General features: G+C 38.4%; 1 protein-coding gene across 2 annotated transcripts; it reads right to left on the reverse strand.

The window, feature by feature from the left end:
* Positions 1-14,212: 14,212 nt before the first annotated feature.
* Positions 14,213-60,694, reverse strand: ctdp1 (CTD phosphatase subunit 1). Of its 2 annotated transcripts, XM_012964765.2 has the most exons (13): positions 60,028-60,694; positions 50,404-50,487; positions 48,865-48,958; positions 48,138-48,266; positions 47,109-47,259; positions 46,593-46,683; positions 45,187-45,353; positions 43,277-44,323; positions 42,217-42,358; positions 41,373-41,603; positions 33,755-33,926; positions 22,254-22,423; positions 14,213-15,250 (listed from the first exon to the last, which is right to left on the reverse strand). In XM_012964765.2, exons 1-13 carry the CDS (start codon positions 60,333-60,335, stop codon positions 15,103-15,105), a joined length of 2,934 nt encoding a protein of 977 aa, XP_012820219.1. In that variant the 5' UTR covers positions 60,336-60,694; the 3' UTR covers positions 14,213-15,102.
* Positions 60,695-60,948: the final 254 nt, after the last annotated feature.

The raw sequence follows: 60,948 nt of genomic DNA on the forward strand, positions 1-60,948 counted from the left end.
TTTTCATAAAAAGTCCTGAATCGTTGGTTTATTAACCCCAGCAGCATTTAGTCTCTCACTTCCCCTCCACTGGTGCCCAACAGAGTTATGTTAAGCAGCTGTTGGGTGCAGGGGAAAGATGCTATTGGTGAGCCCCGTAGACACCACCCCACCCCCCCCCCCAGATAAACCTGTGGTAGTATGGTGGTACTAAGCTCATCTTACTTAAGGGTAGTGCCACATTGAGTTAATATGAGAATCAGCCAATCAGCAGGCCTCTACTAGTTGGTTTGGCTGCACTCACAGACACTGTGTTGGCCTGGGTGCAGACACACAGAATGGATTTCAGGCCAAAAAGGCAAACTGAGTGGAGGCCTGTGAATCACTGATTCTGAGAATCAACCCCTTGTGGCACTACCATAAAGGGGAAATAAACCAAAATAATTAATTTAATTAAATGGAGTTGGTTTATTAAATTACGCTTTCTTTTTTTAAACAAAAAAATTGGCTTACAGTTATGTTTCTGCCTGTCTTGCTGGCAAGCCGGTGTATCAAGTATCACCTCACCCCCCATTGATTGTAATAGCTTACTTGAAACCCCCCGGCCGATGCTGGGTCATAATAGTGGTTAAAAAACGCAGGAGAATAAAAATAAACAGCTAAGCTGGTATCTTGAGAGGGCAATGACATGTGAGGAGATCATTCGCCCTGCAATGAATCTGCTCTAGTAGTTACATAGGGTTGAAAAAAGTCCATCAAGTTCAACCCATCCAAGTAAACCCAGCACACACTATATCCCTGTATACAACCACTAACTGTAGATATTAATATCACAATAGCCTTGGATATTCTGATTGTTCAAGAACTCATCCAGGCCCCTCTTAAAGGCATTAATAGAATCTGCCATTACCACATCTCTAGGAAGGGCATTCCCCAACCTCACTGCCCTCACCGTGAAAAACCACCTACGCTGCTTCAAATGGAAGCTCCATTCCTCTAATCTAAAGGGGTGGCCTCTGGTGCGTTGATTGTTTTTATGGGAAAAAAGAACATCCCCCATCTGCCTATAATCCCCTCTAATGTACTTGTACAGAGTAATCATGTCCCCTCGCAAGCGCCTCTTTTCCAGAGAAAACAACCCCAACCTTGACAGTCTAACCTCATAGCTTAAATCTTCCATCCCCTTTAATCTTCCATCAGTGCCAACTGATCTCTTCTAAATGCTTTACTACAGGATGTAAATCGCTGGTAGGAAAACAAAGGTGTTGCTTTGGCTTTCCAAAGTCACCCGACGTTGCCTGGTGAACCCCAGAGTAACTAAATTATTCTCAGATAACTGTTCACTATGAAGAATGCCCTTTGTGGCATAATTAGCTGGTCATGCCACACACCTTCTGGAATCTTGTAATGGCATTTTTAACACCTGTGGGAAATATGAAGGTGGTAGTGGGCAGCTTTCAGTGGGACAATACTAAAACTAGGATACATCTATAGGCTGAGCCAGTAATACCATCAAATACATATTAAATAACTAAAGCAAATATAACATTAAAATATATTTAACTTTGAATATTTCTGAATAAAGAGGGCAAATAAACATTAAAGATATACTTGTCCTTCAAACCATAGTCTAGCTTCATTCCAAGTGATATTTCTTTTGTATCCCAGAAGCCACTGTAACCACGCAGACCGACTTTTGCATCCTAATATAAATCAGCCTTATTTCAAACAGTGATTTATATTTATCATTAAAATTATACATACCACAATTAATTATTGGAAAATGCATCTTGCTTCTGGGGTTAATTTATGTTGTTTTTTCTCATTTTTAGTTTTACACAATTATCATGCATTAGTTTCTATACAATCTGTAGAACAACAAAATAGGGGGAAGTATTCCAGTTGCTCCGCAGTCTCAAGATTAAGTAAGATCAGTTGATATTATGAAAAGTAGGTATTTTTCCATCTTTGACTTTCAATATACTGCCTCCTCAAATGCCACGGTCTTATTATAACTGCCATGAAATGGTGAAACTCAAGTGCCAGGAATATTGTGATGTAACCTAATGGGAAACTTTCATGCACAATAAATCACACAGTACTGTATGTCTGTTTGATAAATAGAGCACAATATGCCAACAAGAAAGTATAATTCAGAGCCATCTCATGTGTTTAATCCTCTAGGCTGACTAATTTATTTTTGCATATATTTTGCCAGTGTATCCTACGTATAGGTAATAGTAAGCATTTTTACGGCTTTTGAAGACATAAGGAGATTCTCTCACTGCACTGGACACAAGCCATTTGCTAGTATTCTGATTGCTGCAAATTAGAGTTGGTAGGCCCTAAACTTGAGTGTTTACCCACATTTTGGATGGTTTTGTTCTGGCATTTTTCCCTGCAGTGGGTCACATAGAGGTTACAGTCCTAACTTGCCACCATCACATCCCATGCACATCTGTGACAGGTAAACCTGCAGGCTGCAGTACTTTATACACACACAAGCTGCTTCAGGTGACAGCAGACATGGGTGGGCCAGGTTAGTCTCAGGTTGAGTGAGGGGGTGGGTTAAATATTTTTCAACCTGTATATCATTACTGTGAAGAAGTGTTAAGGCAGCCATTCACATTGCAATCTGCTCATTTGGCGAGGTCATCAAACAAGCAATCTTCTCCAAATATGCTCAGCTTTAGTCTTTGCAGGTATGAGCTTTCAGAAGGAGCCAGCGCTGCACATTAGAACTGCTTTCAGATAACCTATTGTTTCTCCTACACCCATGTAACTGGAGGAGCCCCAAGCTGGACTTGGATTTCTTACTATTGAGTGCTATTCTGATACCTACTGGGAGCTGCTATCTTGCTCCCTTCCCACTGTTCTGCTGATCGGCTGCTGGGGAGAAAGTGTGACTGAAGATTATCAGAGCACAGGTCACATGGCTGTGGCACCCTGGGAAATTAAGAATATGGCTAGCTCCATGTGAAATTTGAAAATTAAATAAAAAAATCTGTTTGTGTTGAAAAAGGGATTTCAATGCAGGATTCTGCTGGAGAAGCTCTATGCATTTTGAAACAAACATGTTTTCTCATGACAGTATCCCTTTAAGTAATTAAAAATGCATTTTACAAGTCACTTCTGCACCACCTTAATGTATGAACCACAGGGTTGTACCACACAGGGTGTACAGCCTGATTTCCATATGGTAGAGTGGTTTGCCAAGTTCACGTGAAGACTTCTTTGTACATTTCACAGCATAAGAAAATGTGATTAATGGTGGACAGTACACAAGCAGTCCTTAGGGAGTAGTCTTTAATTATCAGTCTCATTATCTAGATGTAATTGTCTTACTGAATGAGGAGCTTCTACAGAGCCATTCTACAGTTACTTATTATTATTTGCATATTCACAAATTCTATTACTCTGCTGCTAAGAACATTTAGTTAATTAGATCTATTATCAGCAATCACAGGTTGCATGCTTTATCTCAGAAATATACAAAAAAACAAATGCACAAAAACTGAAACAATGCCATTTCTCAACAGAAACCATATAATTATACATAAAGAGAGGGAAATAGCCCACAAGCCGAATGTGGTACTTTTGAAGAGAGTAGGGAAAACAAGTAATAGATATATTAGCATTTATAAGTTTTTTCCCTCCCACTAAAAAGGTATATAGGGATATCAATCTATATGCGTGTTTAGATATATAGTACTTTGGTGAAGTTCAATGCGTAAATCACAGCATATCATGCCTCTTTATATAACTCCAGTTTATGTCATAATGAACACAATCCTGGATATATCTAAATAGGGTTGAAAGACTGAAATATGTACATTATAAATCTCCAGTTCCCTTGCGGGATTGTACAGACAAAATGCGGATGCCACTCCAGGCTCTTTAACTCTCGACCTGTATTCATATGACCATATTGTAGCGCTTCCAGATCTCTATGCCTTGCCTGTATACAAACCCTCTGGAGAGATGTAAAGTTCAGGAACCGTCAAACTTTGACGAAATGGAAAATGAAGGGGGCCCCCCTCCTTGTGGTGTTGATCAAAACCTTGATGATTGTTGAGAAAGCCACACTAATGGCGAAAAGATGTGGGAGAAAAGTATCAAGTACATCTTACCCTGTTAATTGTGTGTGGTTAATTTAAGTCATTAATATATGTATGCAGTTTGTCCAGGTATTAATGCATTTAGAAATTTCAACCCCTGTGTTGCAAATTGTTATAAAGAGCTTGTTAATATTGTTTTTAAACTGTAACAATAATATAATTTTTCTACGTCTGACTTTGTTCTTACTGCAGCTGATAAAAGAGTTAGTTTTCCTTTTGGTTCCATGGACATTTAAAAAATAATTGGCACTTTCACCATGTTCAGCATCATTAATAAATACACATATCTGTCCTGTATATAGCCACTGATTTCAATAACACTAGCTCACATAAGCTAGCAAATTTTCTCTGAAAGACAGTCACACTAGAGAAAATTACTAAGAAAAGTACGTGCTGACGAAAAACCTCTGGCGAAAATTCGCTAGTGTTCTCTTGCTGCAACGAAAATTTGCATTTTAGTGAATAAGCGTATTCTGCACCAATTGCCACCTGACGTAGTTGCACACAGTGTGGCCAAGCTTCCTGAGTCGAACCTTACTCTTTAGTAAATGTGCCCCCATAGACTCCATTTTAAATAATTAATTCATATTTTTAGCAGTCAACATGGAGCTACCAAATAGCCAATCACAGGCCTTATTTTGCATCCCCAAAGAACTTTTTCATGCTTGTGAGGCTCACCAACACTTTTCACATCTGAGTGGGCATCCCTGCAATAAGCCAATACTCCAACTACAGCCATATTCCAGTTACTTTGGGATGGTCCAGCTAATAGAGGACCAGTAGGCATCAGTATGTACCTGTTTTGATTAATATTGTTATAATCACACTGCTGTGTATCTTATACTGGGAGAATGTTTAGCTCTATCCATGTATAGATAAGAATAAACACATCCTCTCTTTGAAAGAAAATATGTGATGTATGATGATGGGAGAGAATTGGATTAATGTTAGGATGGCCCTATGGGGTTAATCAGTCATAGCAATACGTGATTGGATATAAATATCAATATGCTTTGATTTCCCTATAGTGTTCATGCACAAAGTATATACTTGCACTGTGAACTTGTTTTGTGTATTTGTTTGTGCTGCCTATAAGTGTCCTACCTTTTCACATTAGGGGAGAAGCATGGGGTACGCACGTATAACCACCAGATGGTACAGAAAGCTGGCACATTTATGGCAGATGTGACATCACTAGTGTTAGTGACATCACTACATGAGTACATGGCAGCAACTAATTTGCTGGTTTCTGGGTAGAAAGGTAAATATATTTCTGTGTGGTGATAAGGTTTTACAAATGTATATTAATTTTTACTGTCTATAATGAACTAATAAATGCAACAAAATCCTAGTGACAAATCAGCCCACAAACTGTGTATCTAAGGAAAATAAATTTTACCGGACTTTCCAAGGACCACAAAAATGTCATTTATGTTAAGCAAATACTTTTATTTAAATTAACTATTGATTTAAGATGTACTGCTCTCAAACCTGTAATTATGGCAAAAGACAAATCTGTAAACTCATTAGACATTTTACTTATCATAGAATGACTACATGTGCTTGAATCTGATTGGTGATCTAGCAGGACCACCTTAAGTATAACATTAACATGTCATATATGAAATTCAATATAAATAAAGGTCTGCCCAACAATCAGGTAGGAGAGAAATAGATTCCGCGTCTGTGTCTGTTCTCTTGCATGCAATACATTTAATCCTACATCTGACAATCCTTTGCTGCACTGCATTCTGACTTAACAGTGGATTATATTCATCAGACAAAAGCTTTAACACTGGGTTGATTCTTACCTGCCGAGGTATCCACTTTCTTTTTAACTGTGGGTGGCATGCATTTAATTGATATCATGTTTTATATGGTCTGAATTGCACTATAAATACTAGATATGAGATATTTAAGTGGGCATTTACTAAAGCACAAATTTTTCAGGTTAAACTTTTTGTCACCAGAAACATAACTTTCTCGCTGAAAAAAAATCAATCCTTTTGTGTTTTATTATGCGACAAAACCTCAACAATTACAATTGAAAAAATACGCCAGCTAACACCTGTCTAGATTGTGTAGACGTCAATGGCAGATGTCCCTTTTACAATTGGAAGATCTTTCTTTGCTTCGTGGTTCTGTAGGTTTACAGGTTTTTTTGATGCTGGACAAAAAAATCCATGGTTATCATGCAACAGTTCAGATCTTTTGATATATGCCATTTGTTGAAATGAGTTTTTTCATGGTTTTAAAAAAATATAAATCCCGAAAAATCAAGTTTAAATAAATCCCCACTAAAAGTACATGTTTTGTGAACTAAAACGCCACCTTTTTGTAATTACTTCTGAAGTGTAACGACTGGCATTCTATTATTCTATCGAGGGAAGAAAATTTCTCCAATCTGCTTCAGAAGAGGAAAGCTCCTACCTTACACCAACTGGACCAGTCTATAAAACAACATTGTACTTAGGGCATAAATATTAGTAGCCGTGCTCACACTCCCAATTTTTCTTGAAGTTTGTGAAGGATCGTACTGCTGTATGCCTACAAGGGCTTTCTCATGCATACTAAAAGTAATTACAGTGTAGGTCATTCACTCCCTTGTAACCACAAACAATACTGTGCCCCAGGAAGCAAGTACATGACAGTCACTAATTGTTACATATCCTCTGGGATTTCCTAATGTAGAACTGAGGGGAACTGAACATCTGTCTTGAAGAAAAACCCAGAATATTTAGTTTAACCATGTTCTAATTATTTTCTAATTTCTAGTATTCTAATTATTTTTACAGGTCTGCTGCACAGCACACAATGCCTTGGTTTTTAAGAAGAAGGGAGGTGCAGGTGAGAAACAAATTTAGGGGAGTGCAAAATGAAAGGAATCAACAGAAAAGATGCAGAGAAAGGCACAGTAAGAGACATGCAGGGACAGACACTCATAGGGCAGTTTAAGTTTTTTCTCCATATGTATCTGGCGGTTTGGTGGTGTTTCCTATCAATATTAAGCTTCAAAAGGGGAGCCCGAGACAAAATACACTAAAAAGCTTTGTTGATTGTTGCATGCAGCATGACTACAGCACTGCATCTACCACTGATCCATAATGTGTGTGTGTATCTGAATGGCATACAAATTAAGTGAGGGGTAGGGGATGCCTACATGCCTCTCCCACCTGCCCCTCATGGATACAGTGATGCTGAAGCAGAAAGGCAGTGTGCAAAGTAATGATGGATTCCTTCCTCCTCGTGAATGACCACTAATACTTACAAAACTACATTAATTACATACGGGAGAGCAGTAGGGCCACCAAAAAAAAAAATTCTGTTGAATTATGACTTTTAAACTCATAACTATAACTTTTATAATGCGAAATTATGACTTTTTAACTCATAATTATGACTTTTAATCTCAGAATTATGACTTTAAAAAGTCAAAATAATGAGTTTTTATAGCAGGTTTAGTACAAGCAGAAAAAAAATCCGACTCTTTAAAAAGTCAGAATGATAACATTTAAAAGTCATAATTAAAATTTTTGTTTGATTCTGTCAAACGAAATGAAATCTCAATTTGCATATGCAAATTTACTGCATGCTAGGAAAAAACTGTACCATCTGTTGTCAACATGGTCTAAAGTCACATGATTTTAAAGGGTTTGTTCACCTTTAAATTGTAAATTTGTAATTGTTTTTTATTTTTCAATGTTTATGGCTTTTCCGTTATTTAGATGTTTGTTAAGCACCTCTCTATTTGGTATTTTACCAGCTATCTGGTTGCAAAGGTTTTATATACCCTAGCAACCAGGCAGTGGATTGAACAAGATAGAGGGCCCGCATAGAAAGAAAAATAATGAAAAGTACCAATAACAATAAAATTGTAGTCTCACAAAGAAACAGTTTTTGGCTGCTGGGGTCAGTGACCCCCATTTGAAGCTGGAAAGAGGCAGAAAAGAAAGGCAAATAATTCAAAAGCTATAAAAATAGATAATGAAGACCAATTGCAAAGTTGCCAGGAATAGGCCATTCTATAATATACTAAAAGTTAATTTAAATGTGAACCCCGCTCTTAAGAAGTTGGATTTGGTTCAGCCAGGTGCTAAGATTGGGCTGAATCTGAATCCTGCAGGAAAAGGCTGTGATTTATTCACATGCTCACTATGAAACAAGGCATCTATTTTGATTTTTAGCTTTAAAAGGTATCAACAAGGTTTATTCTTAGAGCATCACTCATTACAGCAGAGTTAAGTGATCAACTGACATTAGTGGGTTCTGTTATGGGAGGTTGGGAGGGATGTCCAGCGAAAGACATTTTTTTCGCAGATCTAAAAGAGAAAATCCAACTTATGACTATAATTGTTTGGCCTGGGAACTAGCACTTATATTGTAGTGTCACCCACTGTGACCTACAGCACTTATATTTGCCTATTTGTGTCTGTAAGTTACCCTCCCATATAGATTGTAAGCTCTACGGGGCAGGGACCTCCTTCCTCTCGATCTTGTATTTATTGTTATACTTTGTATTTATCTATTATTATCTTATTAACACCCTGTTTGTATTAATGTATTCTACTGTACAGCGCTGTGTACATAACGATACATGGCTCCGTCCATTTTCCCGTTAATGCGAATAAGTTGTCCTGTGCCCTTAGCAGAAAAACACCCCCAAAGCAAAATGTTTCCACCCCCATGCTTGACGGTGGGGATGGTGTTTTGGGGGTCATAGGCAGCATTTTTCTTCCTCCAAACACAGCGAGTTGAGTTAATGTCAAAGAGCTCTATTTTGGTCTCATCAGACCACAGCACCTTCTCCCAGTCACTCACAGAATCATTCAGGTGTTCATTGGCAAACTTCAGACGGGCCTGCACATGTGCCTTCTTGAGCAGGGGGACCTTGCGAGCCCTGCAGGATTTTAATCCATTGAGGTGTAATGTGTTTCCAATGGTTTTCTTGGTGACTGTGGTCCCTGCTAATTTGAGGTCATTAACTAACTCCTCCCGTGTAGTTCTAGGATGCTTTTTCACCTTTCTCAGAATCATTGACACCCCACGAGGTGAGATCTTGCGTGGAGCCCCAGAGCGAGGTCGATTGATGGTCATTTTGTGCTCCTTCCATTTTCGAACAATCGCACCAACAGTTGTCACCTTCTCTCCCAGCTTCTTGCTAATGGTTTTGTAGCCCATTCCAGCCTTGTGCAGGTCTACAATTTTGTCTCTGACATCCTTGGACAGCTCTTTGGTCTTTCCCATGTTGGAGAGTTTGGAGTCTGCTTGATTGATTGATTCTGTGGACAGGTGTCTTTTATACAGGTGACTAGTTAAGACAGGTGTCCTTAATGAGGTTGACTAATTGAGTAGAAGTGTCTAACCACTCTGTGGGAGCCAGAACTCTTAATGGTTGGTAGGGGTTCAAAAACTTATTTCACTCAATGAAATGCAAATCAGTTGCTATTTTTTATTTAAAGTTATTTTTTCGATTTTCCTTTTGATGTGCTATCTGCCACTGTTAAAATAAACCTACCATTGAAATGATACTGTTCTGAGACTTTTCATTTCTTTGTCATTGGACAAACTTACAAAATCAGTGAGGGGTCAAATAATTATTTCCTCCACTGTACATACATATACATATATAACAGTCTTGTTTCTGTCACTGCTAACAAGGAGTTCCAGTTTGCCATTATTTAATGAAATCTATTGCAGTTATTCTGATGGAGGGCTCCCAGGTATTTTTATGTGGCTCACAGAACATATTTGTGCATGCATCGCCTCTTTGTGGGAGGGGCTCCATAGTTACATCTAAACAACAAGGTATCTATACAAAGAGGCTGTTAGAGTCTGTTGTGTGTTTGGCACAAGGAGTCGGCTTATGCATTTTTAAAAGAAGTAAAATATACAGTACAAATGTGTGCCAAACTGGCAGAACAATATGCATGTAAGTGGAAAATAAATTATACATGGCTGTGTAAAACAGCTGCCTTACAGCTATGAGATGAACAATTAAATAAATGTTAGTTTTAAAGATTAGGTATAATTAAAAATGAATTCCAAATGTGCCTGGTGAGCAACTACAACAAAAATGACACAATAGCATCCAGTTTGATGCTTGCCAACACATCAGCTTACATTCTTCTCTGGTTGGTATATACAAGCTGATCAGGATTCCCAGGAAAGCTGCAGGGTGCAGGGGCAAAGTGACATTTATGCAACAATGCAGTTTGTTCTGTGTTTAAAGAGGAGCATTTGTGCCTTTGATGCTACAACAAGCACGCGGTATAGCGAAGCATTATCCATTTTTTGTATTTCTACTCACTCCTATAACTTTCACCTATCAATGAGTGAAAGTTAGAGTTCCCCATTTGATAAATACACTTCCAAAAATCCCACATAATGAATGAATAGAATGTGGGTGAGTTTTTCTGTGGTGAAATCTGCCCCAACGTGTGTTGTGTTTAAACACGGAAACCTTAATCCATTAACTACTATAGCAAGGTATGATTACAATGGAGCACAGTTTAAAAATATCTTACCTGCAAACAAACATACGTTTACTAAAATGTGGAATCGTGACTAGCGGGCCTTCATTTTGTGTTCTTTCCATTCATGAAAGGGACTTCCTGTAAGGCATACACTCAGTGGAACATGGGATTTTATGAAATTGCTTGAAAAAAAAGGACACTTTTTGTTTAAACTGTTGGTGTGGGAGAACAGATATCCTGTGGAGGAGAAATAAAAGTCATTAAAGAAAGCAGACGGCTAAGAAGCCTGGAATATAACATTATAACTTTCAGAGCAGGCACGCATTTGATGCAGGCATCTAAAAATCATTTGGAACGCTGCAGGACTGTCCTCAGCTTGCCCTACAAAGTGGTTTTCAGTCCGCACATGATCGCGTCACTCTGGGAAGCGTTTTTGTTCAACATAATGGTAATAAGCAGGCAGTACAATTAGCCTTTGTGCCTTTCGTTTGTAATAGAAAACAAAGCAGGCACAGGTTTAAATACTTGAAAAAAATTTCCATAGAGTTTGTAATTTAAGTACAATTTTGAATGTATGTAGGGGAACCACTATATCTTTATTATAAGCAATGTGTTAAATGTTTATGAAACCGTTCCAGTTATTTAGAATCTCTCTTGTTTCGTGGCCTTTGGAGATTCAAATGAAGGAGAAGAACTTTTGCACGGCATGTTGGGGACTGGGGACCTTTGAGAGCTTGCAGTCATAAAATTAGAAAGAACAATTCAAAAAGAATGTGTAAATACACATAGCTTCATAGTTCATACATAACAGTGAGAGTGAAGTCATCATCAGGACACAGGAAAGCATGGCATTAATCTTACTGGATCTCACTTGATATTTTAGGAATTTGTTTTACAACCATCTAAAACAAACAAAACCATGAGGAGAGTTAGACTCTTAAGTAAGATGTATCAGAGTAATTTATTACTAGACTCACCCATAAAGGTAGTGCCCAAGGTAGAACAGGCATACACTGAAGAGCCGCTGACTTTCAAGCACATTATAGTTAAAACCTAAAACTCTAGTGTTATACAATGGAAGACACACTACATCCCTTCAGCGATCCCATAAAGCTTTTTGAGCTAGTGATAATCTGAGGTGCAGTTGCCATAATGGGGAACCTAAGGAGAAATGAATATGTATATATACTTTCTATATCATACATGTTACCTGTGCAAAAGGAGGGACCAAATGATTAGAATAGTGCTGACCAATTGGCAACCTGTGCCCCCCCCTCACAACCTGGGATGCCCTGCTATAAGCCCTGGCTGGTAAGAGCCATGCCATGTGGGGGGGACTTAGAGTTCACATCAGGACCCCTCATAGGTGATGTGGAGGTCACACCATAACAAACTCACACACATTTATCCCCCTAGAACCTATACCAGTTATACCAGCGGTACAAAAAACTGGGTACAGGTTTCATTGGATATTGCCTGTCAAACGAGTCCAAGCCTGACTGGCTTTGGGTACTCAGTTCTGTTTTCCCTTTTATTTAAAAAAACTGTTTGTACTTATTTTACTGTATGTTCCTTTGTAAAATCTTGTTGTACATATGCACTGTCAAATTTTATAATTAATATTATGAAACATATAACAAGTTTGTCGTTGATGCTCTAGAAGCGAACTTAACCTCCAAGTGTGTAACTGTGTGCCTTAGCCCTCTGCATGCTGATGAACCCTTTGGCTGCTGGTAGGAAGAGTGTGTGTGTGTGTGTCAGTTTCGTTCATTAACCCTTTTACTACTAGAGTGCTTGGCATCTCTCATCGCCAGTGTAAGAAGTATGAGAGTGGTGGCAAGTTTTGTATGAGTTTGTGGGTGTTGGTTGGTCTTTGGGGTGCTGTGATGCTAGTCTAACCTGTGTGCAAGATTTGTGAGACTGAGCAGGTGACCCTCTAGACAGCCACGCCTAAAGTCACATGTGTCTGAAGTGGCATAATCGTGACACCTTGGTACCACAGAAGTTGGACAACGCTGTTTTTGTAGAAACAAACTCACAAAAATATGGGGCACAGCCCATATTTAATCATACAGGCAATGTTCCCTTTAATTTTTTCTTGCCTGTGTGTGCAGTAAAAAGTTATGCATTTCCACACAAAATCCTTAAGGTGGCCATTCTTGCAGGAAAGATTCCCCCACCAGAAACAATAGGAATTCTACTTGCACCTGCCGATTCAGCCCTGAATGCAGATTTTGTTCAGGCGCCATCAAAATCTTTTTACCCGGCCGATTGACGAGACGACCGATATCCGCAGCCTTTGTGATAATGGTGGTCTCTTCGATCGGCCATACACGCACCGAATATCGTGCGAAACAAGGTCTTGTACAATACAAAACACTCTATTTTAAGCAAATAATGTTAAACTTTTAAAAAGTATTTACTTTTTCCCTATAATAATAAAACAGTGCCTTGTACTTGACCCCAACTAAGATATAATTAATCCTTATTGGACCCCAGATACCAAGCATTCTGGATAACAGGTAACCTGTAAGAGATTAAAGCTATCATTCAATTCACTTTTTGAATAATACAGTTATGTTTACAACCAGATTCTGGAAACATTACGGTTACATTACAGGCCAATGTTCCTCAATAGAGGATTGCTGTTAAAGTAAAGACTACAACTAGAAAGGGAAGTTTGAGAAAAATCTTCATGTTGGTTTAAAAAACGTGAAGTCACTGAATGAAATCTGATCTGTTGTTGGCTCCGCCCACTTTTTCTAACCTTGGACCACAGTGTCTGAATGGCAGCAATTTCAATTTCCCCACTGAAAGTCAACGAGTGACATCTGATTGGCGGCCCAAGCCACTCAGGCATAAAATTTGTGGGACTGACACCATTATACACTTCACTATTGAAAGTAAATAGGTGAAATGTGATTTGCTGTTGGTGACTCCACCCACTTTTTTCTAATTTTGAACGGCAAATACCCAGTGACTAACTTTGGAAAGTTTAACAACCCAGGAATTAATACATAAATAATGGCATCAGTTTAAATATAAACCAATGAAACTTAATGGGGTTGAATTTCCACCAAGTCAATATGTAAAATCTCATTGGCTGTTCACAGCTCCGCCCACTTTTGGGCATCTCACAATCATCATATTTTCATTCAGGCTGACCCCATGACTATGTGATTCAAGTGGGGAGTGTAGCCTCAAAGCTGTAAGATTGGCAGCAGTTTCAATTTCCCCATAAAAGCCAATAGGTGAAATTTGATTGGCTGGTGTGGGCCCCTCCCACTTTGGGTCATCCAACAAATGTCGCTGTTTCATTCGGGGGGGCCCCATGATTATGTTATTCAAGTTTGGGGGGTGCAGCTTCAAAGCTGTAAAAGTGGCAGCAGTTTGAAACTCTTCCCTTTCAAATTCAATGGGAAAATTGGGGTGTTCAGAGCTGCGCCACAAAAAGACAGGGGGGGGGGGGGGGGTGGGATCGCTTAGAAAAGCACAAGCAACCTGCTCCGCTATAGGGCGAAGAAGTGTGGAGAGTTGTACCCCTAAAACTGTAGGAGAAGTAGTGTTTAGGACAGTCGAAGAACAGTATGTTAGGTTTTTCAACCCAACATAATTTAAAAAATACAGTGCACAAAAAACATCTACAAAATGGATTTTTTTATTAAACGAAAGAAAATCTGTTTTGTAGTTCAAATATGAAATAGAATATACAAAAACTTTACATTAGTCCTCTCAAGTGAATAAAACCCTATGCAAGTTAAATTAGCACTCTCTTGCCTCCATCTAGAGCAGTCGATTAATAGGATCTCCATGGCAGTACAGAGCACTTAGCTATGATAAACAGCATACAGAGAGGCCATGTTAAAAATCTAAACACAGGTCTTCTAGCAAACCCAAACTACCGCACAGGAGGAGGAGGAACTTATAAAAACATGAAGTTTAAACATTGTTGTTAGTTAGAGGCAAGTGACGCAAATCAAGTTTACAACATTTCATATCACATTCTCATTGTCTATACAAATATAAATTGTATTCCATTAAAAAAAAAAAAATAATAATTTGTGTGACAGGTGTGGAATGAACACTAACAATCCTTGAGTTCCTCACTTGGTTTTTGTGAGACATTCAGTCACAAAGGGAAAGAACAGGAAAATAAGCAAATGCAAAAAAAAAAAAAAATCTTGTCCTCTATATAAAGCTCAGTGTAGAGCATTATAGTTCTTTGGCATAGCTTAATGTCATCTTAACACTTTCTTTTCCTTTTCTTAAAAAAAAACCCAAAAAAAAAAAAAAAACAAAACAAAAAAAGGGGGGGTAGGTACATATTTAATAAAACATTTAAAACTACACTGACATTTGTAAAATAGACAAGATAGCAGTTGGTTTTCATCAAAATATACAAAGAAATGTCAAAATTCTCAAAGGAAAAAATGAACAGTGAGAGAGACCACACACACTCTTTAGTTGCAACATTTAATTTATGCCTGACTAATAGTTACTAATCTTGAATTTACCCTAGGAGTAGGTGCTTGTCATATGAAATCATTCAGTTCCGCTTCAATGGCTGCTGCCATTTCGTCTGCCTCAGAGCTGCTTCCTTCCTCATCTTCGTTGCTTGACTCTTTACTGCTTTCACTCTCGGCATCCTCCTCCTCTTCTTCCAACTTTCTTTTGTGACCTCTATGAAATGCAAGGCAGGAGAATAAAATCCCCAGACACATCAAGGTAAAAAAAGTTCTATTACAGACACAGCCCTATTACCTTGGAGCCTTGGAGCACGCCAACTAAGGGAAGTCTTTGCTATGGGCCTCCATTACTCATACTTTCCCTGTGCTGTTAGATACCCTGGTAACGCCCACAACTTTAAACAGACTTTGTTTTTAATTGGCACGTGTTGCCAAATTTGTCACAATATAGTTTAGACTATATAGAAAAATGGCTTTAATAGTCACCTGCAGAGTCTAAAACAGCAGTCTTCCAACTACGACTGAGCATTGCTTTGAGGTGCAGCAACAGCAATAACGTTTACAATTAACTTAGAGTTATGTATGTAATTAAAAATAGGCAAGATGCAATTGGAAGCAGAGCTTTTATAGTACCCTACAGCTGTGCAGTCTTATTTATCAATATTGTTACAAGCTAATCCCATAAACACCTCTCATTACTTAAATATTAAATACTAAATGATAATAATTAGTGAGCGACAGTTTTACTTTTACAGGCCCTTAAAGCACATAACTAACATACCTTTTACTTCAGTACCACTCGCACACAGCCTCTAAGAAAGTTATGTGTATAAATAGTAAAAAATCACACATGTAAAGCATCTCGTCCCCCCAAAAAACTTAACTGTATATGCTTAATTACACCTAACCAAATCCATGAGAGAGATGATAGGTATGCTATATTAAAAAAAAAAAATATATATATATATACACACACAAAAATCTTACCACATAATGATAGTTTTGGAAGTTTTTGAAACAATAGTGGCTTTTGTTAAAGGGGATAAATTGCCTAAGAAACAAGAATGTGCCAGTGCATTATTCTTCTCTATATATAGAAGAAATGTGCTTAAAAAAAAAAAGATGTATGTCAGGCCAAAACCTACTAGTCCTGCCCATCCTGCTGCCTCCTTTCCCAGGCTGTGCAGGGGAGCTGGCAGCACTCAACACACTGCATTATAGAATAGGAACAAATCGGCTGTGTGGTAAGACACACCCACGCCTCATATGAAACACTAACAGAGACTAGAGAGGATCTATAGGGAGCTCCAAGAAAGGGACCATCTTAAAAGTTGACCTGTCACCCAGACATTAAAAGCTGTATAATAAAAGTCCTTTTCAAATTAAACATGAAACCCAAATTCATTTTTATATTAACACATCCAAACCCATTATAAAGGCAATTAAAAATGCCAGCAGTCAATCATCTATTGCTTGCCCCACCTCTATGCCTTAGGCATAGAAGAGGGGCAGACAATAACTATTTAGCTTTCCGTTCAGCACTACCTAGATCTTACTGCACATCTACCGTATATACTCTAGTATAAGCAGAGTTTTCCAGCACTCAAAATGTGCTAAAAAAGGAATCCTCGGCTTATACTCGAGGCAAGCTGGATTACTTGTCCTACCTGCACATCCCTCGGCAAAGCATAAACAAAGGTAGCGCTGCGGCATACGGCGGGTCGCGCTGCTCGCCGAGAAAGTAAGTCTTAAATAAGTCAGTCTTAGGGGGTAACTGCACATCCATTGGCAAGCACGAACAAAGGTGACGCTCCAACCCTTCCCCCCTGCAGCACCCGAGCGGACACGGCGGGTCGCGCTGCGCGCCGAGAAAGTAAGTCTGTTTTAGGGGGTACCTGCACATCCATCGGCAAGCACGAACAAAGGTCACGCTGCATGCACGGGGGTCACGCTGTGCGCCAAGCAGGACCGAAGGTCGGGGCGCGCACCCCCCCAGCGTCACCTTTCGTGCTTGCCGATGGATGTGCAGGTACCCCATAAGACATACTTATTTAAGACTTACTTTCTCGGCGCGCAGCGCGACCTTTGTTCATGCTTGCTTAGAACTGCTTCTGGAGATAAATTATAGGCCTGATGCATGTGCATCTGGACCCCACCTTTCTACTTGTGAGCTTCAGTTAGGAAGCCATTTACATAGATCCCATATAGATTTTGAAGGCCTGATAGAAGATCAATGCTTGGATTTTAGGGAGCTAAACACAGTTGTGACCATCTGCACACTAAATGAAATCACATATAAACCATCGAACAAAAATATTTTTCAGTAGTGGATGTAAGTACAGGCTTTTGACAACTAAAACTAGAACTGTGAATAGACTGTCAAATGGAGGGGCATACTGGGCCATTGCAATCTGATTGCACGTTGGGCCTGTAGCTCAGAGAGCCAAATAATAATGTATAGAAAGATGTATTAGAAAAATAATGATGACAGATTATTCCTGATTTATACCTTCCTAGTGAGTTTATTCCGTTTGGTGTAAGTCAGTTGTGTGTGTAGACTGAGCACATTAAGGTTAACCCTGCAAGTAAGAGGTACTCTTGCTACTATAACCTTCTGAGGTGAACTGTAGCACGCTATAGCTCTACAACAACTTGCTGCAGCCGCAGAGAATCAGAACAATGTGTGCAAATAACAGAGCAACAATCTGCAGCTACAGTAGCATATGCATTCTGCAGCGGGTATGGCATAACATACAGTTATGGCAACATATCCTAACAGCGCAAAACTGTGCAGGACTATCATTACCTAGACACTACAAAAATTAAATGAGATATTAACCTGTACAACCTTGCATGTGGTTATCTTATGTTGGATGCGCCTCATTTTCCAGCCCATACCTTGTGTTTATTAATATGGTAGTCATGTAAGCACTTGTGAGTGTCCTTTTATTAAATAATTTGATTATTGAAACTTAGCAGTAGCGGCTGCATTTCCCACCCTAGGCTTATACTCCAGTCAATATGTTTTTCCAGTTTTCTTAGGTAAAATTAGGTACCTCGGCTTATATTCGGATCGGCTTATACTCGAGTATATACGGTAACTTTTCCCCTCCCTCCTCATCATCTAATTGTGTAGCCAGTGCAAGAGTATGGGCATCTGGTCCCCCATTCTGGCACATACACAAGATTTTGGCATGATACAAAGCTTGCCTTCATAACAATGTCCACAAAATGGTGCCTGCCTACTTGCTTTGATTGAGTAATTACAAGACAGAAGGAAACAAGATTTATATTATTTATATTGTGTACGTGAAGTTTATATTGCTTAACAATATAGAAAATAATTTTTAAGGACCATATTTTATTCTTTATTGCCTACAAGACTGGGGGGTTAATTTATGCTATAAATCTCCTTTAAAGCATAATTATAACTAGGTTTCTTAATCATAGATGCTCATTCCTGCAATTCGATGCTGTGCCTATACAGATATTTCAGCTAATTTTTAACAATTTATTGGGGTTATTGTACATAATATACAGTATATGATACACAAGAGCCAATGATTTTCTTCAAATTATATCCTTATACATGATGCTTAGTGATGTTATAATTTATACTTAGTGCTTAGTGAGGTAATTTCTGACACATGGGTCACTGGAACTTGTGTATTATAATAAAATATATACCCCCTACTGAAAAATATGAGGATGTTAGAATTGCTTTAGAGTTTCAACATCTATTTAAAAGCACTCTGCCTTTACATATTCATGGCACTCCTCTGTGATATTTCATACATATAACATGCGTACATGTGTGTGTGTGTGTGTAAACAGTCCTGTGACTTCTAATATTATTATATTTTACAGTGGTATGGTGGACAGAGGTGGGGTAGTATAGCCCAGGGCCCAAAAAAAATTAATCCTGTCCTGCCTAATTACATGCAACGGAGCATCACCCCCCCCCCCCCATGGCTAAGGCAGTTTTTACCTACTGTTTTTGCCACACACAAACAACTGCCCACTTGCCCAATGTTGGTCAATGCTGCTCTAACTATTTCGCCAATTGCATGGTCATTCCCTATTTCTGAATTGGAAAAAGAGATGGAAGGATAGAGATGAGAGACTTGGATAATAAAGAGGTTGAGTGAGGAATCATAGTTTAGAAAGTGGGCCTATGGTCCAAGGTTTTCTGGTGGGCCCCTGGCATCTCAGTCCAATATCATTTACCACAAACTACACCTCTGTGAAAATAGTATCCCTTCTCTTAGTAGTGTGTTTGTAAGGTAGGTTGCTTGTATGTTAGTGTATATTATTGTTGAAAGATTCAATCTCTTATTATCGGAGTAGTTTCCCCAATATAAACCATGTCAAAATGCTAAGAACTTGGTTTGCAAGAATAGTTATATTTTATCTTAATCTAAAGGCTATAAGTATATATATATAAGGAAATAAGTATGAAGGTGTTGCTCTGCATGATATGACTAAACGTTGACTATGGCTGGCATCTAAACCTCCCTTAATGCACCCAGTAATGGCACTCTCTTGGTTTGCAATAAATAATAAATTGTCAGCCTTTTTCATATGGCATTCTCCATCATGCAATATAAATTATAACAATTTATATCAATGCTAATCTTTAGATACAAATTTTCCAATGCAATGATGCTAAGTATGTAAAATAAATACTGTATGAACACGACAGGCCATTATCCTTTCTTACTGCATAAAAGGGCATTAATGTTGTGCTATTTTACCCCCTTTGTTTACTGTACATGAAACATTCTTTGGGACTTGCCAAGTATGCTGCAGGAATCGTACAGACCACTTGCAAATGGAAAACTTATGATTATATGACATTAAATATTAAACATTGCACTTAACATTATGAATATTGAATACAATTTAGAGCTAACAAGCAAGTAAATGGGATCTTTAGGCAAGATTTAGAAAGTTTTTAAAACAATTATACAAAATGTTATAAGAATTATTGCACGTTGAAAAATGACCATAAGCTTAAAAATGTTTGTTTATATTAGTTGGGGAAAATAGAGGTAATTTCACCTTGAATATTATGTTCCAATTTAAAGGCCTAGTAGAAAAAAATTTGATCTTGTCCAATGGATGGCAGTTAAGATAATTCACAGTCTAAACAAAATAGAATATTAGGAAAGGCTCTTAATAAAGGGAGGATGTGATAGTCTATATATGACTATAAGTTACAGAACTTCTAATACCAAACATAGAAATCTTGCATTTCTATGGGAGATGGAGAAGAGAATAGCTCAAGAGGGAAAAGGGGAAGATCAAGAGAATGGCATATGCCTTGCAAAAGCACATAAAGAGATTAAACTGGCAGATAGGAAAAAGGGGAAATAAGATGGAAAAGGAAGCAGTAGCAAAAGATTGTTTTCTTTTTTTTTTCTCCATTCAAGTGCTTAGTTTTATTGGAGGAAAAAACAGACAAATATGAAAGATTGTTTTCTTTTAATTGTGTAAAAGCACCTTGGTAAAACAGGTTTGGGAGGGGATTGATTTGCAGCTTTGTCTAGAGTGCAAGAACACCTAGTTCCAGCACTGGTTGGCGGGGGCCAGAGATTTGTGGCAGGCTGTTATAGGTCAGATTGGTGGGCCAGTTCTCTTGTGGGCCTTAGGTACCTCAGTCAAAACACCGATTTTGGGCATTCATTTCTGGATCATCCTCCAGATATGTAAGATAGTTATTTATGTACAACCACCACGTCCTCCATTGCACCTAAAATGCAATCTTTGCTAGATAATAACACGCTCCATAACTGACAAAAACTGTGCAGAAATATTCACCACAGTTCATGTTGACATGCAGCAATTTAATCTAACCAGACCCAAAGCAATATGTGGTGTGGTTGCAGGCTTCACATACTGAGAAAAGCAGCAAATGCCAAGAGCATGTGTAAATTTTTAGAGAGATAAATTATATTATGATTGTGCTGATATCTGTACATAGGGCACTTTAATAGCTTTCTCACTATAACTACCCAAGGCATGTTTATCATTGAATACGTGTCATCAACTTGATAAAGAATGTTCTGTTCATCTGTATATTCTGTGCAGCACAGTTATAAGTAGAAATCAATCATTTTTTTTAGATTTCATAATACATACATATCAAGCAGATGATGTACTTGGTGTTGGACTTTATTCAGGTTAGCCACAATTTAATATATCTGTGGACTTGTATAAGACTGGAAACCTAGTGAGGTTAATGTGGAGTTGCATTCTCACAACCCCCACACCATGATTGAAGTACTCCATTGTAATATAATAAAGGGCAAACATATAGCAGGGATGCAACAAATCCCAATACACCAGCAAAGTAGAGCACATCAGAGCTGGAGTAACCCAATAAAGCCAATGGGACTGAGAACTTTATCAAGGTATGTCATTTACTGAGGTGTATATTTTCACTTATGCAGGAAATTTACTCTGCCTTTTAATACTAAAGGGACAAGTTCCAGAGAAGAAGAAAATGAAAACAGTGTCACTTCTTACTGCAGTCTAATAAATGACAGCTATGATATAGCAAGGTGTTAATGTGTTGATTTTTCAGGTTTTTTTTTTTACACAACTTAATAATTAAATTCAATATTTAAAGTACTTGACAACTGTGATCAGTGCCGGTCCACAAGCCCAGACAGGAAAGAAGATGGCATTCACTAGACTACTACCCCAGGGTCTGATGTAAATGACTATTATCAATTGTGGAAGTAAAGCTATCACTCCCGCAGATACTGCCTAACTAATCTCACCTCCTCTCAAGCAACAAAAATATAGTTTTTTAATAAATAAAAATATAGAGTGTGTACATCTATACAGGATGGGCCATTTATATGGATACACCTTAACATAATGGGAATGGATTCCCATTATGTTAAGGTGTATCCATATAAATGGCCCACCCTGTATATCGAGATATATATATATATATATATATATATATATATATATATATATATCTATATACATATATATATATATATTATACCAATGAGGGATCAGCACACCAAATCATATCAGAAAAGAACGAATGCACGGTGAATGGAATAAAATGAAGTTGCTGATTTGATCTGGTGTGCTGATCCCTCTCACATGTATCTATACGAATTTTGATTCAACACCCAAAAAATTAGAGTGTGGACATATATTATTACTTGTATATCCTACACATGCTGGCAACTTACCGAGGCCTGCTACCAGACAGACTTCTTTCACTTGATGAAGAGGACTCAGTCCTTTCTTCTGGGTTTTTTAATTTGTTCCCTTGTTCTGCACTCTGTGATTTTTTTACCTTGATAGTCTTCTTTTTTTCGCTGTCACTGTCATCGCTACCTTCTCCTAAAATGTCATCAACCTGCCAAAAGTACAAAGGAAAAAAGTTTTTTTTTTCTTTCTTAAATGCAATGCAAAATAACTTGAAGGATGTAGGTTTTAATAAGAGCGTTTAATGAGAAAAGTATTAGAAAAGCTAAGTAAAATATATAAACTCCCTGTTATATGAAAAACGGTATGCAAAAGATTTAAGAAATAAAATATATTTTGTTCATTTCCTGGTGCTTACTAAAATACAGGGCAAAATTACCATAGCATTACAAGTCTAACAGCTAAATTGAATGCACTTGTGCTAAAAGATGCAGCCAAAAGGTAAATAAGCCCTGCTATTTCATGATTTTTAGCTGGCTTTCATTAATGGTTTTAGAATTACCTTTTTTGTTTGTTTGCACTTCCGTTTGCCATATAAACAGATAAAGGGCTGCTAGGGTCAATAACCCTAGAAACCAAGTTGTGGTTTGAACAAAAATTAATCACTACTAGATTAGAACCCGAATGTCCTGTTTTAGGGGTTAGGCTTGGTTGCTATTTAAAGTGGCAGTATATACCCTTATTCAACATGAGATAATAAGGCTGGTGCAAAAACGCTTATTTTTAAGTTCTTGAGCTAAACAGGACAAAAGAGAAACTGAAGCTACTCCTATTTATAAAGCTGGCCATGCATTTAAAGATCCTGAGAGCCAATGAGCCTTTCACATTGCAAGCCCATGAAGACCCTATTGGGTGAGGACCACATCAATTTGATGAAGCAGTCCTCACCCAATGGATTTTTGAAATCTGACCAATAAAAATCTGGACAGCATCTGGTCATATATCAACAGGGCAGGCCTTTCTGGGGGCCATATACCTGGGGCAAAGAACTGCAGGGCCTAGTCAGCAGCTTTTATTGGCCCATATATGGTCAATTAAATTGTTGGATTTAGTGCTGTAGTTATTTTTATTTCTATTGATAATACTGCAAAACTGAGGGACAGTGGTTACACATAAAACAATGCCTTAATATGTATTCCCCTTAACTAAGCACTATTCTGTGAGAAAGTAAAAAAGAAAGTTGCCGTATTAGAAGATTAAGCAGGGTATGCATACTACAGATATGGGGTCCGTTATCAGAAAACACATTTTCCAGAAAGCTCTGAATTACGGGAAAGCCATCTCCCATAGATTCCATTTTAAACAAATAATTTATATTTTTAAAAATGATTTCCCTTTTCTCTGTAATAATAAAACAGTACCTTGTACTTGATCCCAACTACACGCGCTCAAGGGAGGACGTCAGGTGGAGTACCCTGCGGGGGTGGGGGGGGTTAGGGGACACGACCGCCAGGGGCACCTGTAGGGCACCCCCCAGTCCGACCCTGTCCAAATTACATAAAGACCCACTGGAAAATCCCAGTTTTCGAGCATACTGGATAACAGGTCCCATACATGTTTAACATTTTAAACATAGACTAGTAACCGTCAGATTATTCTGCATATAATGTGGGTGTGCCTCATATGGATGCGTATAAACACTAATGTGGCGCAGAAGTTGAAAAACATTAGACTGCCTTTAAGGGATACTGTAATAATTTTTATGGTGTACTTTTTCCAACATGGAGCTCAGCAGTAAAGTGTGACTGAAGTTTATCAGAGCACAGGTCACATGGCTGTGGAAGCCTGGGAAATGAAGAATAAGCCCCATGTGAAATTTCAAAATTAAATATAACAAATCTGTTTGTGCTTTTGAAAAATGGATTTAAATGCAGGATGCTGCTGGAGAAGCTCTATTAGCTCATTGATTTAAAATAAAACAAACAAAAACACCCAAAACATTTTCCTATGACAGTATTCCTTTAACTTTAAACTACTTTAAATAATGTAATATACTTCAACACTACAGTATCCAAAGCAACGAAACTCACTACTATAAACCAAAACTTACATTACTATCAAACAGATCATAGACAATGATTACAGCACTGAGCAAGGGGGAACAAGGCATCAAGCAAACTAGATGTGATGAAAAATGACAAGACTGCAATGCATAAATCTGTTATTTTGAATAAATTATAGTGTCACACAGCAAATTCATTTTCACTGAAGTAAGGGGTTCTGACTTAGTTTTGTTGCTGGGATCCATTAATTATACAACTCACAAACACAAAAAGAAGTGTTCAGAGAGTCTGGTCCTAATGTTGACGCGACCAATAAATAACAGAGGCTGCATAACAGAGGTCACCGTGTGCTGGGAAGTTATAAATTATTAGGAGGCATTACAGTACTATTTAAAATAGCAACACTATCCCAATCATTTCTTTAAAAATCTGCAAGTGCTACCTGTGAATTTGAGTCAGTTAACATTTTTAACGGAATATCCTACATTTATATATAACTTTTCCGTACCTGTGACCTGTATTTCTTTAGAAAGTCTATGCTCATTAACAATGAAGCACTTCTATAATGAAATTAGAACAATATATGAATTACGTCCCAAAACAGATGCACTAAATGTGAATGAAAAGCAAAAGCATGCCATTTTCGTGTAAATTAAAGTAGGGTTTGGAGAAGAATTCTTGGCACACTTAATCCATCCAGGGTTATTTAGATGAGCAGATCTACCTATACATGTTGTGGCAGCCAAACATTCTTTTGGCCTGATTCAGATATATGACTATAGATTATGTCCCTCCTCTCAAACAGGGTGGTAAAAGGTTTACAATTACTAAGACTGTTGGATTCACCGATTGGACACTGTCACCACATGGCTTAAAGAAAGTACAGGTATGGGATCCCTTATCTGGAAACCTGTTACCCAGTTGGAGTCTATGGGGCCATTTCCCATAGACTCCTATATATGAACCCTTTTTTTTGGATAAGGGTTCATTTCACTCAGATTGTAAGCTCTACGGGGCAGGGACCTCCTTCCTACTGTGTCTCATACCACATGGCACTTATATATATACAGTGGAGGAAATAATTATTTGACCCCTCACTGATTTTGTAAGTTTGTCCAATGACAAAGAAATGAAAAGTCTCAGAACAGTATCATTTCAATGGTAGGTTTATTTTAACAGTGGCAGATAGCACATCAAAAGGAAAATCGAAAAAAGATTTAAATAAAAGATAGCAACTGATTTGCATTTCATTGAGTGAAATAAGTTTTTGAACCCTCTAACAAAAAAAGACTTAATACTTAGTGGAAAAACCCTTGTTTGCAAGCACAGAGGTCAAACGTTTCTTGTAATTGATGACCAAGTTTGCGCACATTTTAGGAGGAATGTTGGTCCACTCCTCTTTGCAGATCATCTCTAAATCCCTAAGGTTTTGAGGCTGTCTCTGTGCAACTCTGAGCTTGAGCTCCCTCCATAGGTTTTCTATTGGATTAAGGTCCGGCGACTGACTAGGCCACTCCATGACCTTAATGTGCTTCTTCTTGAGCCACTCCTTTGTTGCCTTTGCTGTATGTTTTGGGTCATTGTCGTGCTGGAACACCCATCCACGACCCATTTTCAGTTTCCTGGCAGAGGGAAGGAGGTTGTCGTTCAGGATTTCACGATACATTGCTCCGTCCATTTTCCCGTTAATGCGAATAAGTTGTCCTGTGCCCTTAGCAGAAAAACACCCCCAAAGCAAAATGTTTCCACCCCCATGCTTGACGGTGGGGACGGTGTTTTGGGGGTCATAGGCAGCATTTTTCTTCCTCCAAACACAGCGAGTTGAGTTAATGCCAAAGAGCTCTATTTTGGTCTCATCGGACCACAGCACCTTCTCCCAGTCACTCACAGAATCATTCAGGTGTTCATTGGCAAACTTCAGACGGGCCTGCACATGTGCCTTCTTGAGCAGGGGGACCTTGCGAGCCCTGCAGGATTTTAATCCATTGCGGTGTAATGTGTTTCCAATGGTTTTCTTGGTGACTGTGGTCCCTGCTAATTTGAGGTCATTAACTAACTCCTCCCGTGTAGTTCTAGGATGCTTTTTCACCTTTCTCAGAATCATTGACACCCCACGAGGTGAGATCTTGCGTGGAGCCCCAGAGCGAGGTTGATTGATGGTCATTTTGTGCTCCTTCCATTTTCAAACAATCGCACCAACAGTTGTCACCTTCTCTCCCAGCTTCTTGCTAATGGTTTTGTAGCCCATTCCAGCCTTGTGCAGGTCTACAATTTTGTCTCTGACATCCTTGGACAGCTCTTTGGTCTTTCCCATGTTGGAGAGTTTGGAGTCTGCTTGATTGATTGATTCTGTGGACAGGTGTCTTTTATACAGGTGACTAGTTAAGACAGGTCTCCTTAATGAGGTTGACTAATTGAGTAGAAGTGTCTAAGCACTCTGTGGGAGCCAGAACTCTTAATGGTTGGTAGGGGTTCAAAAACTTATTTCACTCAATGAAATGCAAATCAGTTGCTATCTTTTATTTAAAGTTATTTTTTCGATTTTCCTTTTGATGTGCTATCTGCCACTGTTAAAATAAACCTACCATTGAAATGATACTGTTCTGAGACTTTTCATTTCTTTGTCATTGGACAAACTTACAAAATCAATGAGGGGTCAAATAATTATTTCCTCCACTGTATATATACATATATGTATTTATTTATTATATCACTCGTCCTCCCTGTGTGTAATTTTGTATTCTGTAAGACTGTACAGCGCTGTGTACCCTTGTGGCGCTTTATAAATAAAGTTATACATACATACATACATATGTATTTATTGAAATTAATCACTTTGAACCCAGGCAAGCTTATGCATTTTTATTGGGAATGCTCCTCCTGGTTGATATATATGAATATGTATATATTTTTTTACACATTTACACATGTATAATTCTTAAGAATGAGAGGAATCCATGATGGTCCCTGCCTTTAAGCTTTTAAGAGATACTATGCATTGCCCTCCATGGGAATGCTTTTTCAAAAGCAACTGGGGTTTTGTGTAGAAAGGTCTAAGTGGGAGTGGCTATGGGACATTAGGGGCATGGCCCATGGGAGGAGTGTGGAGTTATTGTTACATATAGTCAGGGGTGCTGATGCCTTGAGCAGAGCCCTGCAAGTTACTAAAGAAAGAGCATGTTTTCTGACAAAAGACAGCACTTTTTTCAGATATTTTCTAGACAAGCGTAAACAGTTTGCCTCACGTAAAACACAAAACTTTTTATTTGCTGTATATCTGGCCAGTACAGGCAGTGAGCTCTTGGAAGTTTCCAGCAAGGATAACTATTTCTTTTCCAATTTTCAATGTAGAAAAAAGGAATGTAAAGCAAGTTCAATAACAAGGTTATGTTTCAAAATGAAACCTGCTGTTTCTCTGTTATTATGCTATTTTTAGATTTCGTACAAATGCAGGCACTCAGAAGTGCCCCCACAGGGTACATAAGCAGCACTCATTATTACCCACTCTATGCGTGGTCAGATGTTCTAAACTGTACTGCTAGTGCAGAACTTGCCCCTGCTGCTTTCTTTTTGTGTAGGAACCATAGACATGAACCTTGGAGAAAGGCAGACAAAACTACCCAGAAACCATAATAATAAATTACATTAATATACCCAAATGGTTGGTGTTTTTTTAAATGACATGAAAAAGGGGGGCATTAAGATCCAGAAGGCTAATTGCACAAAATCACAGTTATATACACAAACTATTTTCATTCCATCAGAAACGTACCCAGCATGTTTCAAAAGTTTTAACATTACAGGTCTCTCGATTGAAGAAAGTATGCCTTTCTATAGCTCCGTAGGCAACTTTTCTTTATTTCTGGATGCAAAATAGCAGGATTGCTCTCAGCATTTACAGCTAATCCTCCAGGTTACAGACTAGAAACCAAATAAAAAGAATGCTCAGGAGGCTACAGATTATTTTGCTTATTTGCCATGGATATGCTGCTACAGTCCTATGGTACAATATACCATACACATAATAACTAAATATTAAAAGACGTTAACTAATCTAAAGCAATTAAGCATTTGAATAAGGCTCTGGATATGTGCTCTTTATGTGGTATTTTAGGTGCTTTAGTCACAGGTATAAAAAAAAAAAAAATCAATTATGGATAAAAAGATGTTGCAATAGTCTCATATTTCCCAGAAGTTTAGTACAGGTATCGGACCCCTTATCCGGAAACCCGTTATCCAGAAAGCTCCGAATTACGGAATGCCCGTCTCCCATAGACTCCATTTTAATCAAATAATTCAGAATTTTAAAACTGATTTCCTTTTTCTATGTAGAAATAAAACAGAACCTTGTAATTGATTCCAACTAAGATATAATTAATCCTTATTGGATGCAGAACAATCCTATTGGGTTTAATTAATGTTTTATTGATATTTTAGTAGACTTAAGGTATTGAGATCCAAATTACGGAAAGACCCCTTATCCGGAATACCCTTGGTCCCGAGCATTCTGGATAATGGGTCCTATACCTGTACATTCTTAAAGGAGAAAGAAAGGCTAGTAAAGAGTTAATCTCAAGCTGCAGGCATACCTTCAGTTCTCTCAATAGTGCCCTTAAGTCTCCCCATATTTCACCTGTTCAGATGATCAGAAGCCAAACAGGAAGAAAAAACGCTGAGCTGTGTAAAGAAAGTTCCCATAATGCCTCGCTCCTGCACAGACACCCAGACCAAGGGAACATGCTCAGTTAATAAGACTATGAGTCAGCTTCCTGATGATTGGCTCAGATCCACATTCAAAGAAGTCAGTGCAGCGTTTCTGTGAGTGCTTATGGCTGTATTTACATAGACCTTTCTGATAAAACTCACTTAGTTTTTAACTTTCTTTCTCCTTTAAATAAGAATGTTTTTAGGCTAAAAGCCCTATATAGTTGTTTAAAGGGGTGGCTCACCTTCAAGTTAACTTTTAGTATGTTATAGAATGGCCTATTCTTAGCAACTTTTCAATTGTTCTTCATTTTTTATTTTTATTAGTTTTCAATTATTTGTCTTTCTCTGCTGACTCTTTTACGCTTTCAAAGGGAAGGTGGGGGGGGGGTTACTGTCCCCGGCATTTAAAAATCTATTGCCCTGTGAGGCTACAGTTTTATTGTTACTGTAACTTTTTATTATTTAGCTTCCTGTCTGGATTAAAATGGACTCTAGCAACCAGAAAGATGCTAAAATTCCAAACTGGAGAGCTCCTGAAAAAAGCTAAATAATTAAAAAAACAACAAATATTAAAAAATGAAGACCAACTGCATATTGTTTCAGAATATTTCTCTCTAATGCATACTAAAAAAGTTGAATAACCCTTCAAAAAACTACAACTTTCAGCATCTTATGGCAGCAGAAAACCATATGCAGACCAAACAGCAGGTTACCACTGGTAAGACACCTCTGATAAAGATGTTAATGGATCTTCTGACTTGAAGTTAGGAGGCCACAAGCCACATGTCAAACAAGAAGTTCCAGGGATGTTGCACAATAGCTGTAGGACCATAGGTACAGGCAAGGCAAATTTTTAAACAGCATAACTTTATTAATAGCTTATCAAAAAGTTGTAGCAAACATGTTAGGAAGTATTTCCAAATTTACACAAACTCAAGTCTACATGATCCTAGCCAGACTGTAAAGCTCTCAATATTAAGGTACTGCTAAATAAAGACACAGACATGCCTACAGTATAAAGCTCTCATTATAGTTTTAAATGAGGTAGTCTTCTTTCTTACAAACCATATGGATTGTTGTCACCAATTCTTGGGTGACAAGAGCTTAGAACTGCTTGCAGCATTCCATATTAAGCTTCATTAAACATTTATTGTCAAGGTTGCTTCTTTCAAATGTTATATAAAAAAAATAATACAGTACACGGGTTTCTGAGCTCTTTAATGGAAAGCGATCAATAATGTATAAACCGAGAAAGTCTGTCAGTTCTTCATTATATTCTAAAAAGGCTTTGTAATTTCTTTTATTAAAACTTGTTCTGCAACTTCTGTTAACAAGAACATTTACCCCATGTAAGGGCTATATTTTCCACAATATTAATGAGTAAACCAAGTTTGGATTGGCAGCCCAAGGCAATTTTAAACAGTCAGTAAGTGAGCCAACCCAAAAGCAAGAAAGTTCAGTTCTGGAAGTCACTGAGGACACTGAACGGAATCAGTCGAAAAATGCTGGGATTAAGACAAATCTGGAATTATTCCTTATAAGGGCCGAAACTACCAGTCAGAAATGTGATTTATGAAAAACATACATAATGAAACAGTAAAATGCCTCCATTCTGCTGGAAGGCCCCATAGACTTCACTGTATGACATCATCATTTTGATTTAATTTGACCCCAAAACAGGTTATATCATAAATAATTAGGCCCCCCTTCATGTGAAAAGTTGGACAGCACTGCATGGTATGTTAGAAAGAGAAAAAAAAATCCCATGTTACACATACAAAATAATTCTGAATATTTGAATAACTTATTATACAATATCAATTATTTATTCTCTGGGATGATAGCTTCCCCATAGATTTGTAAATATAGCAAAAGCAAAAGGAAGGTTCTATGAATATCTTATGGGACAGATTTATTAATATTTCATGGAGCAGGGCTAAAGTAGTGTCCCTCTCCTCTCAACATCCACTCAGTTTGAGGACAGACTGCTACTAACCTAAATGGTAAGCGAAATACTTAGCTGGTACAAATCTAGCTCTGGATACAAATAACCCAACTATTAAGCAAGATCTAACTCTATGTTATCTATTTTTTAAGCGGTTTTAAAACATTATTTCAAGACACAATGAAAATGTTACTTCTTACCCCTTTTAACACAAATAGCCGATGTGAAACAACAAGAAAGTCGAGTAAAGGAAACTGTTCTAAACCACTGCAGATGTTCATTAGTAGGACAGCTGTGCCAAATAAGTAATTTAACCTAGAAAAATGACACTTAACCGTTATTAAAAAATATGTCAGAAAATATTTGCAGCTTGTGGCAAAGAGGGACTTTTTATTGCGGTTATTTTTACTGTATTTCCAGGTGGAAATATCTTGCCCGTCTTTAATAGATACAACTCCCCATTTCAGGAGGAGAGCTGGAGTAAATAGCTTCTCATACACTAAAGGTGCCTGAATTGTGCCCACACAGTAGCGACATGAACAAAAAAAAAAAAATATATAAAATTTTGCTCAAGAAAACTGTATTATTGAAGGTTGCACAACTTGCCGATATCTACGAAGAATATACTATTTGTAAGGCCTGAGGACCAAGAAGGTTATTCCATGTTGGTTTTGATTCACAAAAACAACCATTTATTTGGTGACTTATTCAAACAGTTCCAAGGGTGACTAAGTGGGCAGTCAATGCAGCGCTGGATTTCTAAAACTTGTGCCCTGAGGCCGTCCCGATTCCGCGCCCCCTCATTCATCGCCACAAATCCAGGCCTGAGTCAATGTCTGTCCCTGTACAGTGAGCTCAAATGCTCTAAAACTGCTCCCACACCCCAAAAATGTACATCAGCATGTTCCCTCAGCATACTACACAGGAAAACAGTGGCTAATTATCCAACCACAACACTAAGCATGAGCAATGATCTATGGCTACCACATCTTATTTTATAGTCCGAAAATAGATCAAACTGTCCAAGTTGTTATATAATGGGAGTACAATGGCAGCAAGACCCTCTGCGCAACTTAATTTTTAGTAGGTCTTACAGAAAAAAATGCCTGTACAAATTCACAAGTACTGGCACATATGCTTCTCAACACATACAGTCATATGAAAAAGTTTGGGAACCCCTCTCAGCCTGCACATTTTACTCCACTTTCAACAAAAAAAGATAACAGTGGTATGTATGTCTTTCATTTCCTAGGAACATATGAGTACTGGGGTGTTTTCTGAACAAAGATTTTTAGTGAAGCAGTATTTAGCTATATGAAATTAAATCAAATGTGAAAAACTGGCTGTGCAAAAATTTGGGTACCCTTGTAATTTTGCTAATTTGAATGCATGTAACTGCTTAATACTGATTACTGACAACACCAAATTGGTTGGATTAGCTCCTTAAGCCTTGAACTTAGGCAGGTGTATCCAATCATGAGAAAGGTTATTTAAGATGGCCAATTGCAAGTTGTGCTTCTGTTGACTCCTGCAAGAACATCTTGCCGCAGATGGTGTATCTGTACATCGTTCTACAATTCAGCACAATTTGCACAAAGAACATCTGTATGTCAGGGAGATGAGGAAGAAGCCCTTTTTGCACTCACGCCACAAACAGTCACTTGTTGTATGCAAAAGCTAATTTAGACAAACCAGAGTCATTTTGGAACAGTTTTTTGGACTGATGAGACAACATTTGAGTTATTTGGTCATAACAAAAAGTGTTTTGCATGGCAGAAGAAGAACACCGCATTCCAAGAAAAACACCTGCTACCTACTGTCAAATTTGGTGGGGCTGTGTGGCTAGTTCAGGCACTGGAGCCCTTGATAAAGTCGAGGGTCGGAATTCAACAAATTCTTCAGGATAATGTTCAAGCATCAGTCACAAAGTTACGCAGGGGTTGGATATTCTAACAAGACAATGACCCTAAACACAGTTGTAAATCTACAAAGGCATTTATGCAGAGGGAGAACTACAATATTCTGGAATGGCCGTCACAGTCCCCCAACTTGAATATCATCAAAAATCTATGGGATAATTTGAAGCAGGCTGTCCATGCTCGGCAGCCATCATATTTAACTGAACTGGAGAGATTTTGTATGGACAAATGGTCAAAAATACCACCATCCAGAATCCAGACACTCATCAAAGGCTATAGGAGGCATCTAGAGGCTGTTACATTTGCAAAAGGAGGCTCAACTAAGTATTGATGTAATATCTCTGTTGGGGTGCCCAGATTTATGCACCTGTCTAATTCTGTTATGACGCATATTACATATTTTCTATTAATACAATAAACTTTATGTCACTGCTGAAATACTACTGTTATATATTGAAAGGAAGTTGCTACTTTGAAAGCTCAGCCAATGATAAACAAAACTCCAAAGAATTAAGAGGGGTTCATAAACTTTTTCATATGACTGTACATCAATATGTGCTCAATTCAATGTAACCAGTTGTGTGTCAGATAACATGAAATCTACTACACTGGCACAAAATGGTACCAGCATGCATGGTTTACCTTTGATCTATGCAATATGTGGTGTTGATAGATTAAAAAGAGCCAGCATGCAAAGGGTTATAGAAAAAAAAACTTTTGACAATAAAAATGGACACTTGCATGTTCTAGCACATTTATATTTTGCAAAAAGTCACAGTGGCATTAAGTGAAATTAACACAAATGGAAACTAAAATTGCAATTATTAACAGTATATAAATAGAACACCTGAAAAGATGATGTTATTAGATATGTAACTATGCTTTAAACAGATAGAAAATCGGCTTACTTCTTTGTCCATGCTCTCCAGATCCTCTTTACAAAGTGTGTACAAGGGCATAGTCTCAGACATGCTTGGCTGACGCTTTCTTCTAGAGGGCCCTGATTGCTCTTCATCTGAATTGGCGGTGGGAAGTTCTTCATCATCATCAAACAGTTGCTCCTGATGTGGCTGAACAACTCTGTCAAATACAAATTGCCAAACATAAATGGGGGGGATGTAATATATGTTGTTAATGGAAAAAAACAATGGGAGAGAATTTTAGCTTTGAAACCAATTTGCGATTGTTAATTATTTAGTTTGCGCAAGTGTGCAGTGTATGTAATAAAACTTTGAATCTTAATTAACCTATTGTCATTTTAAGCAGGGGTTAAACATTCGCAATGTAATAAATGTATTAACAGAATTACATTGCGAGCAGCACTAACCCTGCAATTGCTATTTTTATTACAATCCCCCAAAGTCTATTAAGAGGGGTTAAGAAACAGACTCTTTCTTCATAGATTTGTGGAAAGCCTGTACAGATGAAGGGCTCTTTACATAAAATGTTATGCAAAAGAGTAAAATAGTTACATTTGTAGATTTTGACAAGACCTTTTTATATGTTAGTAAAAAAAAAAATAATGGAAATATCCCCACACTTTTTTATATTGCAGATCTTATTTTTGCAGCAATAACTGGTATAAGTGTTTTGGAGTTTGAGTTGGAGTATGTACCAGCTTTACAGAGGCAGCTTTACAGAGGCAGCTTTACACCAGGTAGTTAAAGGAGAAGGAAAGGCAAAGTCACTTGGGGGTGCCAAAATGTTAGGCACCCCCAAGTGACTTAAATCGCCTACCTTTCACCCCGGACTGGTGCCCCTGTTAGGAGAGAACAGCACCAGCCCGGGGTAGCTGCAGCGTTTCCTCCTTCCTGCTCGCTTGCTCGTGCGCGCATGCACAGTGGGGTGAAAAAGCCTAACTTTAACAGAGAAGTCGGCTTTTCACTCTACTGGCATGTACCTGTTGTGGGGTCCCGGCAAAACGAAGCAGGAAGCGATCGCAGGTACCCCGGGCTGGTGCTGTTTTCTCCTAACACGGGCACCAGCCCGGGGTACAAGGTAAGTGATTAAAGTCAAATTTTAGTGTCACCGTTTGTTATTTGTATTTAGCTCAAGCCTTAGACATGGATGTTGTAAGACATTTACCTTTTTTATGTTCCAATGCTCCAATAGAAATCTGTCCCTTTGTCTGGGAATAGTGTCCTACTGCTGAAATTGAACCACCTAAGCTTATGTTTTGAGAAGACTAAAACAGGTTCTCTTTCAGTATTTGCCCAGTTCCTGGTGATGAAATGTAGCTACCAACACCATACACTGTACAGAGGTGCCCTTCAAAAAAAAAAAAAAAAAAAGGCCCCTATAGGAGCTATAGGAGGTGGCACAACAGAAACAATTTCTTCAATTAAAGTGAGTATAGAGTTTGCTAATAGCAGAGTTGCAAAAATATATTTTTCCCAAAAAAACCACATTGATTAAATATGTAATATGCTCCTTGACAAAGTATTCATCTAAATTCTGTACTGAATTCTAACCCTTTAAATGCATTATTTTTCAAATAATTCATTGCATTTTTTGTTTTTTATTGCTCACTTTTATTATATTTAATATGTAATATGTCTATGTAAAGTTTGGAGGCACACGGGTCAAAAAAATTTCATTACAGTAATGATGCTTCATTGTTATTTGTATATGACAATAAAACTTGAAACTTGATTATCAATGAACAAAAAAAAAAAATCACACTTAGGGGCCCATTTACTTACTCACGAACGGGCCAAATGCGTCCGATTGCGTTTTTTTCATAATGATCGGTATTTTGCGATTTTTCGATAATTGTCGCGACTTTTTCGTTGCCATTCCGAATGTTGCGCAAAATCTGGCGATTTTTTCGTAGCGTTAATACTTGCGCGAAAAGTCGCGACTTTTTCGCAGCTTTCGCGCCGAGTACGAAAGATTCAGATTCATTCAAGCTTCAGTATGGTGACTTTTCTTGGGCCAGGTTGGAGCTGCAGGGTGCCATTGAGTCCTATGGGAGGCTTCCAAAATCATGCTAAGTCTGAAAGTTTCGCCCGCCGCTTACGAGCGCTCAATACGAAAAAGTCGCGACAAGATACGAGCGCATCGTAATGGCTACGAAAAACTCGCGTTTTTTCACGCAAATTGTATTGGTAACTAAAAAGTCGCGACAATTTCCGCAAAGTCGTAAAGGCGCCGAAAATTCGCAAAAAATACGAAAAAGTCGCAAAATGTTCGTTTTCCAATCGGAATTTTCCCAATTCGGATTCGAATTTGTGTCTTAGTAAATGTGCCCCATAGTTGTCTAGGGTTTTAAAGCCACATGACTTTAAGGGTTTGGTTTTGGTTTAGCAAAACACATATGATGAGTCTGAATCCAAATCCTGCAAAAGGTATTGGGATTCAGCCAAATGACGTCCTGTATTTAGCATTTTTAAAACTCTCATGAAGTTTGAATGTGCTGCTATATTATATAAAAGCCTTTATTTGGAGCAAAAAAGCAATTTGCAAAACGTGTGCATTTCTAACTCATTTTTGCTACAGGGAACAGGCACTTTCTTATTTTGTGTGGCATGGTCTCTCAGTGGTTATCACTGGTGCGTTGCAATGCTGGGGTACTGTGTGATTTTAACCCAGGCATTATCTGTTTCTGCAAGGAGTATGTATGTTTACCCAAGTTTTATCCCACACTCAATATAACCATACAGGTGACTTAACTCAGGGATCCCCAACCTTTTATACCCGTGAGCCACATTCAAATGGAAAAAGTGTTGGGGAACAACACAAGCATGAAAAAGGTTCCTGGTGGTGCCAATAAGAGCAATAATTGACAATTTAATAGGCCCCATGTGGACTGGCAGCCTACAGGAGGTTCTGTTTGGCATTATATTGGGTTTTCATGCAACCAAAACTTGCCTCTAAGCCAAGAATTCAACAATGAGCACCTGCTCTGAGGCCACTGGGAGCAACATCCAAGGGCTTGGGGAGCAACATGTTGCTCACGAGCCACTGGTTGGGGATCACTGACTTAACTGGATCCTGCTGAAAACTAACCTAGTGTGCTTATGTATGGGATAACATACAGATAGGTGCATGCATAGTAGCACAGATGACTTTTTGTTGCTAGATATTGTGACGACTGCAAGCGGCAACACTCAGAGCAGAGCTTTAAATATGCAGATAATGCACTGAATTATGATTCTACTTAAAACAAAATTATAAATAGTCCTGAACTCATCATATAAGAGCAACTACAAAAAAAATGTGCTGTAGAGAGACACATTTTGGACAGATAAGCAATGAGGCCAAGGTTTACAAGCAGAAAGCTTTTCGGCAATTTCTCTTACTGATGCTGTCCTTTCAAAAGCCCACATGCACCATCTGCTGACTGAACCTGGAATTACTGTGTACATTTAACTGTGTAGAATAAGAAAATGCTGGGATATTGCTGTGCTAAGTGACTATGGAAGTAGTGTGCTGTGTCAGTGTATAAGAGGTTTAGCATGCACACTAAACAGAATAGGATGTTAGAGTAACTTTTGAAATATGTTAATCATTATGTGTCATTAAAATATAGAATTATTCTACAGTCAGAGGTGACAAACATTGCATGACATTGAGTAATAAAGATACACAAGTAAAAATATTTTCACACATAAGCACTTTCCATGAACAGTATACAGTGGAGGAAATAATTATTTGACCCCTCACTGATTTTGTAAGTTTGTCCAATGACAAAGAAATGAAAAGTCTCAGAACAGTATCATTTCAATGGTAGGTTTATTTTAACAGTGGCAGATAGCACATCAAAAGGAAAATCGAAAAAATAACTTTAAATAAAAGATAGCAATTGATTTGCATTTCATTGAGTGAAATAAGTTTTTGAACCCTCTAACAAAAAAAGACTTAATACTTAGTGGAAAAACCCTTGTTTGCAAGCGCAGAGGTCAAACGTTTCTTGTAATTGATGACCAAGTTTGCGCACATTTTAGGAGGAATGTTGGTCCACTCCTCTTTGCAGATCATCTCTAAATCCCTAAGGTTTCGAGGCTGTCTCTGTGCAACTCTGAGCTTGAGCTCCCTCCATAGGTTTTCTATTGGATTAAGGTCCGGAGACTGACTAGGCCACTCCATGACCTTAATGTGCTTCTTCTTGAGCCACTCCTTTGTTGCCTTTGCTGTATGTTTTGGGTCATTGTCGTGCTGGAACACCCATCCACGACCCATTTTCAGTTTCCTGGCAGAGGGAAGGAGGTTGTCGTTCAGGATTTCACGATACATGGCTCCGTCCATTTTCCCGTTAATGCGAATAAGTTGTCCTGTGCCCTTAGCAGAAAAACACCCCCAAAGCAAAATGTTTCCACCCCCATGCTTGACGGTGGGGACGGTGTTTTGGGGGTCATAGGCAACATTTTTCTTCCTCCAAACACAGCGAGTTGAGTTAATGCCAAAGAGCTCTATTTTGGTCTCATCAGACCACAGCACCTTCTCCCAGTCACTCACAGAATCATTCAGGTGTTCATTGGCAAACTTCAGATGGGCCTGCACATGTGCCTTCTTGAGCAGGGGGACCTTGCGAGCCCTGCAGGATTTTAATCCATTGCGGTGTAATGTGTTTCCAATGGTTTTCTTGGTGACTGTGGTCCCTGCTAATTTGAGGTCATTAACTAACTCCTCCCGTGTAGTTCTAGGATGCTTTTTCACCTTTCTCAGAATCATTGACACCCCACGAGGTGAGATCTTGCGTGGAGCCCCAGAGCGAGGTCGATTGATGGTCATTTTGTGCTCCTTCCATTTTCGAACAATTGCACCAACAGTTGTCACCTTCTCCCAGCTTCTTGCTAATGGTTTTGTAGCCCATTCCAGCCTTGTGCAGGTCTACAATTTTGTCTCTGACATCCTTGGACAGCTCTTTGGTCTTTCCCATGTTGGAGAGTTTGGAGTCTGCTTGATTGATTGATTCTGTGGACAGGTGTCTTTTATACAGGTGACTAGTTAAGACAGGTGTCCTTAATGAGGTTGACTAATTGAGTAGAAGTGTCTAACCACTCTGTGGGAGCCAGAACTCTTAATGGTTGGTAGGGGTTCAAAAACTTATTTCACTCAATGAAATGCAAATCAGTTGCTATCTTTTATTTAAAGTTATTTTTTCGATTTTCCTTTTGATGTGCTATCTGCCACTGTTAAAATAAACCTACCATTGAAATGATACTGTTCTGAGACTTTTCATTTCTTTGTCATTGGACAAACTTACAAAATCAGTGAGGGGTCAAATAATTATTTCCTCCACTGTATATTTTTACCCACTTCCAAGTTTTCAGCAACAAATCATACAGTGAACAAACATGTATCCGCTATAGTCATTTTAATAAAATGTATGCTATATAATCGACTCGGGGAAAGCAATATTTTGACGTTTATGTATACTTTTAATACTAAATGCCCAAATGTATTCCTGCTGTAAAATGACAAAATGTTAATTTTAGGTTCTTAGGTTCTAGGTTTTAAGACCATGAAAAATCATGATGGATGAATAACTGCTTTATAAAATTCAGTTTCATCAGACACTTAAAGGACAATGAAAGGTTAATACAAATTAAGGCATTCTTTTTAAGTACTTAGTGCATATCTAAATTTCCAGACCCCTGCTTGCTTCTCTGAGATATGGTGCTGGCAGCCTACAGCAGTGTGAAGCCTACAGTGACATCACTGAAATCTCTCTTCCCTTCCTGTAGCTGCCAGCGGCAGCCTTCCTATTCTCTGGGCATGTGTGTAACTTGATCCTGTCTCCTGTTCTGAGCTACACATGCCCACCAGCCAATCAGAAGCAGATCTGGCAGAGGGGAGGGGGGGGGGAATGAAACACATGTGCAGTATGAAGCAAGGAGGGAAAGGAAGGGAGAATACCTTTTTAGAGATGGCTGCCTGTTCTAGAAACTGTGAAGTAAGTGTGACTGAGTAAATATTTGATTAGGTGAGCCAAAAGTGTGCGTTTTTACTAAAAAATAGGAGGACAATTGAGCAGTATGCTTATAACATTTTGACTTGCATTCTCCTTTAAAGTGAACAGTATCAATAAAAGATAGAATTACTCCTTTCCCCCCTTTCTCTCTATATTCCCTTTCCCTCCCCACCCCCTTCTTTATTTACATTTTACCTATCCCCCCCCTTTTCCCTCTATTCCCCCACTTTACATTAAAGAAGCATTCTTTGTATTGTTAAAACTCATTAAAATAAAAAAAAAAAAACAGGTCAAGTTTAGCGATAAACTAGAACCTAGTACATGTATGGGACCTGTTATCCAGAATGCTTGGGACCTGGGGTTTTCCGGATAAGGGGTCTTTCCGTAATTTGCATCTTCTACCCTAAGTCTACTAAAAAAAATTATTTAAACCGTAATTAAACCCAATAGTATTGTTTTTGCTCTAATAAGGATTAATTATATATTATTACAGAGAGATTTGGTTAAAATGGAGACTATGGGAGATGGCATTTCCGTAATTTGGAACTTTTTGGATAATGGGTTTCCGGATACCTGTAGTAGCACTAGAAACTTTCTAAAAGCCTAAATCATCACATTCAAAAATTTTTTATGTGATATGACAAAAATCAGCAGCATTTACAAGCACTGTGTAATTTAAATTAGGATAAATGCAAATGTGGAAAGGTAATCCTTATTACCAGTAAACACCTAAAATTAGAATCAGGGGCACCAGATCAGGTACAAATGATCAGAACATAATTGGAGAGGATCTTGAAGGAACCTCTATTATTTACACATCAGACATTTAGTTTGGTTTGCTCTTTGTTGTTGTGGTATGAGGTATCTCCATGCCTAGATTGCAAGAGCTCTCTTAGATTAAATCAATTGAAATTTTCTCCATTTGTAGAGGTTATTTCAGTCAGAGGAATGTTATCCAAACAACTGCCAACTAGGCCTATAGTTTTGGTTGCAAGTGATGTGCAAAAGTGTACATCTATATCTATACCATAAAAAATGATTGTACAGTGAACAAAAAATGAGTATGGAAATCAAATATCTTTATATTTTTGCAGCAGGGGGTACATTATTTCTTATAATATACAAGTTTTAATGAGTCACTTGAGGAACTATATATAAAACCAACCTCCTGAATGAGCTTATGTTGAAAAAGATGATAAAACAGCATTCACAGGAGGATTTATTAAAAATATACACATTTTAACTGGGGTTTCAAATACTTCCAATGTATTTCTGTTTAAATATACAGAATATTCAGCAACCCAGGCTGAATACAGTGACCCAGTTTAAATTCAATATGACAGATCACATTGTAGCTTCTGTGCTTACACAAAAACACACTGTAGAGACTGAAAAGAAAATAGCACATTTTATTTTGTCATTCTTAATTACATAACTCAGAATAAAATGAGAAAGCTTTGCTACACAACAGGCCTAAAGAGAACTGTGATGAAATTACAATAAACAGCATTTCATCTATGACATCATGAAACAACTGACAAGAACGAACAGTTGCATTTTACTAAGCACCTGGTGGTTAGCCAAGTTAAACCACATTTTATGGCATGTACCTGAAAGATGAATGCTCTCCATGGACAGGTAAAGACAGAGGAGGACTAGGTGCTTGAATGTATGGTGACTGGCTGGAACCTTGTGATCCTTTCCGGATAAGTTTTCCAGTTACTGGATCATACAGACGGACTTCGGGACCAGGTTGTGTCTTTGGGTGGATAGGAGTAGGGTGAAAAAGTGGAGTCTGGAAAGCACTCTGAATATCGGGAAATGTGGTGGGACTTATTGCTCTGTTGAGAAAAAAAAATGTTGCAATGATACTATTTTATAAGTGTATGTAAAAAATAATAATACTCACTCTAATGATACTAATAACAAAACTAATTATCATTGTCACAACAGTATTACCCAGTGATATAACAATTGCTTAAACGTATACTTTAAATGGGGGTAGTTACTTGTGCCCAGAATATATTAGCCCTAGCCAGTGTATGCTTCATGCAAAAAAGGCTTGCCTTCGGTTATGCTGTGTTAAGGCTCACAGGAGACACAGGCAGGATCTTACAAAGACAGATCTTTTGCTGCTTTACATTACAACATTTACAACAGTTCTATGAATGATTAACAATCCACTAATAGGCAATATCCACCAACAGGCAAAATATGTTTATTCACTTATATACCCTATTAATTGACACTGTCATAAGCAAAATTCAAAGATGTTTTACAGCGAAAAACTGCACAGTGAAATGCATGAAATATCAATGCCAAAAGCTGAAAACCTCTACCAAACTTTTATAAAGGTTATAAAATTATTCATTTTTTCATATTGGATCTAATCCATTTATTGGCCTTTTAACACTTACAGAGGACCAAAAAAAGTTTTAATTACAAGCAGATTACCTTTGAGACTTCATGTAATCATCCTTTAATGGAAAAAGTTGTTCTTCAACTTTTTCCCATCGCTCTAAGCAGCTCCAAAGCCATTCTGGATTTACAATGTTTAGGTGTTTACAGTTCTGAGCCTGTCGAACCTTTTCTGTGCCTAAATAAATAATAGAGAATTGTTCTGTAACAAAATATAATTATACATTTAAAAATATCCAATTTTTTCATCTATGATGCTTTAAAAATTATACACCCTTTATAACACTGCCAATATCCCCACTCCGAGGCATACTTCATACTTACCTTGATTTATGCCTTCAGAAAACACGACATGCCAGGTGCTAAAATCGAGGGTTAATTTGGTATAAGACACTTACTAAAAGTCTGTACCTGTAAACAAAGCATTCCCTTTTGACACTGGCAGACATTTGAAACAGATTATTGTCCAGGAGTGAAGGGTTATTTAACTCAGATTCTAAAATCTTGCAGAGAACGGTTCATGTTCAACATGGGTGCAATGAATAGGGCTTGTGCTGAACATACTTTTTGCCCATTGTTTAAACAACAAAAAAAAATCTATGTACAAGTAAACTAGGTGATTTTGACTTTGTCTCCCACTCAGGGAGCTACTAAACTAACTGACAAAAACAGTTTTCTGAATCACGTCTTTAAGAAAAAGTGTAATAAAAAGCGCATCCCATAAGCACTGTTTATTTATATAACCATTGTGGATGAGACAAATAGATCTCCAAAGCCTTTTACAAAATAGAAAACAAATTTTCTGTAGAATCTTAAACCAACAATTTTGGGCCATTCTAGACCATCTTCGAGAAAAACAGATTGTCTGCCCTGAGATCAGTCTATATTTGTCCTAAATCGCTGGCTTATGATGCAACAACAAATTACTTTTCTGTGTTCTATGAAATGCTGTCTATGCAGTTATATAAAATAGCATAAGTGCATGACACTTAAAAAAAAAAAGGTTTGCAATTGACCAGTTTAAATATTATTCATAACATATTACACCCAGTCCTTTTTTTATATTAAAAAAAATAAATAAAAATGACATACTTACCAGCCCTTGCAGCAATAAGGTGAGTCACCCTTTCAGGATCATCTGGTTTTAAAATAAGGTTCTTGCGGATATTTGCTCCCAAAGCTCTTGCATGATAAAATTCTCGTGTCCTCTCTATGGGAAAATTTGTTGGATGAAGGCCACTAAATGTAATTATGACATTTTCCAATACTTTACTCTTCAGCTCAGGCACTATTTTACGAATGTCTGGAACATCCTCCACCTCTTTTTTCAAGTACCGGTCATACTTTGCATAGTAATCTGTGTGTACTCTGACAAGAATTTCCTCAAGGTATATCAAGTGGTCATCTTCATCTGTGTCTTCACTATCCTCATCCTCTTCTTCCATACTCTGATCAAGTGACTCTCCTACAGTGATACCAGACTGCTCACTATTCTGGGACTCTGTTTCAATCTCTTTTTTATCTGTACAGCCGTTACCTAAATCACAAAGGCTATCCTGCTCTGCAGATTGCACTTCCATCTCATCATCTTCTACTGGCAATGTATCCTTTGACTCAAAGCAAGAGTGATTTTCTGGCCTCGCTTTCTTGGAGCCAACATCTGTACATAATTCTGTTGTACATTCTTCATCCCTTTTGTTTGTTTTTCTCCAACTTCTTTTACATTCATTTTCACTTTCTGATGCAGAAGGAGATGATATTTTCCTGGTTTCACCCTCACTATCACTGTCACTGGACAAGTCAAAATCTAGGTCTTTTGCTGCCCCTGTCTTTGACTGGGGATTAGAAATATTTGTCCTTTCGTCTTGCTCTAAGGATGGAGGTTTATCTGCCAATGGTTTCACATTTTTACTATTTAATGCATCTGTAAGTTGACTATTAGTGGAATCTTGTTCATGTAGTCCATCAGTGCACTCTGTATCCTTTTTGGAAAGCTCACTGTTAGTGCACCCCCCATTCAGTTCCTTCACAGCTTTTCTGTGACCATTACTGTGCTCCTCCACAACGAGAGTGTTCTTTGAATGTTCAGAATCTTGTAAAGCTTCAGGCTGCTCTGTTACTTCTGAAGGTTTTGAACAGCTTACTGTGTAAGAAAATAAATCAGAAACTGTCAAAAGTATACTAAACAAACAAGCCACAGAGAGCTAAATGAATAAGAAACTATTATCCTGTTTAAAAGTTATTATTTGTCTTTAAATTAAAAGTTTTAACATTAATTAGAGATGCATATCCTCACAATAATAAGGTAATGGCAACAAAATTTGCCTGGGTAAATGTAATGGTGTAACCATAGTAATTTATTGCCCGACTAAAATGGTATTCACTCAGAACATGCAATTATTGCTAGAAAATGGCAAAACTAAATACATTAAAATTACAATTGTAGTTTGTATTAACTCTAGCAGTTTACTACTGTCACCAGTGGGAAGGAAAACACTGACCGATTGGCCCTTGTGCAGAATGGATGGAGAAAGTATGAAGAGGATTGTTTGTGCAGAGCCCATAAATGATCAGAACAACAGGAAGTACAGAGAAGCTGTGGCTGCTCTTTATGTTCTAATCTGCCAATGCACCATGCACTGACCAGCACAGTAAATGGGCAGCTAAATTTTTCAATCCTGTCTAATCCCCAAAATGACAGACATCCACAGTACATCAATATCTGTTAACATTGGTGAGCCTGCATAAATGCAAATATAATCATATGAGACTGTTTTAGATATGGGTGATGGCCAGCTTTTCACTATATGAAGGCATTTAAAAATAACATTTTGAGTGGGTTAAAAAGGTATTTATATATTTAAATGAAAACAAAATACTGCATAACACCTATGCAATACAAAAATGTGTACACTCATCTTATGCAAATATGTGTACACTCATTCAATACAAAAATGTGCACAATTATAAAGTAACCTTATTATGGATAACCATATGATCAATAACCTTTGCTCTTCATCTGTGCTTCCCTTGAACCAGGAGGTGCATTAATATCACCAGTGCCTTGAAAGTACACATACTTTTTAACTGTTATCAAATTAGGTGCAAATTTCCAAACATCTTCTCGGTCATCAATAATGCAAACCATAGAGTCCCCACAAGGGAAAAGGTTCCTAGAAACAATGACAGAAAAGAAAAATATAAGCCCCACATTTATGGTTTACAAGCACAAGTGAGAATGAAAGTATTTATTACGGTAACAGAAGTAACATTTTCATTAGCAACCTGTAAAGAGACTAACAGCAGACACACAAGATCTAATATCTTGAATGTTTTGGAACATGTTTTTTTTTTTTGTATAAGGGTAATTTGGATTAGCAACCCATCTTACTCCCCTCCCCCTCTATACTATCTCTCTATCTCCTCAGCGACTTTCTTTTAGTACTCTACTACCTCCCCCTCTTTCTTTTCTTATATTTATACTAATTTTTGTGTTTATGTTTTTGTTTTATAAAAACCAATAAAAAGATATTAAAAAAACAAAACAAAAAAAAACTTAACTACATGGGAGCTTATGTAGGATGCAGTCAGAACGACAGAAATCCTTCTACATCCAAGTCAGATATAAATTGCATTGATCAAAATATAATGGGACTGAAAAAAAAAATCTGATGTGTAAACTACATGGAACATCTGCTATACGATGTAACATATAAAACCTGTTGGATGCAAACGTTTGCATCCGAAAAGTTAAAAACTGATGGTGAATGAAAGATTTTTATTCATTTCAATAAAATACACTGAATGTTGGATGTAGATGCACAAACAAAACACACCATCAGACTTTTACATTACAGCTGTGAGCTTTTGTACAATCCTACAAAACTTTGTGCGGCTGCATGACAAGATTTTGTGGGTCAGATAAAATCTGACAAACAAAATCTGATCAAAATCTCCCATGTAATTTGGCTCTTACTTTTCAAATGGATTATAAATGACTCTGTGGGACATCCAGTAATGCTCAGTTTAATTGTTGTGCTCCCTGCATGGTTTTCTTTTTGTGAATGCTGGTGAGCAGCAACTGATGCCACATTTTTTAGAGACATGTCATGTAAGAAGACGTAACAGTAAGTATAACAATAGGCAAGAAAATATCACGTTTTTTACCACACTCTCCTATTTTTAATTTACATGAAATTTGCCTGAATTATTACTTTTATGGAGATTTAATGATTTAAGTTTCTTGTCAAACTTCATTCAGCCCAGAATATTTCAGTATTCTCTGTGCCCCTTGAATTGCTGACAAGTTTTGTAGAAAAAAGCATACAGCAAAATAAGCATACAGTTGCAGGCAGTCTGAGGCAACACAATGCAAAAGGTGATATTTAAATGTGCAGTGATACCAAGCATACCTAAGATTTCCTGTTTTGGAATAGGGATCAATACATTCATCTCGGGACAATATTCGGTGAGAGAAAAGCTTCTTTTCTGGATCTAGAAAACCTAAACATAAAATGGGGAAGGTAAAATAAAAGAATGTATCTATGTTACAGAATCAACAATTGCTGGCTATTAAAACTAAACACTACTTAAATAGTTGGGGAAAAACAATAACATTTTGTAATTCCAAATGAAATGGTACTACCTCAACCTTTCCTCTTTGACTTTGTAAAGTTTTAAAACCTAAATAATACATTTTCAAAAAAGGAAAAACAATTAGCTTTTCCAGAAATGCACTTAAATATACCATCTTGGAAAAATCTGCATGGTAAGACTGGCTTAGTCATCTAGGTATATACTGAAAAAAATGTTTATGTCTTATTAGAGCTCATAAGAGTTGCTAACCCATAAGAAAGAGTTCCAGTTAGATATTCTTGATAATAAACTGGCTTTAGATAGATGTGCCAAAAGTGCATAAAACTGCACACCTGCTATAGTATGGGCATACAGTCTGCTACCAAAAGTGAAGACATGCAGTTCAAACAGCTTTGCAATCTTCTCTAAGAATTCTTTGCAGTGAGGACGTAGCCGAGTGTGGAGCATTGGTTCTCCCCTTCCTAGCTGAAAGTGAAATATGCCCTGTAAGGAAATAAGCAAAGACTTCAATCCATGTTGAAATTATTAGCTTTGTTTTACAGTGACACAGAAATTGGGCATCCTTTTACCGACCCACTCAAAACAGAAAATCAGGTAAGCACATAGCAAGCAAGTTGCACATAACTCAGTTATTATAGTAACGTGTACTGATAAAAACACACACCTGGGAATGAAGTCATGTTTTGTATCTTTCAATTTTTTACAACCCCAAGTTACTGATCGGTTTAACCTTTTTTGAGGATCACCAGTATAGAGTAGGGTTTTTAGTATATTTAAAGCCAATGCAATGAATATATTTATCCCTACACTACATGAACTGTTTGTCTATAACCTAGAGAATTTTTTAATTTAAATAAAATTATATTTATTTATATTGCTGCAGGTCAGTGTCTGGGGTGGGAAAAATATAGGGAACATCATGAAAGAAGGAAAAAAAAGAGGAGAAAATGTCTCCAGGCCAAGAATAGTAAGTAAAAAGATATCAGGGAGAGAAACATAATGGGGCTATTAAAAGGACAAAGGAAGAGAAGGAACGTGAAGAGTGGAGGAAAAAACAAGGAAGATGAAGAAAACTGATGGAGAAAAAAGGGAATGACCGGACGAAAATGAGGAAATGGGGTAAACAGGATCTAGTTTCTAACTATGGTTGCAAAAAATGGTGGGGAAGATAAACCAAACATTATCTGTTTCCATAATGACAAGGAATACAAAATTAATTTTAACTGATTCACCTAGCCTAAAAAAAAACCAACAGTATTTCAAGTATTTTTTTCAAAGTATAGCTTTTATTTCACAAAATGCAGTCTTCCATTAAGAAAATTGTTAATCATTGAAATCCAAATAAGTTTAGACAAAATTACCTTTCTAGACATATGCTGGCAATGTTGTTCCGTGGTGTGGATTAAAGTCTGATCTAAATCAACCATAAGGACCAGTTTCCTATTTCGATGTAATCTAAGTTGGTCTTCACGACCTAGTTGCTCTGCTTTCTGAAGAAAAAAAAAAAAAAAGCAAAATATTTTCTCTCTTATTTTCTGCTTTCACCTTTGCTAGAAGAAAGATTTATAGATATTCCCTGGGGTTCTTCTATACAAATACAAACATGGTATTGTGGCATAGGGTTGGATTATCAAGTTTTTAAAAGCATCTTGCCATATTCTGACCATGTATGTATGGCTAGAAACCGCACCATAAGGTGATCAAAAAAAAAAATTAAGCACTTTTTTTTTTGTAAAGGCAAAGGAAGGAAGAGGATCGCTCACCTGCATGTACCCCAAGCTGGTGAGATTTTCTGCTAACAGAAGTACCAGTCTGGCGTATCAGGTAAGCAATCTTAATAACTGGGGGTGCCTAACATTTAGCATAGCATAGCATAGTTTTCTAGTATAGGACACCGAACAGAAATGTTTGCTCTTCGTTATCAAGTATTCCTTACACTGCTGTGTAAGGGGGATTGAACTAAGTGCTTGAAAAGTATCAAGGATAGTATATTAGAACTTCCTCACATATTTTCTGATGCAAATAAAAAAATGCAACATTATTTTTCCACAAGAATTCTAGACCAAATGTAAAATACCATATACTTACTTCTGAGCTAACCATGAGTTCTGGGACACTATGAACCATAGAAACTGTGGCTGTTGAATAAGGCACCTGCTGCTTTCCATTCTTACTTTGTAATCTAAATAAATAAAACGTTACAATAAGGGACATATCACAAAATCATATTTACTGGAACTGGCCTAAATATGAGGCTAGTATGACAGGTTAAGATTGTTCCTAATGTGAACCTGTAATGCCATGACTTCACAACAATGTAAAACTGAACAGAAAAAAACATTAACAAATAATTACATTTTCATATCTTGCTCAAATTCAAATATGCAAATGTATGTTATTTATAAGATAAGGCTTTCCATTTAAGAAAAATGCATGGATACATATATCTGTCATCACACAGACTTCATGGATACAAATACCTGTGATTAAACAGATTTTTGTCTTAGATGTTAGAAAATAATTTATCCAGTCTGTTAGAGATTTCCACGATTTGCAAATTAAATATGTGCATTTAAGTGCACATTTTGCCAATTTTTGGCCAAACAGCCCACTTGTCTGGAAAATAGATTGTCAGACTAATTATTTATACTTTTATGGTAGTAATGTAAGTAAAAGCATAAAAACAGAATCTCTGGGAAGTCTTATCAAATGAAGCTTAGCAAGAGTTTGGTGTAGAGTCTTGCACGGTCTATCCAAGGCAGACCAGTGCCTGATTCGGACCCCCACTGACTCGATTCCCAACCCTGCACCCGACAACCAATATGTCCTCCTACCCAGACCCACTACCTTACCTTCAGACCTGAGACCACAAAACTGGAAGTGATGTCACTGTGTACTGGAAGTGACGTCACTCTGGGGCCAGATCAGAAGGGGAAAAAACTTGCAGTATCCTCAGGCGAGGGATCACTCCCACACCTTAGTGTGGTCCACAGGTGGGTTAACCACGGACTGCCCTCAATGTCAAGACAAATGGGGACTTTCTGCCCGAAACCCAACCACTTTGGGGGTATTCCTTGGGTACCCGTGGATACCTGACCCCATGCACTCTGTTTTAGGTGAATGTCTTGCATCACCTAGTTAAAGTAATATATCAGTATCAAAACAGCTTAAACAGTCAGCTGAAACATAAAACTAAAAGTCTGCAAAATGAGATATTAATGGGTGGAATCTATTAACCTCAACAGTTTTACAAGGTGAAATGATCTTGAATTCCTTCTAACCATTATGCAGGTGTGATTAGCAGCGAAAGGAAATAAAAAATGGCTTATTGTTGGTAAATCCAGGAGTTTCTATGAAAAACTTACCAGGGTTGTGGGAAAAAGGTTATGTATTCTGTAGTTATATTTTTATATGATTAGCTTATTAAATACAATTAATGCATAGTAATACAAATGTAATAGTAATACAAGCAAAATATAAAATTTCACAGCACATTGGACTGTTTATATTTTTACAGCTAGAAGGATTATTAAATTAATCTCCAAAAAAATCAAAAACGTATAGAATAATTTATCTGCTTATTTAAAAAATAAAAAAATAGACATAAATGAACAAGGAATTACTTACTGTGTTAAGTCTTGGCCACATTCTGCACAAAGGCCCTTCATTACAACAGGATGGTTACAGCTGAATAACCTTACCAGAACACCCCTGAAATATAAAACAAACAGTTTGCATTTAACACAGTGAGTCATAAGTCAGTGTGTAATTTGCAATGCACTGTTAACAAACAGCATAGTTAACAGGGCTGTGGAGTCGGAGGCAATTTTGGGTACCTGGAGTCGGTTCATTTTTTGCCGACTCCGACTCCTACTAAATTTAAATGGGAATAAAAAAAAAAAATAAGGCAAGTTTAAATGTCCCAATAAACAAACAGTCATAATTAATTACTTTAATTAATTACTTCTCTGCTATAAGAATAAAGCCCAATGCACGCAGTGCATAAACGAACACGTTGAGTGACCACGAAGCATGCTTTTCATTAACTGTATGAATGTATAAAATACATTAGCATATTAAAAACAGAGGAGTCGGAGTCGTGGAGTCGGAAGTATCAGAAACTGAGGAGTCGGAGAATTTATCTACCGACTCCACAGCCCTGATAGTTAAATTGTTTTCAGAAAAAAGTAAGGTTGACAGGGTTTATAAACACTTTATAAATGTATAATGTAATAATAAATTAAAAACCTAGCCTAGCAACAAATGCTTGGAGTCGACTTGTTATTTCCCTATTTTGTGGAATAGTAACTGGAAAGGCTCTAAAGGGAAGGTGCACCTTTCTCAGAATTCTCTACTAGACAAAACAGATGTGGAACATAACAAGGGCTGTGATCACACCGACTGAAGGGTGCCCCCTTGTGATAAATTAACAACGCAACACGTATGCCTTTCCACTGGTGATTCACCTAGTTGCTGGTGGAAAGTATTTTGGGGAGATTAGTCGCCTGTGAAGATTAACCACGGCGACTTAACTTCCCATGGGCCATGAGCCTAATGGCAGCTAAGGCACTATACAAAGAGCAGGTTACATGGAATTTCAGTCAGTCAGTGGACCAGTCTGCTTTGGTCTCAGAGGAATTAACTTTACTTTGTTGCACACTCTGCGTAGGACTGAAAAGTGCCTTTTTAAACATAAATCATGGACAAATACCTACTCAAAGTTACCCAGATTGGCTGTATCTTCCTTTGAAAATTACCTTTTTGCCAAGAGTGAATTCCCACAATTTGTTTTATGACATTCTGTATTAAAGGGGACCAGTCACCCTAAGAAATAATTCCAATGTCTTTTCTATTTTGTTTGTTAAGCAAAATTAACTTCACATACTATACAGGGTCAGACTGGGGGTGAAGGGCCCACCGGGGCTCATGCCCCAGGGGCCCTGCAGGTGCCCCCGTCGGCCGTGTCCCCTAACACACCCTCCCGCAGGGGACCCCCTTACCCCCCTCGCAGTGCCCCCCACTCAACATTCTCCCCCGAGCGCATACATTTAACACGCCAGGGGAGGAGCAGAAGGGCAGGGGGGGGGGCGCCAGCAAAGGGTTGGGTCTGGGCCGCCGGGGCCACTAGATATTTCCCGGTGTCCTGGCGGCCCAGTCTGACCCTGATACTATATAAATTATATAAATCTTGTTTCCTTCAGTCTTGGGAATATAACATCACAGCCAGCAGGCAACTGCCATTTATTTTCTGGGCACTGTTATTATGACAAGCTTTGTATCACCCCAAAATCTTATGTATGTGCCAGAATGGGGGACCTGATGCTCTTGCCCATGCACTGGCTACACAATTAGATGGTGAGAACGTAGGGAGAATGTGAGTTCTAAATGGAAAGTTTAAGTAATTGTCTGCCCCGTCTGTATGCCTAAGGCACAGAGGCGAGAGTATATGATTGACAGCTGGGATTTTTAAATGCATTTATAATGGGTTTGAATGTGTTAATATAAAAATGAATTGTGGTTTCATGTTTCATTTGAAAAGGACTCTTATTATACAGCTTTTCATGTCTGGGTGACAGGTCCACTTTAAAGGTTAATATAAATTAAAAGTAAGTCTAAAGGCATTCTTTTTAAGTACTTAGTGCATATCTAAATTCCCAGATCCCTGCTTGCTTCTCTGAGATATGGTGCTGGCAGCCTACAGCAGTGTGAAGACTACAGTGACATCACTGAAATCTCTCTACCCTTCCTGTAGGTGCCAGCGGCAGCCTTCCTATTCTCTGAGCATGTGTGTAACTTGATCCTGTCTCCTGTTCTGAGCTACACATGCCCACCAGCCAATCAGAAGCGGATCTGGCAGAGGGGAAGGGAGGAGGGAATGAAACACATGTGCAGTATGAAGCAAGGAGGGAAAGGAAGGGAGAATACCTTTTTAGAGATGGCTGTCTGTTCTAGAAAATGTGAAGTAAGTGTGACTGAGTAAATATTTGATTAGGTGAGCCAAAAGTGTGGCGTTTTTACTAAACAATAGGAGGACTATTGGGCAGTATGCTTTTTAAATTTTGACTTGCATTTTCCTTTAAGGCTCTTTTATGGGCTATAGACTGTATGAAGGATTATTGTGTTACCACCTTAGCAGTGCAGCCTAAATCTATATTTGGTTAAGTCTGCTACAAGAACCTACTTAGAGCATTAAAGAGGTTGTTCACCTTTAAGTTAACATTTAGTATTATGCAGACATAGATATTCTAAGACAATTTGCAATTGGTCTTTTTTTATTTGTAGCAGTTTTTCAGTTAATTAGCTTTCAGTACAGCAGCTCTCCATTTGGCATTGTAACAGCTATTCGGCTGCTATGGTCTTATTTACCCTACCAGGCAGTGGTTTGAATGAGAAATTGGAATATGAATATGTAGAATTACGGAAAGCCCATCTCCCATAGACTCCATTTTAATCAAATAATTCAGAATTTTAAAACTGATTTCCTTTTTCTCTGCAATAATAAAACAGTACCTTGTAATTGATCCCAACTAAGATATAAATAATCCTTATTGGATGCAAAACAATCATATTGGGTTTAATTAATGTTTTATTGATTATTTAGTAAACTTAAGGCATGGAGATCCGAATTACAGAAAGACCCCTTATCCGGAATACCCTTGGTCCCGAGCATTCTGGATAATGGATCCCATACCTGTAATAGGACACACTAACACAGGGGTTCCCAGACTTTTTTCCCTGGTGATCAACTTTTGGCTCCTCCCCGCATGCATACGTACGTACGTGACACAGTGTATGTACACATACCCAATAAACGTATGGAACCGCTGCACTTTCACATTTCCCGGCTTCGACGCGGTCCACCAGAAATCCACAGGGGGTTGACTGGTGGACCGTGATCGCCGTTTTGGCCACCCCTGCCCTAACACATACTAAAAGTGAACCATTCCTTTAAAGAACATGTAAATGTTTATATAAAAACACAGTGAAATGACTCCATAGCTGATTCCCTATAGCCTTTTGATCTCCATAACACAGTAGCTTCAGTACAAATTTGCCGTTTCCTGTTCTAATGTGAAGACCCACTACCTGAAGTGATCCAAGGGCAAGTTAGTCGGAGAAGCCTTTGCTGCACATGCCCAAGCAGACGAGCATGTTTCAGTGGGCTTGTGCAAGATGTTTTCTGCACTTTGCGAGTGAGGAGGTGCTATTATAGAAGACAGAAAATATATACTATTCTCAATCTGTGAATCCAATACATAGACTAAATTTAGCAACTTTCACCTAGAAACTGCAGGGTTTACATCACCTTTAACCATACAAATGCATGGTCAGACAAAGCCCTTGGAAGGAAATCTATATTTTCTCAAATACTGAAGCGGATTCAGCGAATTCCTGTGCATGCCTCCAAATACCACTCTTATATAAGGTATTTATTCTGTGGACCATGAGGCAGTAAAACTTGAGAATATCAGGGCTGTGGAGTCGGTAGATAATTTCTCCAACTCCTCTGTTCTCCTTTCTGATACTTCCGACTCCTCTGTTTTTAATATGCTAATGTATTTTTTACATTCATACAGTCAATGGGGCTGATTTACTAACCCACGAATCCGACCCGAATTGGAAAAGTTCCGACTTGAAAACGAACATTTTGCGACTTTTTCGTATGTTTTGCGATTTTTTCGGATTCTTTACGAATTTTTCGTTACCAATACGATTTTTGCGTAAAAACGCGAGTTTTTCGTATCCATTACGAAAGTTGCGTAAAAAGTTGCGCATTTTTCGTAGCGTTAAAACTTACGCGAAAAGTTGCACATTTTTCGTAGCGTTAAAACTTAAAAGGTGCAAAGTTTCGCGTAAGTTTTAACGCTACGAAAAATGCGCAACTTTTCGCGTAAGTTTTAACGCTATGAAAAATGCGCAACTTTTTACGCAACTTTCGTAATGGATACGAAAAACTCGCGTTTTTACGCAAAAATCGTATTGGTAACGAAAAATTCGTAAAGAATCCGAAAAAATCGCAAAACATATGAAAAAATCGCAAAATACCGATCATTACGAAAAAAACGCAATCGGACTCATTTCGACCCGTTTGTGGGTAAGTAAATCAGCCCCAATGAAAAGCATGCTTCATAGTCACTCAACGTGTTCGTTTATGCACTGTGTGCATTGGGCTTTATTCTTATAGCAGAGAAGTAATTAATTATGACTGTTTGTGAATTGGGACATTTAAACTTGCTTTATTTTTTTTATTTATTCCCATTTAAATTTAGTAGGAGTCGGTTCATTTTTTGCCGACTCAGACTCCGACTCCAGGTACTCCACAGCCCTGGAGAATATCACCTAAAATATTAAGTTATGGATGTCACTGAAGTCCCTAAAATACATATGGATAAGACCACTGACATCATGTCTTCTGGGATCAAGAAACTAAAGGGGTAAACAATATACATTTATTATGGTTAGAATTGTACAATTTATACGGTATTATATTCCAGCATCCGTCAACAGCCAAAGTGGTATGTCCCTTTTCATTACATTGTGCTTTTTTATTGACTAAAATGGATACATAAATGGATACATTGTGTAAGCCATACTATAATATTAGTTATGGTCCACCTCTCTCAGCTTGACTGGTAAATTTGTAAAGTATGGGATATCCTTTTCTATAAGACGTCTCTGTAAAGGTGGCCAAATATTATTAAACTTCCACATTTACATAGGGCTGAAAAAAGACTAACTGTACATTTTAGTATCACAAAAGCCTTGGATACCATGCTTGTTCAAGAACTCATCCAGGCCCCTCTTAAAGGCATTAACAGAATCTGCCATTACAACATTACTAGGAAGGGCATTCCACAACCTCACTACCCTCACACCGTGAAAAACCGCTTACGCTGCTTCAAATGAAAGTTCCATTCCTCCAATCTAAAGGGATGGCCTCTGGTGTGCTGATCGTTTTTATGGGAAAAAAGAACACCCCCCCTATCGGTCTATAATCCCCTCTAATGTACTTGTACAGAGTAATCATGTCCCCTCGCAAGCGCCTTTTTTCCAAAAACAACCCCAACCTCAACAGTCTAACCTCATAGTTTAAATCTTCCATCCCCTTAACCAGTTTAGTTGCACGTCTCTGCACTCTCTCTAGTTCATTAATATCCTCCTTAAGGACCAGAGCCCAAAACTGCACTGCATACTCAAGGTGAGGCCTTAGCAGGGACCTATAAAGAGGCAAAATTATGTTTTCATTCCTTGAGTAAATGCCCTTTTTTATACAAGACAGCCCTTTATTTGCTTTAGTAGCCACAGAATGACACTGCCTAGACAACTTGTTATCTACAAAAATCCCCAGATCCTTCTCAATTTAGGATACCCCCAACACACCAACATTTAGTAGATAGTTCACATTTATATTATTTCTACCAAAGTGCATAACTTTGCACTTGTCCACATTGAATCTCATTTTCCATTTTGCTGCCCAGTTTTCCGATTTTATAAAATCGCTTTGCAAAGCGGCAGCATCCTGCATGGAATTTATAGTTTTGCACAATTTATCATCAGCAAAAAAATAGAAACAGTACTGTCTATTCCCCCCCCCAGGTCATTAATAAACAAGTTAAAAAGCAAAGGGCCAAGGACTGACCCCTGCGGTACTCAACTAACAACACTGGTCCAATAAGAAAATGTTCTATTTACCACCACTCTTTGTAATCTATCCTTCAGCCAGTTCTCTATCCAATTACAAATATTATGTTCTAGGCCAACATTCCTAAATTTTATCATTAACTTTCTGTGAGGTACTGTATCAAACCCTTTAGCAAAGTCTAAGTAGGTGACATCCACTGCCATTCCAGCATCGAGGTTCCTACTCAATTCTCATAAAAGGCGACTAAACTAGTCTGGCAAGATCTGTTACGCATAAAACCATGCTGGCACAAACTTCTATAGTCTTGTGATTTTCAATGTATTTAAGTATCATATCCCTTATTAACCCTTCTAAAAGCTTTCCAACTACTGATCAGTCTGACTAACAGGCCTATAGTTTTTTGGCTGAGAATGGGATCCTTTTTAAAATAACGTCACCATATTAGCAATTCTCCAGTCTCTCGGCACCATGCCAAACCTCAATGAATCCTGAAAAATTAAGTGAAGAGGTTTGGCAATTACATTGCTAAGCTTGTTTAATACCCTGGGATAAATCCCATCCATATATGTTCAAGTCTCTTTTTGAATTTCCTTCTGAGTGACCGATGTTATATTACTAGATTTGGGTCTATTAAAATGGAAGCCTTGATTAGCTGGATTAGCTCCTCAGTTGTATAGACAGATGAAAAATAAGAGTTTAAAATGTTTTTCTGTTTTCATCAACTGACTGTGATAAGGGCCCCATCCCTTCTTGTTTAATTTTTTTACTATTTACATATTTAAAAAATAACAACCACCTTAAACTGAGGGTAATTACAAAGAAATGCAACTTCTGGCAAACCTGCTGTAAGCTTTATAGTTCACCAAACTTTGTAATTTAGCACCAAAACTAGCAAAAACTTTTACAAAACAAAACCAGCCTGTTAGTAAGCCTAACTAACAGGGAAATACTATTCAGGGAAATACTGAATGGTTTCCCATTTTGATGCGGATGGAGGTCCTAAAAAGTTGTAATAGCACATTTTTTACCATCTTGAAATGGTAAAATTTTAGACCTGAAAACTCAAAAGTGAAAGTAATTTAAAATTAAAAACAAAGACCAACCCAAACAGTCTTAATTACCACTATCATACTGAAATCGATTTTACCCCTTTAAAGGAGAAGGAAAGGCTAAGTCACAGCCAAAATGTTAGGCACCCCAAGTGACTTTAATCGCTTACCTTGTACCTTGGTGCCCCTGTTTGTAGAAAACCGCACCAGCCCGGGGTACCTGCAGTGAGCGTTTCCTTCTGCCGGCAAAATCCCTGGACCGGCACATGCGCATTAGGGCTCTGGCACACGGGGAGATTAGTCACCCGCGACAAATCTCCCTGTTCGCGGGCGACTAATCTCCCCGAGTTGCCATCCCACCGGCGAACATGTATGTTGCCGGTGGGATGGCACACACAGCGGCGCAATTTCGGCAAATCGTCGAAAATGCAGAATGTCTCGCGAGGCAACTTCGGCGATTTGCCGAAATCGCCTGTGCAACGTGTACCATCCCACCGGCGACTTACATGTTCGCCGGTGGGATGGTAGTTCGGGGAGATTAGGCGCCCATGACAAGGGAGATTTGTCACGGGCGACTAATCTCCCCATGTGCCAGAGCCCTTAGAGTGAAAAGCCGACTTTCTTGTTAAAGTTCGGCTCTTCACTCTACTGCGCATGTGAGCCAACAAGGAACATGTACAGCTGACTGTTCAGTAGAGAACATGTTGAGAAGGAAAACAGAGAACTGTTCTGATGCTGTCCTGCACAGGAAGAGATAGGAAACCTGAGCTGACCTTTCGCATGTCTTTCCTGAGCAGAGAAAAAGTTCTCTGTTCCTTCAGAACACATTCCTTGATTGTCAGAAAAACTGAACAGACATGCGCTGTTGTTACAAAATTCATTATATTAGCAGTTTATAAACAACTCAATAGCTTTGGAACAAAAAAATAAATAAATAAATAAATAAATAAATTGCAAAAGTGTTCAGAGAAGCACCCTAAGCAATTTTACATTTATTTTTGAAGGTTTACATATCCTTTAGTTTAAGGTTATTCACAGTGCAACAGCTGACAATACACCATGTGCCACGAGTGTATCATGTTAGTGTTAAAAAAAGAGGTACTATTATATAACCGGGTAAATATGTGATGACAGCAACCCTTTAACATTTTAGTCAGTGTCATACTAATAATTGTTCTTTATTCATTTATAGTTTTTTGTTTGAGAATTGAAATGGCAGAATACAGTCTTTTTTAATATGCATACAATGAACAGGGTTTAAGTGGAACATATCTTTAGCACTTTGTTTTAATCATGAAATATCTATGGCTTTTGTCGGTTCTTGCATTGAATTAGACTTTACTTTAGCATGTTTTCATTTTGCAGAGGAAAAACTAAATACCAGTCCAGAGATAAGCCCACTATATTAACAGGTGCTGCTTGTATCAGGTTGTGGCTTAGGCTAGAGCTGCACAGGGCAGATTCTTGACCTGTGGATATGTTTATATGAAGTACATTAGCACTCTTTAAAAAAAATAACCCTGTTTACATTGGTGATGGGGGAGTGACTCCATCAGTAAATCATAATTGCAAAAAAGGATGCAACAAATCCAGACTGGCCAAATACCAAAACAAATCCAAGCCTAATGTGCATATGGGCTTCTGAACTCCTGTCCCCATAATCTTGTTCCCCAAAAATAATCTGCCCCTTTTACTATGCCAGAGATGCGTATTGGGGTTCGCTTAATTTCAACTTCCTGGTTGCCTGGGATAGATAATAATAAAGCCTCCAAACATGTATTAATGCCAATGGCACTGTGAATCTCTGCCTCACCAGGAGGGGGGGGGGGCTATGCAGGTACCCTATGTTAACTAAGTGGGTTTACTTTGCCTTTAAAGTTCTCATTTTCAGGGGAATCTTGCAAAAGCTGATTTGTAGTTGCTGGGGGAGGTAACTCCAGCAACAACTGAAAAGCAACACCCACCCCCGTAAAACGGAAAGAATGAAATGAAAATATGAAGTGTGGTGTCACTTATTACATATAGGACATAATGAACGTGGTTCCAACTGATGCCTTAGAAACAGAAGCACCGTAGCGAGTTGCCAGAGGCAGGACACGTGGTTCTGATGCAGGGAGGGATGCAGGGAACAGTAAACAACTGCACTGCTGGGAAATCGCTCTGGGCTCTCACATGAGCATCCCTAGGCACGGCATTTGGAGGGAAAGCACTTCCCAAACATTCCGCAGAGTAGGGTTACACACAGCCCCAAAAATATATTACTAGTTCGGATCTCTATGTGCCCCTGAACTAATAACCTCCCCAACAAGCCAGAGGCTGGGAATTGTGTTGTACAGAGGGACCCCCTCCCCGGCTGACTGGCCTAGTGTGTATCTGTAATGAGGGGAAGCTGCTGTATGTTATTGCTCCACATGGCAGAGGCTGGGGGTTGTGTTGTACAGAGGGACCCCCCCCCCGGCTGACTGGCCTAGTGTGTATCTGTAAGAGGGGAAGCTGCTGTATGTTATTGCTCCACATGGCAGTCACACCCCTTGCCGTGCCGCTCATTCTGCCACTTACCCGGCAGGGCAGACTTCTCCCGGCTTCAGGCATAGCTCCTGCACGACCCCTGCACGGTCCGACTTGATTTTCCTCTCAGGCGCTCTGTGCGGCCTCCCCGGCTCCTCATGACTGCGTTGCTCCCTGACTTCAGCTCCCAGAATAGGCACCGCTAGGGCCAACACCGAGCCAATCTGTACTGAGGCCCCTGCGGAAACCTTCCATTCTACCAGACGCAGGGGTCGGGGGCCCGAGAAGCGCACCTCACAGGACTGGCTGGACTGGGAAAGCTCACCCTCTTCCTGAGCTCGATTTTGCATGCCTAGCATGCCTGAGCCAATACACAGCCCAAAAGGGCCGCCGAATCACGGCCCACCGCGGTTTCTATGGTAACCAGGCTAGCCCAGTGCGGAGCGGTGACGTTACTCGGAGGAGGAGCCGTTCTAATGCACTCCGCGCAACCACGCCTGGCGAAGCTTAGTATATGACAGATGAACGATTAAGGGGATTAGAAATCCGCGGGAGGCGGAGCACACTCCATGTAAACAGTATCGTCCCCGCTATGGTGGGAGGAGCCGTAACACACTTGTGAGCCCCGCCTTCTCTTTACCATCCGGGAAGGCTGAGGGAGGAGGAGAACAGATATCCCCGTCTTCCCGCTTAAGTAAATTGCCTCGCTTTCGGGTGGAAGGCGGTGCCTTGACGTTTGGAATACGTAGAACGTGGAGTTCGTATGGGAGGGGTTTATGCGCCGCCATATTTGTGGAGGCGGAACGAGTGAAACGGAACTTTAAGCTACTTTGTGCTTATAACTGCAAAGTTCCATTTCCTGTAAGTGTAGAAGTAGGAGCTAGTGTTCAACAGTTTAGTTAAGTAGAACGTATTTATTGGAAAGTGGGTTTAGTAAATGTTCCGCTTGAAGGGAATCGTTTGTATCGCAAG

The sequence above is a fragment of the Xenopus tropicalis genome, chromosome 6 (assembly GCF_000004195.4).
Source record: "Xenopus tropicalis strain Nigerian chromosome 6, UCB_Xtro_10.0, whole genome shotgun sequence".
Classification (NCBI taxonomy): domain Eukaryota; kingdom Metazoa; phylum Chordata; class Amphibia; order Anura; family Pipidae; genus Xenopus; species Xenopus tropicalis.

Coding starts and splice junctions, on each gene's coding strand:
- ctdp1 (XM_012964765.2), bottom strand. CDS start 60,335: ATGCTAGGCATGCAAAATCGAGCTCAGGAAGAGGGTGAGCTTTCCCAG. Junction 48,267..48,864: donor AACTCATGGTTAGCTCAGAA/GTAAGTATATGG, acceptor TTTTTTCTTCAG/AAAGCAGAGCAACTAGGTCG. Junction 47,260..48,137: donor GCCAGCATATGTCTAGAAAG/GTAATTTTGTCT, acceptor ATTTCCTTACAG/GGCATATTTCACTTTCAGCT.